At 50.6% G+C, this 71,116-nt stretch overlaps 1 protein-coding gene and 1 non-coding gene across 2 annotated transcripts; one reads left to right on the forward strand and one right to left on the reverse strand.

The window, feature by feature from the left end:
* Positions 1 to 5,053: 5,053 nt before the first annotated feature.
* trnat-agu (transfer RNA threonine (anticodon AGU)) lies at positions 5,054 to 5,127 on the reverse strand. Its single transcript has one exon. It is a non-coding gene; the product is annotated as a tRNA-Thr (tRNA).
* Positions 5,128 to 15,029: 9,902 nt separating this feature from the next.
* lclat1 (lysocardiolipin acyltransferase 1) lies at positions 15,030 to 47,257 on the forward strand. The gene is given in 6 exon segments (XM_060847828.1): positions 15,030 to 15,080; positions 15,082 to 15,195; positions 15,289 to 15,487; positions 23,349 to 23,495; positions 33,960 to 34,076; positions 43,780 to 47,257. Coding segments are annotated over 6 exon segments (1,356 nt in total). The 3' UTR covers positions 44,508 to 47,257.
* The last annotated feature ends 23,859 nt before the right edge of the window (positions 47,258 to 71,116 follow it).

Below are 71,116 nucleotides of genomic sequence, written 5' to 3' on the forward strand. Positions count from 1 at the left end.
GAGGGAGAGAGAGAGAAGGAAGGAAGTGGAGGGTGTGAGGGAGGGAGAGGGAGAGGGGAGAAGGAGGAAGAAGGAAGAGGGAGAGAGAGAGGGTGAGGGAGAGAGGGTGAGTGAAGGGGGGAGTGGGGAGGGGATCAGGGGGGAGTGGGGAGTGGATCAGGGGGGAGTGGGGAGGGGATCAGGGGGGAGTGGGGAGTGGATCAGGGGGGAGTGGGGAGGGGATCAGGGGGGAGTGGGGAGGGGATCAGGGGGAGTGGGGAGGGGATCAGGGGGGAGTGGGGAGGGGATCAGGGGGAGTGGGGAGGGGATCAGGGGGAGTGGGGAGGGGATCAGGGGGGAGTGGGGAGGGGATCAGGGGGGAGTGGGGTGGGGTGGTGCAGAACGACCTGAAGTATTGCAGGGAGGGAGTTCCTGACCTGGAGTGAGGGGTAACTGTGAGAGATTGACACCTGGACTGAGGGAGTAAGGTGAAGGGGAAATGCGGGTGAAGATAAAAATTGTATCGTCAGTGAAGAAGAGAGTCTGGAGTGGCACCCCACTGTAAAAGGAAGACAACTGAAGAGAGAGAGAGAGAGGATCACAACTGGTGGTGCCCAGCTGTCGGATTGGCCTGAACCCAGTGGGTCAAGAGGGAACCTAGGAGCTGGGCAGGTCAGTGTCTGTTTCAGCAACTCACAGCCACAACTTTTCAGAGCTGATGAGAAGGAAAACACATTCCACAAACCACATTTGTTATGGGCTGTTTTGGATTTCAGTTTGTCACAAATCTTTCTTTGCCCATGTGTTATTTATTCATCACAGTATGCTGCACTGATCCAGCTTGGGTTCTATTCCTGAGATGCTGCCTGGCCTGCTGTGCTTTGACCAGCGGCACATTTGCAGCTTTCATATCAGTACTCATATTCAATCGCGTGATTGTTGGGGGCATCCTGGCATTGAGGTTCGTGCAAATTGGAATGAATCACATTAGAATTCGATGCACCTGAAGATCCAGTCATTTGCATCCAAATACAAGAAGTTGCAAAACTGAAGGAAACAGCAGCTGACGGAGGGAAGGAGGTGGAGGGAGGGAGGATCTCACACAGCCTTAGAGGATTACAGGCTTGCTAGAAAGGAGCTCAGAAATGGACTGAGGAGAGCCAGGAGGGGACATGAAAAAGGCTTGGCAAGAAGGATTAGGGAGAACCTAAAGGCATTTTACTTATATGTGAGGAATAAGAGAATGATCAGGAAGAAGGTAGGGAACTTGTGCATGGAGTCTGAGCAGAGAGGGGAAGCCCTGAATGAGTTTTTTGCTTTAGTTTTCTCTAAGGAAATGGACCTTGTTGTGAATGAGAACTTTGAGGAGTTGGGAAACAGGCTTGACCAGATCAAGGTTGATGAAGTTGATGGGCTGGAAATTTTGGAAAACATTAAGATCGACAAGTCCACAGGGCCAGACCAGATTTATCCTCGGCTGCTCCAGGAAGCAAGAAAGGAGGTTGCTAAGCCGCTGGCCAAGATCTTTGCCTCTTCACTCTCCACGGGTGTCATACTGGAGGATTGGAAGGAGTAATAGGGAAATCCCTGGCAATTACAGACCAGTCAGTCTTATGTCTGTGGTCAGCAAAGTTTTGGAAAGAATTGAGGAATAGGGTTGATGGCTATTTGGTAAAGCATAGTGTGATTAAAGGCAGTCAGCATGGCTTTGTGAGGGGCAGGTCATGCCTCACTAATCTTATTGAGTTCTTTGAGGAGGTATCGAGGCAAGTTGAGGAAGGACGGGCAGTGGATGTGGTGTATATGGACTTCAGCAAGGCATTTGGTAAGGTTCCCCATGATAGGCTAATTCGTAAAGTCAGGAAGTATGGGTACGAGGAGATTTGGCTCTGGATTCAGAATTGGCTGGCTGACAGAAGGCAGAGAGTGGTTGTAGATGGAAAGTATTCTGCCTGGAGGTTCATGATGAGTGGTGTCCTGCAGGGCTCTGTTCTTGGGCCTCTGCTTTTTGTAGTTTTTATAAATGACTTGGATGAGGAGGTTGAGGGGTGGGTTAGTAAATTTGCTGATGACACAAAGATTGGAGGTGTCGTTGATAGTATGGAGGGCTACTGCAGGCTGCAGCGTGACACAGACAGGATGCAGAGCTGGGCTGAGAAATGGCAGATGGAGTTCAACCTGGATAAATGTGAAGTGATGCATTTTGGAAGGTCGAACTTGAATGCTGAATATAGGATTAAAGACAGGATTCTTGGCAGTGTGGAGGAACAGAGGGATCTGGGTGTGCAAGTACATGGATCCCTCAAAGTTGCTACCCAAGTGGATAGGGTTATTAAGAAAGCATATGGTGTTTTGGCTTTCATTAACAGAGAGATTGAGTTTAAGAGCCGTGAGGTTTTGCTACAGTTCTACAAGTCCCTGGTGAGACCACACTTGGAATATTGTGTCCAGTTTTGGTCTCCCTACTATAGGGGAGATACAGAGGCTTTGGAGAGGGTGCCAAGAAGGTTTAGCAGGATGCTGCCTGGATTGGAAGGCTTGTCTTATGAAGAAAGGTTGAATAAGTTGGGACATTTCTCTCTGGAAGGAAGGAGGAAGAGAGGTGACCTGATCGAGGTACACAAGGTAATGAGAGGCATGGATGGAGTCAATAGCCAGAGACTCTTCCCCAGGGCAGGATTGACGGGTAAGAAAGGTCATAGTTTTAAGATATTGGGGAAAGGCGTAGAGGAGACATGAGAGAGAGGTTCTTTACGCAGAGTTGTGAATGCATGGAATGCGATGCCAGTGGTGGTGGTGGAAGCAGAGTCATCAGGAACATTTAAGCGACTGCTAGACGTACACATGGAGAGCAGTGAGTTGTGGGGTGCATAGGTTAAGTTATTTTACGTGAGGATTAACCCTCAACACAACATCATGGGCCAAAGGGCCTGTTCTGTGCTGTACTTTTCTCTGTTCTAGGTGCAGGATGGTCCAGGTGGACAAACTGATAGGTCGCACTTGGAATTCAGTAAATTCTAACCTAGGCTGCTCAAATTGAAGCCAGGAGAGAGAGAGAGATACTTTATTTGTGCTGAGAATTTATTGAATATATGAGTCCAACAGTTCTCTGGTCTGTTGATCAGTCACTGCTCTTGAACCATTAATTTTGTTTCTCATTGCACAGAGCTTGCTAGATCTGCAGAGTTTCTCCAGCCCCTTGTCTGTTTGTGCTCTCTTCCACAGTCCCAGCTGTTCCTAGATACTTGTTTATAGATCCAGTCAGTAATTAAGAGCTGTCACCTGATTCCCTTCGCAACATTAATCGTTCTGTCAACACTGAGCATGTTGGTTAAAACAAATTCAGAGCTGTTATTGCACACCTCTGGAGTAAGGTATGAGAGACCTTTCACACAGAGGGTGGTACGTGTACGGAATGAGCTGCCAGAGGATGTGGTGGAGGCTGGTACAATTACAACATTTAAAAGGCATCTGGATGGGTATATGAATAGGAAGGGTTTGGAGGGATATGGGCCGGGTGCTGGCAGGTGGGACTAGATTGGGTTGGGATATCTGGTCAGCATGGACAGGTTGGACCAAAGGGTCTGTTTCCGTGCTGTACATCTCTATGACTCTATGTGGCATGGCCAGTCCACCCTAACCTGTACACCCTAATCTGTAACCTGGGAGGAAACCGGAGCACCCAGAGGAAACCCACGCAGACACGGGGAGAACGTGCAAACTCCACACAGAGAGTCACCTGAGGGTGGAGTTGAACCCAGATCCCAAGCGCTGTGAGGCAGCAGTGCTGACCATTGAGTCAATATTTAATTGAATTGATTTCACATGAACTAAGGCACAGTGAAAAGCTTTGTCTTGCGAGCAATACAGGCAGATCACAGAGTTCAATAGTATAGATAGTAAATAATAGGTAAACAGCGGCAAAAATAAAAACACAGGGACAGGCAAATGTTAGTAATTTTTAATGCATGCTATTAAGTTTAAAAAGTGTAGAACGGTTGTAGGAAAAAGGAAACGTAGATTTGCGTGCAGGAACTCGCAAGGAGTCGACCATATTCGGCGCCATCTGTAACTGTATTGGAGATGGTTCAGAGGAGGTTTACCAGACTGACACCTGGATCGAGTGGGATGTTTTATGAGGAAAGGTTAGACCGACTCGGCTTGTTTTGTTGGGATTGAGAAGAATGAGGGGTGACTTGATTGAAGTGAATAAGATGCTGAATAGCTTGGACCAGGGGCAACATGGAACAGTCCAGAACTGGGGACACTGTTTTCAGAAGTGATTTTATTTTTCTGAGGGTTGTGTGACTTTGGAACTCTGCCTCAGAAGTTGGTGGAGGTGGGATTGTGAATAATTTTAAGAGTGTGTAGATAGATTCTTGTTAGGTAAAGGAATCATTCCTATCAGCCTAGATAGGAATGTGAAATTGTAAGCATGGCGATCACCCATGACCTTATTGGAAGGAGGAGTAGGCTGAAGGGACTGAATGGCCTACATTTGCTCCAGACCTGTGTATTGTTGTGTAAGGTATGGGAAATTTCTCCTTAAACATTCACATGGAATATTTCACTGGTCAGGTCACTGTTGAGGTGAGGTTTGTTTTGACAACATTCAAGGACAGGCCAAAGAGATTGAGAGTGACTGTGGTACAGAGTAGATGGTGACACTGCAGTCATCTCCATTCTGTAGCACAGGTATGGCAGTGATGGTCAGGCCGGTGTGAGCAAGCAGCTTGGTCAGGTTTGATTAGATTAGATTAGATTACTTACAGTGTGGAAACAGGCCCTTCGGCCCAACAAGTCCACACCGACCCGCCGAAGTGCAACCCACCCAGACCCATTCACCTAACACTAAGGGTAATTTAGCACGGCAAATTCACCTAATCTGCACATCTTTGGATTGTGGGAGGAAACCGGAGCACACCCACGCAGGCACGGGGAGAATGTGCAACCTCCACACAGACAGTCACCTGAGCTGGGAACTGAACCCGGGTCTCCGCTGCTGTGAGGCAGCAGTGCTAACCACTGTGCCACCGTGCCACCCATAAAACAACAAACTTCTAACACAGCAAGCAGGCACCACTGGGATTTGAACCCAGGATCTCCTGTTTACTAAACAGGCACTTTAACCATCTAAGCCCTGGCGCCACTTTGTGAGAGTTTTATTCGTCAAACTGGTGTGTAATACCCCCAGCACAGGACAGTTGGGAATCTTTGAGCAGAGTTAGCTTGTAAATGAAATGGGCTCAGCACACAGCCTGGCTTACCACCGGTCTGGAGTTTGAAAGTGTCTCCATCAAGACAGTTGCTGACATACCATCATGAAGCAGTGACAGGATTGTGATGATATTTCCTGGATATCAACATTTCTGATCATCATTTATGAAGTGCTTGAGGCATCTCAAACTTTTAAAAGACTTCCCTGATAGGATGTGGGTGTAGCTGGCTAGTCCAGCATTTATTACCCCATCCCGAGTTGCCCCCCCTTGAGAGGGTGGGGGTGAGCTGCCTTCCTGACCGGCTGCAGTCTGTGTGCTGGGGGGAGACCCACAATGCCCTGAGGGAGGGAATTCCAGGATTCGGACCCAGTGACAGGGAGGGAACGGGGAGATATTTCCCAGACAGGAATGGGGAGGGGTTTGGAGGGGAACGTGCAGGGGGTGAGGTTCCCGTGTATCTGTTGCCCCCTGTCCTTCCAGAGGGAAGGGGCCGTGGGTTTGGAAGGTGCTGCCTGAGGGTCTTTGGTGAGTTTCTGCAGTGTATCTTGTAGATGGTACACACTGCTGTTACTGAGGGGGGGTGGGGGGGAGGGAGGGGACGGTACACACTGCTGTTACTGAGCGTCGATGGGGTGGGAGTGGGTGTTTGTGGGTGTGGCGCTAATCAAGTGGCTCTGACCTGCTCCTGTAGCCGCTGTGTTTATGTGGTGATTTCAGTTGAGTTACTGGTCAATGGTTACCCTCAGGATGTTGATAGTGGGGGATACAATGATGGTAACACCATTGAGTGTGACAGATTGGTGGTTAGATTGTCTCTTGCTGGAGATGCTCATTGCCTGGCATCTGTGTGGTGCCGATGTTGTTTTCCACTTTTCAGACTAAGCCTGGAAATTGTTCAGGTTTTGCTGCATTTCGGTAAAGATGTAGAAATAGTTCATAGGATGAAAGAGCTTGGTGAGTATGGGCAGAAAAGGGAAGGAGGGTACTGAGTTGGATGATCAGCCATGATTGTAGTAAATGGGGGAGCAGCTTTGAAGGGCTGGGTGACCTAGTCTGCTCCTAGTTTCTGTTTCTAAGTGAACATGGACTGCTTCAGTATCTGAGGAGTCGCAAATGGTGCTGAACATTGTGCAATCATCGGTGAACATCCCCACGTCTGACCTTATGGGGGAAGGAAGGTCATTGTTGAAGCAGCTGAAGATGGTTGGGTCTAGGACACTCCCCTGAGGGACTCCTGCAGAGATGTCCTGGAGCTGAGATGACTGACCCTCCAACAACCACAACCATCTTCCTCTGTGCCAGGTATCACTCTGACCAGGGGAGAGTTTGCCCCCTGATACCCAGATTATCTAGGGCTTCTTCATGCCGCACTCGGTTGAATGCAACCTGGATGTCAAGGGCTGTCCCTCTCCCCTCAATGTAGAATTCCTGCTCTCACTCTTAGCATTCTTCTTAATCCTTGTTACCAGACAAACCCAAGTCAGAGGTTCCTCTGGAAGGTACAAAGCCTCACTTGTAACTTGGACAGGATTCCCTCATTCACAGGATTCAGGAGATTACACAACAAACTTTTCTATGGACAAGAGGAAAATACCTCCACCATGTCCATACCATGATTTATCTCCCTACTTGAAGATAGTTAGAATTCTCTCATTCCTGAATTAGAGAGGGGGGGAAAAATGCAGGAAATAACTATTTTTTCTCCCTAACTATTGCTTGAGTGCATGGAGTCTTGATATGAGGAAGAAGCCACCAGTTTTGAAGAGCACAGCTGGATCCCATCAAAGGAACCACATTTGTTGCTCTGCGTTTTTGGAGTGCTTGTTGCAGCCCTCCCATTGATGGTGCTCTTCCCATTGATTTGACAACAATAATTGGAGGATACCTGGAAAATGTCAGCTGCCAGGGCAGGCTCACGTTTGAGGAGGTGGGAATGATCTTTCCAGCAATGATTGTTATCCTTAAGAGAGACAATGCTGTGGGCTGGTGCTGAGCACATCTTACTTAAGCAGAATGACCGACACCTGAGCCAAGAGAAAGTGCCACAGGCTATTTTCAGGGCACCTTTTCTAGCCCCGTCCCCATTTAAGGTAAACAGAGGATATCTACCAGAGGACTGCTCAGTCAGAGATGTTGATGCACAGAGACACATCTGCCCAATGCCCTTCATGTACTGGTCCTTAAGTGTAAACCATTACCTTGGGGCTTTTGGGTTCACAATCTTGTCCCTCTCCTCAGTCCTCCCTCACCCCAGGATGGAGCAGGGTGACCCTGGTACAACCTGCCTCTGACTTTAATCCAGAGCAGTGGTAGGCCATTCAACCCATCGAGTGTGTCCTGCCTTCACTGATGTCAGAGCCACGGGTGCTGTGATTGTGCACATGACCCTGATGACGGGTGCTCAGGTTTCAGAGATGTGTCAAGTGGCAGTGACTGGGCTCATGTTGCGAATGTAGTTCACAACTTTACAGATACGCAGTCTCCTGTCACCTGATCTGACAGCGGGGACTGTTTGAATCCTGTCTCCACCATTCCACCCTCCCCGTGGGGTCACCCTGCACTCCAGTGCTCAGATTATCACTCGCTTCTTCACCCGCGGAGACTGGCTTTAAACTGAATTAACAGGAGGATGGGCACCAGCACAGGGGAGCAGCAATATGGAATATGGTGCCCAAAGTGAGTGTGGAACAGTCTGAGAGAAAGACGTGCTAACATATTAGCCAGGAACGGACTGAGAAGGACAAAGAGGAACTGAAAGACAGGATTTCCATGTCTGACTATCCCACAGTGTGGTGAGTGAGGCTGAGAAGTGAATAACCACAAATTACAGCTGGTGGTAATAATGGAAACATGATTAAAGTAGTGAAGAACTGCCACTGAATATTCAAGGAGTCTTCATTAAGGTTAGAGAATGTGAAAAGGAAGATGGGTTGGCAGAATTGACCAGAGAAAACATTGTAATGTTAAGACTATAAGATGTAGGAACAAAAGCATTTACTAACTACAAGAGGCACTGCAGAAATTCAGCAAAGACCCTCAGACAGCACCTTCCAAACCCACAACCCCTTCCCTCTGGAAGGACAAGGGCAGCAGGTACATGGGAACACCACCCCCTGCGAGTTTCCCTCCAAGCCACTCACCATTTTGACTGGGAAACATATCACTGTTTCTTCACTGCTGCTGGGTCAAAATTGTGGAATTCCCTCCCTCAGGGTATTGCAGGTGGACAGCAAGAAGGCAGCTCACCCCCACCTTCTCAAGGGCAGCTAGGGACGGGCAGTAAATGCTGGACCCAGCCAGTGATGCCCACATCCCACAAAATTGAATAAATAAAAACAGAAGTGGGCCATTCAGCCCATTGAGCCTGCTCCAGCATTCAAAGAGATCACGACTGATCTGTTAATCCTCAACTCCACATTCCTGCCTTTTCCCTATAACCCTTGATTTAGTTACCGGTTAAAACACTGGACAAGGAAAGACTCCAATTGGTTCGAGTTGAGGAGTAAGAAAAATGAGACCATGCTTCATGTAATCAAGAAACCTTCAAATCGTGAGAGAGACAAGGGGATGAATCACAGAACTTTGCAAAGCAGGGAGGATTTAATAACCCAATTATTGATTGGGATAAATTTAGTGTTAAGGTAAGGATGGGAAGGAAATTCTGAAATATGTTCAGTTGAACCTCCTTGATCAGAGTGTTCCTAGCGCAGCCATGAGGCAGGGATTGGTGGATCTTGTGCTGTGGAGTGAGGTGGCCCATGTACACCAACTGTGTGTGTGGGAAGCACTTGGCCAAGAGTAATCATTGTATCAGAAGGTTTCACTGAGAAAGATTTTGAAACAGGCTATCTCACTGTAGAAAGTCTGAACTGGAAAGGGGTGATCTTTATTGTGATGTGCAGAGCTTGAGCCAGAGCTAATGGAACAGGGGGATGTGAGGAATTCATGTCAGTGATCTCTGTGGAGGAGATGTTTCAGGGCCAGGCTGGGTATGTACAAACAAGGGGAAAGGAAGAGGAGACAAAGCCAGTCATCTGTGGATGGTGTAGGGGGTCGATAAAGGGAATGAGGTGGTGAGAACAGAAGATGTTGTATTCATCCAGTCTCCACTAGATAACGGGAGGTGCCAGAGAATTGGAGTGTTCAGTGTGATCCCTTATTGAAGTAAGAGTGTGCGAACAGCCTGAATAAGAACAGACTATTTGGTTCATGGTCATTACTGGGAATGGTTTTAAAATAAATAAATCAATGTTTGTTGGCTAGGAGAAAGTGAGGATTGCAGATGCTGGAGATCAGAGTCGAGTGCGTGGTGCTGGAAAAGCACAGCAGGTCAGGCAGCATCTCCTCCAAGCCACTCACCACCCTGACTGGGAAATATATCTCTGTTCCTTCACTGTCACTGGGTCAGAATCCTGGAATTCCCTCCCCAAGGGCACTGGGGGGGGGGGGGTCTACCTACAGCACAGCGGTTCAAGAAGGCAGCTCACCCCCAGCTTCCCAAGGAGCAATTAGGGACAGGGTAATAATGATGATCATATCCCCTGAATGAAAAGAAAATTAGTCTCAAGGACAGTTAAAGTGGTGGGTTGTAGTAAATGATTGTTGTCAGGTTGGAGGACAGTAGGCGGTGGTGTTCCTCAAGGGTGAATACTGGCTCAGTACCTTCTTTGCTATCTGTAGCTGACTTGGATCCTATAATACTGGAGTAAAACTTCTGAAATTGTTGATTGCAAACTTGGCAGAGCGGCTTGCAATCACAGAGTGTTTATGGGATGGGAGGAGATTGCCTTGGCCAGTCCTGGAGCCCACCAGTGTCTGAGACAGCCACGTGTATAGGACATGCTCCCAACAGCAGAAACAAGAGCTCTGGGTCTCGGAGCTGGAGCAGCAGTTGGAGAGACTGTAACACATCCGTCAGGCTGGGAGTTACTGTGGATAGCACGTTTCCAGAGGGTGGTCACAGAGCAGCTCAAGGGACTAGAGGCACGAAGGGAATGGGTGACCAGTGGGCAGATGGAGAGAAACAGGCAGGAAGTACAGGAGACACCAAGGATCACTGTCACCAATCAGTTTCTGTTTTGGATGCTCAGGAGGCTACTGGTTCCTCAAGGGAGTGTGGACAGAGGCACAAGGGACAAAGCCGTCCAGGAGGAGAGGGACAGGGCCTTTCCTAGTTAAGGCAGCGGGGGGAGGGGGAGGGGGAGGGGGAGGGGGAGGGGGAGGGGGAGGGGGGGTGGGTGTGGGTCTGTCTGTCTCATGGTACTGCAGTCAGGGATCTCACCGAATGGTGCAGCTCATCCTGAAGGGGGAGGGTGACACAGAAACATGGAAGATAGGAGCAGGGGAAGGCCATTCGGCCCCTCGAGCCTGTTACACCATTTAATATGGTCATGGCCGATCATCAAGCTCAACACCCTAATCCCATGATCCCTTTAGCTACAAGAGCTATATTTACCTCCTCCTCATAAACACATAGTGTTTTGGCCTCAACACATTGTGTGCTGGTGAATTCCATAGGCTCCCCACTCTCTGGGTGAAAACATTTCTCCACATCGCAGCTCTAAAAGCTTTAACCCTTTCCCTTAAACTGTGACCACCCCACCCCCCTACCCCATTATCAGGAAGACCCCTCCTGTGTTCACCCTGTCTAGTGCTGTTAGAGTTTCATCAGTTTCTATGAGGTCTCTCTCAGTCTTTTAAACTCCAGTGAATATAATTGTAATGGGAACAGTGCAACACAGTACATGACCTTCATGCTGTGCCAGCCTTTCATCCTACTCTAAGATCAAACGAACATGCATACCCTTCATTTTACTATCATCCGTGTGTCTATCCAAGAGGTGCTTAAATGGCTCCAATGTCTCTGACTCTACTCCCACTGCTGACAGTGCATTCCGCACACACACACACACACACCCCACCCCCCCCCCACTCTCTGTGTAAAGAACCTACCTCTGACATCTCCCCTAAACCTTCTGCTAATCACCTTAAAATGATGCTCCCGCATGATGGCCATTTCTGCCCTGGGAAAAAGTCTCTGGCTATCCACTCTATCTATGCCTCTCAACATCTTGTACACCTCTATCAAGTCACCTCTCCTCCTCCTTCACTCTAATGAGAAAAACCCTAACTCCCTCAACCTTTCTTCATAACACATGCCCTCCAGTCCAGGCAGCATCCTGGTAAATCCCCTCTGCACCCTCTCTAAAGCTTCCACATCCTTCCTATAATGAGGCAACCAGAACTGAACACAATATTCCAAATGTGGTCTAATTCGGACTTTATAGAGCTGCAGCATAATCTTGCAGCTCTTAATGTCAATCCCCCTGCTAATGAAAGCCAACACACCGTGCACCTCCTTAATAACTTGGGTTGCAACTTTGAGGGATCTATGGACATGGACTCCTGATCCCCCACACTGCCAAGAATCCTGCCTTTATCCTGCATTCAAATTCGACCTTCCAAAATTAATCACTTCACACTTTTCCAGGTTGAACTCCAACTGCCACTTATCGGCCCAGTTCTGCATCCTGTCAATGTCCCGTTGCAAGCTACAACAGCCCTCCCTACTATCCACAACTCCTCCAACCTTCGTGTCATCAGCAAACTTAGTAACCCACCCTTTCTCTTCCTCATCCAAGTCATTTATAAAAATCACAAAGAGCAGAGGTCCCAGAACCGATCCCTGTGGAACACAACTGGTCACTGAGCTCCAGGCTGAACACTTTCCATCTACTTCCATCCCCTGTCTTCTATAGGTCAGTCAATTCTGTATCCAGTCAGCCAGATTTCCCTGTATCCCATGCCTCCTTACTTTTCTGAATGAGCCTTACATGGGGAACCTTATCAAACACCTTGCTAAAATACTTGTACACCACACCCACTGCTCTACCTTCATCAATGTGTTTTGTCACATCCTCAAAAAATTCAATAAGGTTTGTGAGGCAGGACCTGCCCCTCACAAAGCCATACTGACTACTTGGAAAACCATAGCTTGTTTAGAAATAATCATAAATTCTGTCTCTCAGAATCCTCTCAAATACTTTGCCCACTACAGATGTAAGACTGACTGGTCTGTAATTCCCAGGGTTATCCCTATTCCCTTTCTTGAACAAGGGAATAATATTTGCCACCCTCCAATCATCTGGCACGACTCCAGTGGATGCAAAGATCATTGCTAAAGCCGCAGCAATCTCTTCCCTCCCTTCCCTTGGATATATCCCATCTGGCCCAGGGGATTTATCAATCCTTATGTTTTTCAAAATTTCCAGCACATCCTCTTGAACACCAACCTGTTGGAGCATAACAATCTGTTTCACGCTGTCCTCAGAAACGACAAGGTCCCTCAGCAGTGAATACTGAAGCAAAGTATTCAGTAAGGACCTCCCCTACCTCCTCCAACTCCAGGCACAAGTTCCCTCCCCTATCCCTGATTGGCCCAACCCTCACTCTGGCCATCCTTGTGTTCCTCATGTATGTGTAGAATGCCTTGGGGGGTTCCTTATTCCTACCTGCCAAAGCTTTCCTCATTGCCCCTTCTAGCTCTGCTAAGTCTACTCTTCAGTTCCTTCCTGACTACCTTGGAACCCTCTAGCGACCTGTCTGATCCTTGCCTCCTCAACCTGAAGTAAGCTTCCTTCTCCCTCTTGACTAGATGTTCCACATCCCTTGTTAGCCAAGGTCCCTTCACCCTCCCATCCCTCCCTTACCTCAGTGGGACAAACCTATCCAGCCCTATCAGCAAGTGCTCCCTAAACAACCTCCACATTTCTCTCATACATTTCCCTGAGAACATCTGTTCCCATATTATGCTCCACAGTTCCTGTCTAATGGCATTGTAATCCTCCCTCCCCCAGTTAAATACTTTCCCATACTGTCTGCTTCTATCCCCCTCCATGACTATAGTGAAGGTCAGGGAGTTGTGATCATGATCACCGAAATGCTCTCCCACCGAAAGATCTGACACCTGGCCTGGTTCGTTGCCAAGCACCAAATCCTCCCCTCTAGTCGGGCTAATCTACATATTGAGTCAGGAACCCTCTCTGGACACACTTGACAAACACTGCTCCTCCAAACTAGTTGAACTCAGAAGTTGCAATCAATATTAGGGAAGTTAAAGTCACCCGTGACAACAGCCCTATTCTTTCTGCCTCTTTCCAAAATCTGCCTCCCAATCTCCTCCTCCGTGTCTCTGTTGCTATTGGGGGGGTCCTGTAGAAAACTCCTAATAAAGTGACTGCTCCTTTCCTGTCTCTGCCTTCCATCCACACTGACTCTGAAGACAACCCCTCCTCGATGACCTCCCTTTCTGTAGCTGTGATACTAACCCTGATTAGCAACGCCACTCCCTCACCTCCTTTTATATCCTCCCTCCATTTGTTGAAGAAGGGCAGGTTAGTAGGGGAGTTAAGGAGAAATGTGCGATGCTTGCCTTTATTAGTTATGGTAAAGATTATAAACGCTGGGAGGTGATGTTGGAGCTGGACAGGACTTTGCTTTGGTCACAGCTGGAGTATTGGGTGCAGCTCTGGTCCCCTCTCTACAGGAAGGATGGCATTACATTGGAGAGGGTACAGAGGGAGATCCAATAGAAGATAGACAATAGGTGCAGGAGGAGGCCATTTGGCCCTTCGAGCCAGCACCACCATTCAATATGATCATGGCTGATCATCGACAATCAGTAGCCTGTTCCTGCCTTATCCCCGTAACGTTTGGTTCCACTATCTCTAAGAGCTCTATACAACTCTTTCTTGAAGGTACCCAGAGACTTGGCCACTAGTGTTATACAGACAGACCTGTCCCCACCCCAGTACTGTACCCCAGGGTTATACAGTGCCACACCTGTCCCCACCCCAGTATTGTACTCCAGTGTTATACAGTGACAGACCTGTCCCCACCCCAGTACTGTACCCCAGTGTTACACAGTGACAGACCTGTCCCCACCCCAGTACTGTACTCCAGTGTTATACAGTGCCACACCTGTCCCCACCCCAGTACTGTACCCCAGGGTTATACAGTGACAGACCTGTCCCCACCCCAGTACTGTACCCCAGTGTTATACAGTGACAGACCTGTCCCCACCTCAGTACTGTATCCCAGTGTTATACAGTGACAGATCTGTCCCTACCCCAGTACTGTACCCCAGTGTTATACAGTGACAGACCTGTCCCCACCCCAGTACTGTACCCCAGTGTTATACAATGACAGACCTGTCCCCACCTCAGTACTGTATCCCAGTGTTATACAGTGACAGACCTGTCCCCACCCCAGTATTGTACCCCAGTGTTATACAGTGACACACCTGTCCCCACCCCAGTATTGTACCCCAGTGTTATACAGTGACAGACCTGTCCCCACCCCAGTACTGTACCCCAGTGTTATACAGTGACAGACCTGTCCCCACCAGTACTGTACCCCAGTGTTATACAGTGACAGATCTGTCCCCACCCCAGTACTGTACCCCAGTGTTATACAGTGACAGACCTGTCCCCACCCCAGTACTGTACCCCAGTGTTATACAGTGACAGACCTGTCCCCACCCCAGTACTGTATCCCAGTGTTATACAGTGACAGACCTGTCCCCACCCCAGTACTGTACCCCAGTGTTATACAGTGACAGACCTGTCCCCACCCCAGTACTGTGCCCCAGTGTTATACAGTGACAGACCTGTCCCCACCCCAGTACTGTGCCCCAGGGTTATACAGTGACAGACCTGTCCCCACCCCAGTACTGTACCCCAGTGACCATCCTTGTTTGATTGAACTCTCTGTGAATGGTGTGCTTGCTCTGGTGTGTGTGTGATGTTGACTGTCCTGCTCTTGTCTTGCAGGATGTTGTCTCTGAAGGGCACCCTGATCCTCTTGTTGCTGTTCTTCAGCAGTTTTTTTTGGCAGTATCTTCATGTTGGCTCCGTTCCTCCCTGTCATGCTGCTGTCCACCTCGGTGTATCGCTGGATTACTGACCGGATCGTTGCTGTCTGGCTCACCCTCCCTGTGGTAAGTGACACTCACAGGAAGCAGAGCTGAATCCCATTGCCATTTCCAGTTGGGCAGAGCATGCTCCTCCTGACTGTGCTGTGTTTCTGCCAGGCTCTGCTGGAGATGGTGCTTGGTGTGAGGGTGGTGATCACTGGCGATGGCTTTGTACCTGGTGAGCGCAGTGTGATCATCATGAACCATCGGACGCGGCTGGACTGGATGTACATGTGGAACTGCCTCCTGCGATATAGCTACCTCAGAATGGAGAAGATCTGCCTGAAATCATCCCTCAAATCCATTCCAGGCTTTGGTGAGTCAGCCTGACTGTTCATTGCTGTCTCCATGACTGAGGGTTTCAGTGTACAGTGGGTGTGCTGGACAGGCAGGATGTGTCCGTACTGATGTCTGCATTGTCTGACTGAGTGTAGACTGGTATTGTTGAGCTGAGAAAGTGAAGATTGCAGATGCTGGAGATCAAAGCTGAAAAATGTGTTGCTGGAAAAGCGCAGCAGGTCAGGCAGCATCCAAGGAACAGGAGAATTGACGTTTTGGGCATAAGCCCTTTTTCAGGAATGGGCAAAGGAGATGACCTGGGGGGTGCAGTGAGAGCGGGACTCACTGAGATCCTTGTAGAGGGAGGAAGAGAGCTTCTTCAAGGAAGGCATCCTTGCAAGAGGATTCGCAGTAGGTTAAAATCAACGAGGAGAAAGTGAGGACTGCAGATGCTGGAGATCAGAGCTGAAAATGTGTTGCTGGAGAAACGTAGTAGGTCAGGCAGCAACACATGTTTCAGCTCATGGTTGAACTGAGAGGGAACTTGGCCTCTGTTTGCCCACAGCGAGCACGCTTACCTCAGAAACCCAGCCATTCACCGGGAAGAATCAGTTACAACTTGAAAAGACAGTTTGGAGGAAGTCGAGTGAAGCTCAATGTGGGGGAGTGTCCTGTTCTTCACTTGGATAGTCAACTTAAAGAATGTTATCAAAGGGGTGACACTTGTAAACGTTGATGTTTAGACTTGTTTCTGCATTTGTGTGATGCTGGCTGGGCCCAGCATTTATTACCCGTCCCGAGTTGCTCCCTTGAGAAGGTGGGAGTGAGCTGCCTTCCTGACCCACTGCAGTCCGTGTGCTGGGGGTAGACCCACAATGCCCTGAGGGAGGGAATTCCAGGATTCGGACCCAGTGACAGTGAGGGAATGGGGAGATATTTCCCAGACAGGATGGGGAGGGGCTTGGAGGGGAACTTGCAGGGGGTGGGGTTCCCATGTATCTGCTGCCCCTTGTCCTTCCAGATGGAAGGGGCTGTGGGTTTGGAAGGTGCTGTCTGAGGATATTTGGTGAGTTCCTGCAGTGTATCTTGTAGATGGTACACACTGCTGTTACTGAGGGGGGGTGGGGGGGGGGAGGGAGGGGACGGTACACACTGCTGTTACTGAGGGGGGGTGGGGGGAGGGAGGGGACGGTACACACTGCTGTTACTGAGCGTCGATGGGGGAGGGAGGGGATGGTACACACTTTAAAATCTGATTGAAGATTTTTAGCTCGGGTATCCGTTGTTGTGGTTCTGCTCGCCGAGCTGGAAGTTTTTGCTGCAAACATTTCGTTCCCTGGCTAGGGAACATCATCAGTGCTGTTGGAGCCTCGTGTGAAGCGCTGCTTTGATGTTTCTTCCGGTATTTATATTGGTTTGTTCTTGCCGCTTCCGGGTGTCAGTTTCAGCTGCAGTGATTTGTATGTGGGGTCCAGGTCGATGTGTCTGTTCATGGAGTTTGGGGATGAATGCCATGCTTCTAGGAATTCTCTGGCTGTTCTCTGTCTGCCTTGTCCTATGATAGTGGTGTTTTCCCAGTCAAATTCACGTTGCTGGTTGTCTGAGTGTATGGCTACTAGAGATAGCTGGTCGTGTCGTTTTGTGGCTAGCTGATGTTCATGGATGCGGATTGTTAGCTGTCTTCCTGTTTGTCCTATATAGTGTTTTGTGCAGTCCTTGCATGGTATTTTGTAAACTACATTAGTTTGGCTCATGCTGGGTATTGGGTCCTTTGTTCTAGTGAGTTGTCTGAGCGTGGATGTTGGCTTGTGTGCTGTTATGAGTCCTAAGGGTCGCAGTAGTCTGGCTGTCAGTTCTGAAACGCTCCTGACGTATGGTAGTGTGGCTAGTCCTTTTGGTTGTGGCATGTCCTCGTTCCTCGGTCTATCTCTTAGGCATCTGGTGATAAAGTTGCGTGGGTATCCGTTTTTGGCGAATACCTTGTATAGGTGTTCCTCTTCCTCTTTTCGCAGTTCTGGTGTACTGCAGTGTGTTGTGGCTCTTTTGAATAGTGTCCTGATGCAGCTTCGTTTGTGTGTGTTGGGGTGGTTACTTTCATAGTTTAAGACTTGGTCTGTGTGTGTTGGTTTCCTGTGTACCCTTGTGGTGAATTCTCCGTTGGGTGTTCTCTCTACGAACTCGTCTAGGAATGGGAGTTGGCTATCCTTTTCCTCTTCTCGTGTGAATCGGATTCCTGTGCGTGTGGCGTTGATGATTCGGTGTGTTTTTTCTATATCTGTGTTTTTGATGATTACAAAGGTGTCATCGACGTATCTGACCCAGAGTTTGGGTTGGATTTGTGGTAGGGATGTATGTTCTAACCTTTGCATAACTGCCTCTGCTATGAGTCCCGAGATTGGTGACCCCATGGGTGTTCCGTTGATTTGTTCATATATCTGATTGTTGAATGTAAAGTGTGTGGTGAGGCACAGGTCTAGTAGTTTAAGTATGCCGTCCTTGTTGATAGGTTCGGCCTCCTGTGTTCTGTTGTGTATCAACAAGGACGGCATACTTAAACTACTGGACCTGTGCCTCACCACACACTTTACATTCAACAATCAGATATACGAACAAATCAACGGAACACCCATGGGGTCACCAATCTCGGGACTCATAGCAGAGGCAGTTATGCAAAGGTTAGAACATACATCCCTACCACAAATCCAACCCAAACTCTGGGTCAGATATGTCGATGACACCTTTGTAATCATCAAAAACACAGATATAGAAAAAACACACCGAATCATCAACGCCACACTCACAGGAATCCGATTCACGAGAGAAGAGGAAAAGGATAGCCAACTCCCATTCCTAGACGAGTTCGTAGAGAGAACACCCAACGGAGAATTCACCACAAGGGTACACAGGAAACCAACACACACAGACCAAGTCTTAAACTATGAAAGTAACCACCCCAACGCACACAAACAAAGCTGCATCAGGACACTATTCAAAAGAGCCACAACACACTGCAGTACACCAGGACTGCGAAAAGAGGAAGAGGAACATCTATACAAGGTATTCGCCAAAAACGGATACCCACGCAACTTTATCACCAGATGCCTAACAGATAGACCGAGGAACGAGGACATGCCACAACCAAAAGGACTAGCCACTCTACCATACGTCAGGAGCGTCTCAGAACTGACAGCCAGACTACTGCGACCCTTAGGACTCATAACAGCACACAAGCCAACATCCACGCTCAGACAACAACTCACTAGAACAAAGGACCCAATACCCAGCATGAGCCAAACTAACGTAGTTTACAAAATACCATGCAAGGACTGCACAAAACACTATATAGGACAAACAGGAAGACAGCTAACAATCCGCATCCATGAACATCAGCTAGCCACAAAACGACACGACCAGCTATCTCTAGTAGCCATACACTCAGACAACCAGCAACGTGAATTTGACTGGGAAAACACCACTATCATAGGGCAAGGCAGACAGAGAACAGCCAGAGAATTCCTAGAAGCATGGCATTCATCCCCAAACTCCATCAACAGACACATTGACCTGGACACCATATACAAACCACTACAGCTGAAACTGACACCTGGAAGCGGCAAGAACAAACCAATATAAATACCGGAAGAAACATCAAAGCAGCGCTTCACACGAGGCTCCAACAGCACTGATGATGTTCCCTAGCCAGGGAACGAAACGTTTGCAGCAAAAACTTCCAGCTCGGCGAGCAGAACCACAACAATGGTACACACTGCTGTTACTGAGGGGGGGTGGGGGGAGGGAGGGGACAGTACACACTGCTGTTACTGAGGGGGGTGGGGGGGAGGGAGGGGACGGTACACTCTGCTGTTACTGAGGGGGGGGTGGGGGGGGGGGAGGGGACGGTACACTCTGCTGTTACTGAGTGTCGGTGGGGGGAGGGAGGGGACGGTACACTCTGCTGTTACTGAGTGTCGGTGGGGGGAGGGAGGGGACGGTACACACTGCTGTTACTGAGCGTCGGTGGGGGGAGGGAGGGGACGGTACACACTGCTGTTACTGAGGGGGGTGGGGGAGGGAGGGGACGGTGCACACTGCTGTTACTGAGCGTCGGTGGGGGGATGGAGGGGACGGTACACACTGCTGTTACTGAGGGGGGTGGGGGAGGGAGGGGACGGTGCACACTGCTGTTACTGAGCGTTGGTGGGGGGAGGGAGGGGACGGTACACACTCCTGTTACTGAGCGTCGGTGGGGGGAGGGAGGGGACGGTACACACTGCTGTTACTGAGCGTCGGTGGGGGGAGGGAGGGGACGGTACACACTGCTGTTACTGAGCGTCGGTGGTGGGAGGGAGGGGACGGTACACACTCCTGTTACTGAGCGTCGGTGGGGGGAGGGAGGGGACGGTACACACTGCTGTTACTGAGGGGGGGGGGGGGTGGGGGGGGGAGGGAGGGGACGGTACACACTGCTGTTACTGAGGTGGGGTGGGGGGAGGGAGGGGACGGTACACACTGCTGTTACTGAGCGTCGGTGGGGGGGAGGGAGGGGACGGTACACACTGCTGTTACTGAGGGGGGGTGGGGGAGGGAGGGGACGGCACACACTGCTGTTACTGAGGGGGGGTGGGGGAGGGAGGGGACGGTACACACTACTGTTACTGAGCGTCGGTGGGGGGAGGGAGGGGACGGTACACACTGCTTTTACTGAGGGGGGGTGGGGGGGGGGAGGGAGGGGACGGTACACACTACTGTTACTGAGCGTCGGTGGGGGGGAGGGAGGGGACGGTACACACTCCTGTTACTGAGTTTCGGTGGGGGGGGGGGGGGGGGGGGGAGGGAGGGAGGGGATGGTTGTGGATGTGGTGCCAATCAAGCGGCTGCTTTGTCCTGGATGGTGTTGAGTTTCTTGAGTGTTGTTGGCGCTGCCCCCATCCAGGGGCAAGTGGGGAGTATTCCACTACCCTCCTGACCTGTACCTTGTAGATGGTGGACAGGCTTTGGGGAGTCAGGAGGGGAGTTACTCTCCGCAGTATTCCCAGCCTTTGACCTGCTCTTTTAGGCTCTGTGTTTTTATAGCAAATTCAGTTCAATTTCTAGTTAATGGTAACTCCCAGGATCCTGCTAGTGAGGTATTCACTGATGGTAACACCATTGAATGTCAACGGGTGATGGTTAGATTATCTCTTATTGGTGATAGTCATTGCCTGGCATTGTGTGGTGCAAATGTTACTTGCCACTTATCAGCCCAAGCCTGGAGATTGTGGGATCTTATCCCATTTGAACACGGACTGCTTCAGTAACTGAGGAGGTGCAATCATTGACGGACATCCTCAATCCTGACCTTGTGATGGAGGGAAGGTGATTGATGAAGCAGCTGAAGATGATTGGGCCTAGGACACTCCCCTGAGGGACTCCTGCAGAGGTGTCCTGGAGCTGAGATGACTGACCCTCCAACAACCACAACCATCTTCCTCTGTGCCAGGTATCACTCTGACCAGGGGAGAGTTTGCCCCCGATGCCCATCGATTCCAGTTTTGCCCGGGCTCCTTGATGCCACACTCGGTCGAATGCAGCCTTGATACCAAGGGCTGTCCCTCTCCCCTCCCCTCTGGAATCCAGCCCTTTTGTCCATGTTTGACCCAAGGCTAGAATGAGGTCAGGAGCTGGGTGGCCCTGGGGGAACCCAAACTGGGTGTCACTGAGCAGGTTATTGCTGAGCGGGTGCTGCTGGATAGCGCTGTTACTGACCCCTTCCATCACTTTACTGAGAGTCGAGGGGAGACTGATGGGGGGGTAATTGGCCGGGTTGGATCTGTCCTGCTTTTTATATAGAGGCCATACCTGGGCAATGTTCCACATTGTTGGGGAGATGCCGGTGTTGTAACTGTACTAGAACAGCTTGGCTCGGGGAGAGCAAGCTCTGGAGCACAAGCCTTCAGTCCCATTGCTGGAATGTTATCAGGGCCCATAGCCTTTACAGTATCCAGTGTCTCCAACCATTTCTTAATATCACGTGGCGTGAATTGAATTGACTGAAGAGGGGTGTCTGTGATGCTGCGGCCTTCAGTGAGGATGAGGAAATTTGTATGGCTTGCTCCTGAGTGACTTGTTTAATTGCCCACCACCATTCACAACTGGGTGTGGCTAGACTGCAGAGCTTCGATCTGACCTGTTGGTTATGGCATCCTTTACCTCAGTCTAGCAGTTGCTGTTTGACATGCAAGTAGTCCTGTTTGGATGGGTATGTGAATAGGAAGGGTTTGGAGAGATATGGGCCGGGTGCTGGCAGGTGAGACTAGATTGGGTTGGGATATCTGGTCGGCATGGACGAGTTGGACCGAAGGTTCTGTTTCCCTGCTGTACATCTCTATAACTCTATGACTCTGTGCCATGTTGTACATCTCTGTGACTTTGTGCCAGAGACCTGTGCCCCATTGCTAACCCCTGGTAAGTCATCCCTCCCCCCCCCCCCAACAGTTTCCAAAATAGTTTACTTGTTGAGGGGAATGGCCACAGGGGATCCCTGCACTGCCAGCCGGTTCCCTTTCCGGTAACCCATCTACCACCCTCATTTACCTGAGGTGTGACTACCCCCCTGTAACTCCTGTCAATAATCCCAGCTGCCTCCCGAAAGATCCGACATTCCTCCAGCTCCAGTTCCCTAACGCAGTTTTCGAGGAGCTGGAGTTGGGTGTAGCCAGCAGGGATACTCGTGGTGACCCTTACCTCCCACATTCCGCAGGAGGAACATTCCACTGCCCTACACTCCATTCCCACTGTTCTACATTCCCAATGAGACTACTGAAAAATTAATAGAAAACGAGTTACCTTCCCAATTCGGTGCACAGAACCTTTTTTGTTTGGTTAGAGGGGGAGGATGGGTGGGAGACACTACCCGAGTAGTGTTTCAGGTAAAGCAACAACTCAAGTGTATGACCGTACTTACCCAGCAGTCCCGTGTCAGCTCCTGCTCCTGCTCCTGCTCAGTGTGTGCTCTGCCTAAGCACGAGGTAAGATTTTATCCTTTAAATTTCCCTTCCCATCAGGACCCTGATCCTCACTGTCTCTCCTCCCACTGCAACCACACCGAAAAAATATGCCAGGCCATGAGGTTACAGACTGTGCTGGGGGACAGTCCTGCTGCTACTGGTGGCCCACAGTGCCTCCTGGAGGCCCAGCCTTGAGTTACTCGATCAGTTTGAAGTCTGTCCCATTGAGCACGGTGATAGTGCCACACAACACGATGGAGGGGATTCTCAATGTGAGGGTGGGACTCTGTCTCCACAATGAATGAATGAGTGATTTTCCTACCATGTATGTTTTACAGTAAAATACAGTAAAAGAACTTATCTTTTTCTCTGTAATTTGGTGCCATTTTGAATAATTTAAGAATGAAGGAGGATTGACTGGTTATTCTGCTATAATATGCCTTTTGTTAATGTGAATTGCCGTTTGACGAATTGGGCACGCTGTTTCTGCAGTGTGAACCTCTTCCCCTCCCCCCTCCCTTCCTCCCTCTCCCTCCCCCCCCCTTCCCCTTCTCCCCTTCCCCCCTCCCCCCCTTTCCCCCTCCCCCCTTTCCCCCCTTCCCCCCCCCTCCCTCCTCCCCTCCTTGCTGTGCCAAGTGGTGTCCCTGTGAGGAGGAGGGGGACGGGGGCAGGGGCAGGGTGGGGGATGGGTTGCCCTGGAGTGAAGCTTCGGTCTGAACCCCAGCCCAGATTGATCACACTGAATGGGGGGGTCCAGGCTGGAGGGCAGGTTCAGTTTGTTCATTATTCAACCTCTGGCCACACTGTCAGATGAGTGGTGTTTTTGTGTACTATATCAAAACGGGGAGGCAGGGCTGGGGTGGGATGGGATGCCTCTGTGTTTCTCACTGTCTGCTCTTCTCTTCCTGTCAGGCTGGGCCATGCAGATGTCTGCATTCATCTTTGTTCGAAGGAATTGGGAAGAGGACCAGCAACATCTCAGTCTCATGTTGGATTACCTGTGTGACATCAAGCATCCTCTGCAGCTTTTAATGTTCCCTGAGGGGACCGATCTCACAGGTTTGTCCCTGACTAGTCTGTCAGCAAGTTCTGTCAATTCCTCTTTCCAGTGCCTCATGTTCCTGTGTCAGCCTCCTGGTCAACCGCTTCCTTACTAGTTTACTAGCTACTTGTAGGAAGGTGCGAGGTACAATATCTAACACTGTTTCTGGCTGTGTTCAGAAAGCCCCCGTCAGCTGTTTAACATGTAGCTGCCGCTGTGAACCCCGTTGCTGAACCGACTTGTTTCCTTCCTGCTTTTTGAAACTCTGATTTACAATGACCGTTTGATTCAGCAGTTCAGTCTGAGAAATACCCGGCAGAATATCCCTGGGTCAAGTTTTCTTGTAACATGATGCTTAATTCTGGGTGCACTATGTTACCCAGTTGACATTTTAATCCAGGTTTTTAGATTAGATTACATTCCCTACAGTATGGAAACAGGCCCTTCGGCCCAACAAGTCCAAACCGGCCCTCCGAAGAGTAACCCACCCAGACCCATTCCCCTACACAAAACACTAGGGGCAATTTAGCATGGCCAATTCACCTGAACTGCACATCTTTGGACTGTGGGAGGAAACCGGAGCACCCGGAGGAAACCCACGCAGACACGGGAGAACGTGCAAACTCCACACAGACAGTCACCCGAGGCTGGAATCGAACCCGGGTCCCTGCCGCTGTGAGGCAGCAGTGCTAACCACTGAGCCACCGTGCCGTACCAAAGTGTTGGGTGAGCTTTGAGAACAAGCATCTGGGACAGAATTAAGAATCAGTCCTTCTTTTCATGGGATATTTACTGCCAATCCCTTATTGAACAGAGTGTCTTTCAGGCAACAGTTAAGAGTCCCTCACATTGCTGTGGGTCTGGAGTCACTTGGAGGACAGACTAAGTGAGGATGCCAGTTTCCTTTCCTGAAGGAAGTTAGTGAACATGGTGAAATTTTGAAGCCATATTCCTCATGACCCTGGACTTCTGGATAATTATAACAGGAACATCTCTACTGTGTGCATCATTTCCCAAGGACTTTCAAAGGCTCTCACATCTCAGATGTGGACTTACCCTCAGACAGCCGCGCCCAGTCAAATTTCTTCTGTTGCTGCCTAATTCCGACTGAAATCTGTCTTCCTCCAATTTAGCCCTTTCACCTGAGAACTAGCCTTACCCTTATTGTTACCACACGGAGGTGAGTCCCTCTAAATTAAACCAGACCCCCAGAAAAGCTCACCTCGTCTCATAGTCTGTTAAAATATGGGTGACAGAGAACTCCCAAATTCCACTAGTTAAAGAAAATAACATCAATTATTATTAACTCTAAAAGTGAACATTAAACAACTATTCACAACTCTATGCCCCCCCACCCCCGTAACTGCTTATTATCTGCTTCTGACTCTATGACAATATGTTGTTCCAATAAGACTCTTAGTAAAATCACATCAACTTAATTTCAAAACCACACAACTGCTGTCATCTTCTAAGACCTCTTCCAGCTGAGGATCTCCCTGGGTGTTGTCTTTCTTTTTACTCTGATCACGTTTCATATGAAAAGATACCTTTGATAGAAAGTGTTTCCTAATTTTTTGGAGAGCAAAATGTTAGCTCTCCATGCATTTCTATCTTGATAGCAATTGCTCTTTCTGACCAATTTTCAAAATGTCCGTACTCTTATTCCCCCAACATCTGATCGTCTCACTGGTTCAATGTTGGCAAAACAATAAATTCAGTCTCCATTGGATTTTAGTATCCTGGAGTATAATTTAAACAGATTGGTTAAATCTGAATTGTTGTCAAAACAGCAACCAAAACTCAGCTATCCATTTCACAGCCAAGGTTACATATTTTCAATTTTCCAGTACACTCTGGGACTGCCAGCTAGTCATATCACTGGTGTTTGTAAGTTCTCAGTTCAGAACTTCATAACACCTCCCATCTTAAGAGAAAAAAGAACCATCATAATGTAAACATGTCTTTTTTTTCTGGTTCTTAATCCCATTGTGTTGAAATACATGGGTCATTAATCTAAGTTATACTTTTCATATTCATTTCTGCACACATATATAACATTGGAATCTGTCAAATCTTATCTGCACTACTTCCTTTAGATCCGCGATAATGCATCTACTATCATATAAGGGGATGATTATCCCAACTGAAAATGTGTTGCTGGAAAAGCGCAGCAGGTCAGGCAGCATCCAAAGAGCAGGAGAATCGACGTTTCGGGCATAAGCCCTTCTTCAGGAAGGGCCGAAACGTCGATTCTCCTGCTCTTGGATGCTGCCTGACCTGCTGCCCTTTTCCAGCAACACATTTTCAGCTCTGATCTCCAGCATCTGCAGTCCTCACTTTCTCCTCGATGATTATCCCTAATCAACTTATTCCACTTGCGGTGATTATAAATCCTATCTCTTATAGACCTTTCCAAAACCTTGCCCACAACTGAAGTAATGCTCACTGGTCTGTAATGACCAGGGTTATCTGTACTCCCCTTCTTGAACAAAGGAACAACATTTGCTATCCTCCAGTCTTCTGGCTCCATTGCTGTAGACAATGACAACATAAAGAACAAGCCAAAGGCTCAGCAATCTCCTTTCTGGCTTCCCAGAGATTCCCAGGATAAATCCCACCCGGCCCAGGGGACCAATCTATTTTTGCATTTTCCAGAATTGCTAACACCTCCCCCTTGTGAACCTCAATCCCAGTCCGATCCCACACTCTGATCCTCCCCCTCCCCCCCACACTCTGATCCTCCCCCTCCCCCCCACTGATCCCCCCTCCCCCACACTCTGACCCTCCCCCTCTCCCCACACTCTGATCCCCTCCTCGCCCCCACACTCTGATCCTCCCCCTCCCCCACACTCTGATCCTATCCCTCCCCCACACTCTGATCCACCCCCTCACCCCCCACTCTCTGATCCACCCCCTCCCCCCGACACTCTGATCTTCCCCCTCCCCCACACTCTGATCCACCCCCTCCCCCCGACACTCTGATTCTCCCCCTCCCCCACACTCTGATCCCCCCTCCCCCCCACACTCTGATCCCCCCTCCCCCCCACACTCTGATCCTCCCCCTCCCCCACACTCTGATCCCCCCTCCCCCACACTCTGATCCACCCCCTCACCCCCCACACTCTGATCCACCCCCTCCCCCCGACACTCTGATCTTCCCCCTCCCCCACACTCTGATCCACCCCCTCCCCCCGACACTCTGATTCTCCCCCTCCCCCACACTCTGATCCCCCCCTCCCCCCACACTCTGATCCCCCCCCCCCCCCCACACTCTGATCCTCCCCCTCCCCCACACTCTGATCCCCCCTCCCCCACACTCTGATCCCCCCTCCCCCACACTCTGATCCCCCCCTCCCCCACACTCTGATCCTACCCCTCGCCCCCACACTCTGATCCCCCTCGCCCCCACACTCTGATCCCCCCTCCCCCACACTCTGATCCTGCCCCTCCCCCACACTCTGATCCTGCCCCTCCCCCACACTCTGATCCTACCCCTCCCCCACACTCTGATCCCCCCTCGCCCCCACACTCTGATCTCCCCCCTCCCCCACACTCTGATGCCCCCTCCCCCACACTCTGATCCCTCCTCCCCCACACTCTAATCCCCCTCGCCCCCACACTCTGATCCCCCTCGCCCCCACACTCTGAACCCCCTCGCCCCCACACTCTGATCCTGCCCCTCCCCCACACTCTGATCCTGCCCCTCCCCCACACTCTGATCCTACCCCTCCCCCACACTCTGATCCCCCCTCGCCCCCACACTCTGATCCCCCCTCCCCCACACTCTGATCCCTCCTCCCCCACACTCTGATCCACCCCTTCCCCCACACTCAGATCCACCCCTTCCCCCACACTCTGATCCTACCCCTCGCCCCCACACTCTAATCCCCCTCGCCCCCACACTCTGATCCCCCTCGCCCCCACACTCTGATCCCCCCTCGCCCCCACACTCTGATCCCCCCTCGCCCCCACACTCTGATCCCCCCTCGCCCCCACACTCTGATCCCCCCTCGCCCCCACACTCTGATCCCCCCTCGCCCCCACACTCTGATCCCCCCTCGCCCCCACACTCTGATCCTACTCCTCCCCCACACTCTGATCCCCCTCGCCCCACATTCTGATCCCCCCTCGCCCACACTCTGATCCTGCCCCTCCCCCACACTCTGATCCTGCCCCTCCCCCACACTCTGATCCTACCCCTCCCCCACACTCTGATCCCCCTCGCCCCCACACTCTGATCCCCCCTCGCCCACACTCTGATCCTACTCCTCCCCCACACTCTGATCCCCCTCGCCCACACTCTGATCCTGCCCCTCCCCCACACACTGATCCTGCCCCTCCCCCACACACTGATCCTGCCCCTCCCCCACACTCTGATCCTGCCCCTACCCCGCACTCTGAACCCGCCCCTCCCCCGCACTCTGATCCCCCTCATGCTCCCACACTCTGATCCCTCCCCTTCCCCCCATACTCTGATCCTCCCCCTTCCCCCCCCATACTCTGATCCTCCCCCTCGCTCTCACACTCTGATCCACCCCCTCGCTCCCACACTCTGATCCTCCCCCTCACCCCACTCTGATCCTCCCCCCTTCCCCCACACTCTGATCCTCCCTCTCCCCCCCCCCCCCCCCCACACACACACACACACACACACTCCGATCCTCCCCCTCACTCTGATCCGATAGGAAGGAGACCAGAATTGCACGCAATATTCCAACAGTGGCCTAACCAATGTCCTGTACAGCCGCAACATGACCTCCCAACTCCTGTACTCAATACTCTGACCAATAAAGGAAAGCATACCAACCACCTTCTTCACTATCCTATCTACCTGCGACTCCACTTTCAAGGAGCTATGAACCTGCACTCCAAGGTCTCTTTGTTCAGCAACACTCCCTAGGACCTTACCATTAACTGTATAAGTCCTGCTAAGATTTGCTTTCCCAAAATGCAACACCTTGCATTTATCTGAATTAAACTCCATCTGCCACTTCTCAGCCCATTGGCCCATCTGGTCCAGATCCGGTTGTAATCTGAGGTAACCCTCTTCGCTGTCCACTACACCTCCAATTTTGGTGTCATCTGCAATCTTACTAACTGTACCTCTTATGCTCGCATCCAAATCATTTATATAAATGATGAAAAGTAGCGGACCCAGCATCAATCACAGGCCTCCAGTCTGAAAAACAACCCTCCACCACCACACTCTACCATTGAGCCAGTTCTGTATCCACATGGTTAGTTCTCCCTGTATTCCGTGAGATCTAACCTTGTTAACCAGTCTCCCATGGGGAACCTTGTCGAACGCCTTACTGAAGTCCATATAGATCACATCTACTGCTCTGCCCTCATCAATCCTCTTTGTTACTTCTTCAAAAAACTCAATCAAGTTTGTGAGACATGATCTCCCACTCACAAAGCCATGTTGACTATCCCTAATCAGTCCTTGCCTTTCCAAATACATGTACATCCTGTCCCTCAGGATTCCCTCCAACAACTTGCCCACCACCGAGGTCAGGCTCACTGGTCTATAGTTCCCTGGCTTGTCCTTACCACCCTTCTTAAACAGTGGCACCACATTTGCCAACCTCCAGTCTTCCGGCACCTCACCTGTGACTATCGATGATACAAATATCTCAGCAAGAGGCCCAGCAATCACTTCCCTAGCTTCCCACAGAGTTCTCGGGTACACCTGATCAGGTCCTGGGGATTTGTCCACCTTTACCCGTTTCAGGACATCCAGCGCTTCCTCCTCTGTAATATGAACATTTTTCTAGATGTCACCATCTATTTCCCTACAGTCTATATCTTCCATATCCTTTTCCCAGTAAATACTGATGCAAAATACTCATTTAGTATCTCCCCCATTTTCTGTGGCTCTACACAAAGGCCGCCTTGCTGATCTTTGAGGGGCCCTATTCTCTCCCTAGTTACCCTTTTGTCCTTAATATATTTGTAAAAACCCTTTGGCTTCTCCTTAATTCTATTTGCCAAAGCTATCTCATGCCCCCTTTTTACCCTCCTGATTTCTCTCTTCAGTATACTCCTACTGCCTTTATACTCTTCTCAGGATTCACTCGATCTCTCTTGTCTGTACCTGACATATGCTTCCTTCTTTTTCTTAACCAAACTCTCAATTTCTTTAGTCATCCAGCATTCCCTATACCTACCAGCCTTCCCTTTCACCATGACAGGAATATACTGTTTCTTGATACTCATCACCTCATTTCTGAAGGCTTCCCATTTTACCAGCTGTCCCTTTACCTGCAAAAATTTGCACTGAATCAGCTTTTGAAAGTTCTTGGAGATAGTGAGGACTGAAAATGCTGGAGATCAGAGTTGAGAGTGTATTGCTGGAAAAGCACAGCAGATCAGGCAGCATCCAAGGAGCAGGAAAATTGACATTTCGGACTGGAAACCTTCATCAGGAATGAGGCTGGGAGCCTCGGAGGTGGAGAGAAAAATGGGAGAGGGGTGGGACTGGAGAGATGGTAGCTGAGTGTGCAGTAGGTGGATGGAGGGTGGGGGTAAGGGTGATAGGTCAGAGAGCAGGGTGGAGCAGATAGGTAGGTAGGAAGATTACAGGTGGGACAGCTCATGAGGGCGGTGCTGAGCTGGAAGGTTGGAACTGGGGTAAGGTGGGGGGGGGGGAAACGGGAAATGAGGAAACTGGTGTGTGCGTGAAGAGACGTGCAAAGATGAAATTGGGTGTGTCATGAAGAGTAACTGGAAAGAGGATTTGAAATAGGATCAGGTGATCTTGATGCTCTGGAGCTCAGAAGGCAACCGAATAGGGTTCAAATGATTAACCTCATAGAATCCCGATGGACCCAAACCCCATCCCAGTCACCCTCACTGCCCACAATCCCAATGGACCCAAACCCCATCCCAGTCACCCTCACTGCCCACAATCTCAATGGACCCAAACCCCATCCCAGTCACCCTCACTGCCCACAATCTCAATGGACCCAAACCCCATCCCAGTCACCCTCACTGCCCACAATCTCAATGGACCCAAACCCCATCCCAGTCACCCTCACTGCCCACAATCTCAATGGACCCAAACCCCATCCCAGTCACCCTCACTGCCCACAATCTCAATGGACCCAAACCCCATCCCAGTCACCCTCACTGCCCACAATCTCAATGGACCCAAACCCCATCCCAGTCACCCTCACTGCCCACAATCCCGATGGACCCAAACCCCATCCCAGTCACCCTCACTGCCCACAATCCCAATGGACCCAAACTCCATCCCAGCACCCTCACTGCCCACAATCCCAATGGACCCAAACCCCATCCCAGTCACCCTCACTGCCCACAATCCCGATGGACCCAAACCCCATCCCAGTCACCCTCACTGCCCACAATCCCGATGGACCCAAACTCCATCCCAGCACCCTCACTGCCCACAATCCCAATGGACCCAAACCCCATCCCAGCACCCTCACTGCCCACAATCCCAATGGACCCAAACCCCATCCCAGCACCCTCACTGCCCACAATCCCAATGGACCCAAACCCCATCCCAGTCACCCTCACTGCCCACAATCCCAATGGACCCAAACCCCATCCCAGTCACCCTCACTGCCCACAATCCCGATGGACCCAAACCCCATCCCAGCACCCTCACTGCCCACAATCCCAATGGACCCAAACTCCATCCCAGCACCCTCACTGCCCACAATCCCGATGGACCCAAACTCCATCCCAGCATCCTCACTGCCCACAATCCCAATGGACCCAAACTCCATCCCAGTCACCCTCACTGCCCACAATCCCAATGGACCCAAACTCCATCCCAGCACCCTCACTGCCCACAATCCTGATGGACCCAAACCCCATCCCAGCACCCTCACTGCCCACAATCCCAATGGACCCAAACCCCATCCCAGCACCCTCACTGCCCACAATCCCGATGGACCCAAACCCCATCCCAGCACCCTCACTGCCCACAATCCCGATGGACCCAAACTCCATCCCAGTCACCCTCACTGCCCACAATCCCAATGGACCCAAACCCCATCCCAGCACCCTCACTGCCCACAATCCCGATGGACCCAAACCCCATCCCAGTCACCCTCACTGCCCACAATCCCGATGGACCCAAACCCCATCCCAGTCACCCTCACTGCCCACAATCCTGATGGACCCAAACCCCATCCCAGTCACCCTCACTGCCCACAATCCCGATGGACCCAAACCCCATCCCAGTCACCCTCACTGCCCACAATCCCGATGGACCCAAACCCCATCCCAGTCACCCTCACTGCCCACAATCCCGATGGACCCAAACCCCATCCCAGCACCCTCACTGCCCACAATCCCAATGGACCCAAACCCCATCCCAGTCACCCTCACTGCCCACAATCCCGATGGACCCAAACCCCATCCCAGCACCCTCACTGCCCACAATCCCGATGGACCCAAACCCTCTCCCATTCCCTCCCACTGCCCACAATCCCGATGGACCCAAACCCTCTCCCATTCCCTCCCACTGCCCACAATCCCGATGGACCCAAACCCTCTCCCATTCCCTCCCACTGCCCACAATTGAAGTGGACCCCGACCCCCATTTCCTCCTCCTTGCTGGATGTCCATTTGTAGTTGTTGTGTGAACGATTGTGTCCACAGTAATGGAAGTGACAGGAGGGGCTGATGGTCTGATGATTCTGTCAGTCAGATATTGTGCATCATGTTTTGTGCTGCTGTCTTTGAAGTGTGGTTGTTTTGTGAATGATTAGACTCTGGGACAAGGAGTTCTCACCCTGGTTATATTTATTAACTATTTATAGAGTTCTCAGCCAAGGATACCATTCCAACGCGTTCTCAATTTATCAGACTTCAGAGTCTGGGTGTATTTCCTGGGATGACAGAGTAAGGGATGTGGGAAAACATATAAAAGTGACTCACACCCCCATACAAACACACACTCACACCCCCACAGGCCTCCCCACGTGCACCCCCGCACGCACCTCCACACACCCTCAAACACGCACCCCCACACACACCCCCACATCCCCACCCATGCACCCACACCCACTCCACACCCACTCCACACCCACTCCACACCCCCGCCACACCCCCCCGCCACACCCCCCGCCACACCCCCCACCACACCCCCCCCGCCACACAACCCTCGCACACACCCTCGCACACACCCTCGCACACACCCTCGCACACACCCTCGCACACAACCCTCGCACACAACCCTCGCACACAACCCTCGCACACACCCTCGCACACACCCTCGCACACACCCTCGCGCACACCCCCCCACACCCCCACACACCCCCCACACACCCCCCCACACACCCTCGCACACACCCCGCCCACACGCCCCCACACCACCCACACCCCCCACACACACCCACACACACCCACATCCCCACACACCAACATCCCCACACACACGCACCCTACACACACACCCCCACACCCCCCACACCCCCCCACACATCCCCACCCATGCACCCACCCACGCACACACACCCCCACACCCCTCCACAACCCCACCCACACACACACCCACACCCACCACACCCCCTACACACCCCCTACACACCCCCTACACACCCCCTACACATCCCCCCCCACATCCCCCCACATCCCCCCACACACCCACACACACCCACACACACCCACACACACCCACACACCCACGCACCTCATACACATGCACCCTACACACACACACACGCACCCTACACACACACACACACCCACACGCACCCTGCACACACATGCACCCTACACACACATGCACCCTACACACACCCTACACACAAACACGCACCCTATACACACACACACACACACACACACACGCACCCTACACACACCCTGTACACACCCTACACGCACCATACACACACCCTACACACACACACACACGCATAGTACACACACCCTACACACACCCTACACACACCCTACACACACACACGTACCCTACACACACGCACCCTACACACACGCACCCTACACACACCCCCCCACATCCCCCCACACCCCCCAACACCCCCCACACACACCCCGTACAACCCACCACACCCCTCCCACACACCCCCATACCCCTGCACACCCCCGCACCGCCGACACGCACACTTCCACACCCCACCACACCCACACACACCCTCACACACACACCCACATACCCTCACAGCCACACCCTCGCACCCTCACCCACAAATTCCCCCACACACCCCCACACACACCTCATGCACGCAAACCTCTCACAAACACGCCCCACCCCCACACATGCCCTCCTCTCACATACGCACCCCCAGCCCCACACATGCTCCGGATACAGTGTGTGTGTGTGAGAGACAGTGTCCCCACACTGTGGGCAGTGGGTGACGGGCTCTGGATACTGTGTGTGTGTGTGTGTGTGTGTGTGTGTGTGTGTGTGTGAGAGAGAGAGAGAGAGACTGTGGGCAGTGGGTGAGTCTATTTTCATCCTGTTTTGTGATGGTTCCCAGCTACCACCAAAGCTCGGAGTGATGAGTTTGCAGAGTCTCGTGGTTTGCCAACATACGAATATGTCCTGCACCCACGGACTAATGGCTTCGCCTTTATTGTCGAGCAGCTTCGAAAAGGTGGGTGCTACTCTGGGATTGTTCACTCTTCAAATGTCTGTCTGTCTCTCGCTCTCTGCCCTCTCTCTCCCCTAGTCTGTCTCTCTCTCTCTCTCCCACCATCTCTCTCTCTCTCCCTGTCTTCCCCCCACCGTGTGTGTGTCTCTCTCTCCCCTCTCTCTTTCTTCCCTGTGTCTCTCTCTCTCACTCTCTCCCTGTGTTTCTGTTGCTCTCACTCTCACTCTCTCTCCCCATGTCTCTGTCACTCTCTCTCTTCCCTCGTGTCTCTGTCGCTTTCTCTCTCTCTCTCCACCCTCTCTCTCTCTCTCTGTCTCCCTGCCTGTCTTCCCCCACTGTGTGTGTGTGTCTGTCTGTCTGTCTCTCTCTCCTCTATCTCTCCCCATCTCTCTCTCTCTCACTCTCTTCCACCCACCAACCCCATCTCTCTCGCCGTCTCTCCATGTCTCTCTCTCTCCCCATCTCTTTCTTTGTCTCTCCCCCCATCTCTTTCTTTGTCTCTCTCTCTCTTCTCCCCCCTCTCTTCTCCCCCCTCTCTTCTCCCTCTCTTCTCCCCCCCTCTCCTCCCCCCTCTCTTCTCTCCCCCCCTCTTCTCCCCCCTCTCTTCTCCCCCCCCCTCTCTTCTCCCCCGCTCTCTTCTCCCCTCTCTTCTCCCCCCCTCTCCTCCCCCCTCTCTTCTCCCCCCCTTCTCTCCCCTCTCTTCTCCCCCCCTCTCCTCCCCTCTCTCTCTCTCTCTCCCCCCTCTCTTCTCCCCCCTCTCTCTCCCCCTCTCTTCTCCCCCCCTCTCTTCTCCCCCTCCTCTTCTCCCCCCCTCTCTTCTCCCCCCCCGCTCTCTTCTCCCCCCCTCTTCTCCCCCCTCTCTTCTCCCCCCTCTCTTCTCCCCCTCTCTTCTCCCCCTCTCTTCTCCCCCCTCTCTTCTCCCCCCCTTCTCCCCCCTCTCTTCTCTGCCCCCTCTCTTCCCCCCTCTCTCTTCCCCCCCTCTCTCTTCCCCCCCCTCTCTCTTCCTCTCCTCCTCTCTTCCCCTCCTCTCTCTTCCCCTCCTCTCTCTTCCCCTCCTCTCTCTTCCCCTCCTCTCTCTTCCCCTCCTCCTCTTCCCCTCCTCTCTCTTCCCCCCTTCCCCCCTCTCTTTCCCCCTCTCTTCCCCCCTCTCTCTTCCCCCCTCTCTCTTCCCCCCTCTCTCTTCCCCCCTCTCTCTTCCCCCCTCTCTTCTTCCCCCCTCTCTCTTCCCCCCTCTCTCTTCCCCCCCTCTCTCTTTCCTCCCCTCTCTCTCCCCCGTCTCTCTCTCCCCCCGTCTCTCTCTCCCCCCCGTCTCTCTCTCCCCCCCCGTCTCTCTCTCCCCCCCGTCTCTCTCTCCCCGCCGTCTCTCTCTCCCCCCCGTCTCTCTCTCTCCCCCGTCTCTCTCTCTCCCCCCGTCTCTCTCTCCCCCCGTCTCTCTCTCTCTCTCAATGTCTGGACAGTCCGAGCAGGGTGGGTGCTGGGGTGATAGCTCTGATTCTGGGGGAGCACAGCTCCTTGCTCCCAGCTGCTCAGTATCACAGTCATGTTCTCTCCAGCTAAACCAGCTCCAGAGAGGCAAGTGGGACAGGACATCGAGAGAGAGAGAGAGAGAGACAGCGACAGAGAGGGGAAAGGGCTGAGAGAGAGATGGGGGAGCTGATAGCGAGGTGGAGAGGGGAGAGAGTGGAGATGAGGGTGGGAGGGTTGCTGAGAGAGAGGGGCTGAGAGAGGGAAGGAGAGAAAAGGGGAGGTTTGAGAGATAAACTGAGAGATGGGAGGCTCAGACAGACAGACAGGGAGGGACTGTGAGAGAGAGAGAGAGAGGGGGAGGGATGGGGAAGAAGGAAGAGAGAGAGAGATGAAAATGGGGGTGGGAGTGCGGAGGATGCTGAGAAGAGAACAAGAGGGCGAAGGAGAGAGAGGGACAGAGGGGATGAGAGAGACAGAGGGAGAGGGACGTGAAGAGCAAAGAAAGAGAGTTTGAGGCTTATAGTGAGGGTGTAGAGAGAGAGGGAAGGGTAGAGAGAGGTATAGAGAGAGAGGGAATGGCGTTGAGAAGGGGGACAGAGAGGGAGGGAGGGATGTTGAGATAGGCACAGGGAGAGGGAGGGGTGGGGAAGGGGGTGTTTAGAGAGGGAGGGAGGAGTGGGAAGAGGGTGACACAGAGAGAGATATTGCTACAAAGAGAGAGGTATGCATTATTAACAGAATAGACCTCCCCACTGTAATGTCTGTTTCCATGCTGTACATCTCTATGACTCTAAAAGTTGACCAGGATTCTTTGATGATCTCAAAGGTAATCTGTTTAGTATGAAATCCTACCACACTGCTTAGCCAAATTAAAGGCCAGTGTCAGACAGCACTTTCCAAACCCACAACTGCTTCTGTCTGGAAGGACAAGGGTAGCAGATCCATGGGAACACCACCCCCTACAAATCCCCCTCCAAGCCCCTCCCCATCCTGACGGGGAAATATCTCCCCGTTCCTTCACTGTCGCTGGGTCCGAACCCTGGAATTCCCTCCCTCAGGGCAGTGTGGGTCTACCCCCAGCACACGGACTGCAGCGGTTAAAGAAGGCAGCTCACCCCCACTTCTCAAAGGGTATCTAGGGAAAGACAATGCTGGATCCAGCCAGCGACACCCATATCCCACAGGTGAATTATAAAGAATGAACAAAGCTTGTTTTTAAAACAAGTGGCAGGTACTTCTGATTGGGCAATGAAACAATATTCCCCAACACTTGCACAACATGGACTTCCTGTTCCAGCTCTCTACGTTAGTAATCTTTCAACAGGTAAGCTATCAGAATATTCTCTTTACTCGGCTTTCTTACCCTGGTGGAGACGACTGAGCCTTACTTTCTGAGGGCTTTCTCTCTCTCGGAGGAACTAATACTTCACTCCCCTTTGAAGTGTCCCAGGCTCAGCGTGTTTGTTTGCCCATTCTCTCATCGTTTCCTGCGCTTTGCCTTTGTGAGTCTTTCTAGAAACATCCTTTTCAACATTAAAAACATCTCTACATTCATTTGAAGAGCATGTACCCAATAGATTCATTTTGGGAGACTCTGGTAGCCAGCGAATTGGAACCTTTGTTGAAACCATGGGGATATTGGGTGATATGCTTTGAAAGTCTGATGGTATCTCTGTAAACGTTCCCCGTGACTGTTGATGGTATGCTGTGGAGTTCAGTTGTTTTCTGCTCAACTGATGCACTGTGTCCAGAAAAATGTTCAGACAAAATTGAAACCCTGATCTCATTGTATTTCTATTGCCAGGTCCAAAAAGAGCACACAATGTTTTCCCTGTTAGTTTAAGTGGAATCTGTCAGCCAACGCCCTCCCCCCAAATTCCTGATGAAGGGCTCTTGCCCAAAACGTTGATTCTCCTGTTCCTCAGACGCTGCCTGACTTGCTGTGCTTTTCCAGCACCACACTCTCCACTCTGATCTCCACTATCTTCAGTCCTCACTTTTGCCTGGAATTGGGTGGTCAGATCCAGAGAATCAGGAAATGCTGATGTCCCATTTTCATTTTCATCACCTACCTGTATCCCTACTGAAGGCTTGCTCAGAATGTATTTATCAATGCTGCAGTTTTCAATAATCCCACCTCCTGCCTCAGGAATCTCTCGCTCTATCTGCACTGTCTCTGGGCTGATCATCCTGCACAGCTCCGTGAGGATATCTCCATTTGCTGAACCCAATCCAATGTTCGAGATGCTCTTTTATCCCTTCATGTAGTTACTCTTAAAGAATAAAGTGTTACTCTTGCTCTTGACAAAAGTCCTTTCTGTGTTACACCCACCTTACTCACCTCTCCTGTAGTCTAACCAGTGGATAGCTGTGGCTTTTAGTTGGAATTAAACCCAGAATTTGATCTGTTGTCATATCGAGGTAACTTGCTGGCAATTAATTACTGCGTCAACACCTGCTGTTCCTAGAGTCATCATAAAAGTTAAAGATTTTACAAAGTATGCAAAAATCTCCCGATTTCTTTCAGACCCAGACTAACAGAAGTCATGGACCAGGTTTCTGTACTGAACAACAATGACTGTTTATTACAGAGAAATAGACTGTAGCTACAGGTGAACAATTATGCACCATCGACATAATTAAACACAAACTCCCTCTTATATACACACACACCCTCACATGCAGGCACAGGTCCAGATGCACATGCATACACTCAGACACAGGAAACCAAACATGAGTGTAGTGCTGAGAGACAGAGACTAGCGATGCAGTCCCTGTTCACAGATGGTGCTGGTACTGACCAGAATGCTGCTTCCTGATTGGCCTTCTCTGAATGCTGTCACTGGTTTGTAGGAGGGATAAAACTCACCACTAACAACAACTGCTGCAGATAGAATAATCTCCCTGTCTTCACGTTTAAAGTGGTGTTTTTACTGCAAAGAACAGTGACAGTACGTCTGGGCAGGTTGAGATCAGATCACTTCTCACTATCTCATTCATAGCTCCAAGTTGTTCAGTCATCAAATGAGACCATAAGTGCAGAGTTAGGCTATTCGGCCCATCGATTCTGCTCCACCATTCAATAATGGCTGATAGGTTTCTCAACCCTTACCTTAGAACCAATTACAGAATTCTTGTTAGACAGGAGGTCTTTGGCGACAGTAACTTTCCATGGACCCATCAGCAATTTATTGCTGACTGACTCCCCTTTTGTACACCCTGTTGGCTCCAGCTCATCTGTACCTCCTTCTACTCCTGCTTAGACCAGCAGCTGTGTAAACAGTGCTTACAATGAGGATTCTGTTTCAAAAAGCATGCAGTAATCTTCAACAGTCCTTGGGTTTTAAAATTATTCTTTTCCCATTTCAGTCCACAACTAAAAGTACAGAAAAATTAAAAGACATCTTTAAACCGTGCTGAGCTTGTTTCGTGGGATCATTCTTATGGGCCCCAGTAAGTTCCACAGCTCCAGCATTCTGAACTTTAATACCATGGAAACTCCTAGGTCTTCAATTTTCACCTCCACCCTCCTCTCCTTCCTTTCTGGTTGGAGGAAGGGATTCCCAGCTCTCCATTCGATAACCTGGGTGTGGGCAGGCATGTACCATTATTGCAAACGTTGGTTCCTTTACCAAAAGGGCCAGTTACTGCTCTTTTGTCCTACCCTCAGGGATAAAAAGTGCAGTCACCATGCTTCATTAATCAACTCAAAATAACCCATTTGTTATGAATCAAACTGATTAAACTGGATAACAGCTAAGTTATGATCTGGAATTAGCACTAAATCCCCCTAATCCTACAGGCAAGCACACGCGCCTGTGCACACGCACGGACCCACATGCGCACACACAAGGTCCTACACATACTCACATATTGACCTCTGATTGCAGAAGTCACCACTGTGCACAGACCATTCGGCCCATTGAGTCTCCTCTGCCGTTCAATCATGGCTGATGTGTTTCTCAACCCCATTCTCGTGCCTTCTCCACAGAACCCTTCATTACTTACTCATCAATAATGTATCAATGACGTGGCCTCCACAGCCCTCTGCAGCACTGAGTCCCATAGATTCCTGATCCCTTAGCTGAAATAATTCCCCCTCATCTCAGTTCTAAAGTGTTGTCCCTTCACGCTGAGGCTGTGCCCTCAGGTCCTAGTCTCTCCTACTAGTGAAACACCTTTTTCCCACTCACTCTATCCAGGTCTGTCAGTATTCTGTAAGTTTCAATCAGATTTCCCCCTCGTCCTTCTGAACTCCAGTGCGTACAGACCCAGAGTCCTCACCCACACTTCATATGACAAGCCCTAGGTGTGACTTGTCTGGTTAGCATGCAAAACCGTACTTTTCACCGCATCTTGGTACGTGACAATAATAAATCAAATCACAATATCAAGTGGAGGTCACACCTGACAAAGCTACGAGAATTGTTTGAGGAGATAATGAGCAACTTAGACAAAGGAGAGCCAGTGCATGTGATTGGTTTGGATTTCCAGAAGGTCTTCGACAAGGTGCTGCACAGGAAACTGCTCAATAAACTAAGAGGCCGTGGTGTTAGGGGCAAGGCACTGGCATGGGTAGAGGATTGGCTGACTGGCAGAAGGCAGAGAGTGGGGATAAATGGGTCTTTTTCAGGATGGTAACTGGTGACTAGTGTGATTCCGCGGGGGTCAGTGTTGGGGAGACTGCAGAAGGACTTGGGCAGGCTGAGAGAGGGGGCCAAGAAGTGGCAGATGGAATACAATGTGGGAAAGTGTGAGGTTTTACACTTTGGTCAGAAGCTTGGAGGCATAGACTATTTTCTAAATGGGGTAAAGGCTTAGGAAATCTGAAGGAAGGAGGGACTTGGGCCTACTCATTCAGAATTCTCTTAAAGTTAACGTGCAGATTCAGTTGGCAGTTAGGAAGGCACATGCAATGTTGGTATTCATTTCAAGCAGGATAGAATACAAGAGCAGGGGTGTTCCCTATAAGGCTCTGATCGGACCTGCATTTGGAATATTGTGAGCAGTTTTGGGCCCCATTTCTAAGGCAGGATGTGCTGGTGTTGGAGAGGGTCCAGAGGAGTCCGAGTCCTAGAAATGCACTCGGAGAAAGTGAGGACTGCAGATGCTAGAGTCCACCACCACACGTTTCAACTCCTAGAAATGTACAGCACAGAAACAGACCCTTTGGTCCAACTCATCCATGCTGACCAGTTGTTCTAAACTGGTCCAGTCCCGTTTGCCAGTTTTTGGCCCATAGCTCTCTCAACCCTTCCTATTCTTGTGTCCATCCAGATGCCTTTAAAATCGAGAGTGTGGTGCTGGAAAAGCACAGCCGGTCAGACAGCATCTGAGGAGCAGGAGAATCGACATTCCTGGCATCAGGATTCCTGATGAAGGGCTTATGCCTGAACCGTCGATTCTCCTGCTCCTCGGATGCTGCCTGACCTGCTGTGCTTTTCCAGCACCACCCTCTCGACTCTGATCTCCAGCGTCTGCGGCCCTCACTGTCTCCTAGCTGCCTTTTAGTTGCTGTAATTGTACCAGCCTCCACCACTTCCCCTGGCATCTCACTCCATACACACACCACCCGGGTTATGTTCTGGGCCCAAGGCACGAATTCGGTCATGGCAGGTGGTGGGTTTTGAATTCAATGAAAAAGTCTGGAATTAAGAGTCTGATGATGCAAACAAATCCATTATCGGTTGTTGGAAAACCCCATCTGGTTCACTGATGTCCGTTAGGGATGGAAACTGCAATCTTTACCTGGTCTACATGTGACTCCAGACCCACAGCAATGAGGTTAACTATTAACACTGTGCGATTAGAATTGTAAATCCCTACAGTGTGGAAACAGGCCATTGGGCCCAACCAGTTCACACCAACCCTCCAAAGAGGCTCCCAGTCAGACCTATTCCCCATACCTATTATCCTATATTTATCCCTGACTAATGCACCGAACCTACACATCCTTGAACACTGTGGGCAATTTCCCAATGCCAACTCACCAAAGCTGCACATCTTTGGATTGTGTGAGGAAGCCAGAGCACCCATGTGCTGCTGAACAGCATTCCCAGAAATCGTCATCCTGTTCAATTCAGAAAGATCTCCCAACAATTCCACCTCGTTCACCTCCCTCAACACAGTCCTGAAATATAACTGTGCTTTAAAACACAACTTATACATGTCTAGAACATTCCTTTCTACAGTGAGCAGGGTCCAATTCTCCTTCAGCCACATTGTCTTTCTCTACTCTTTCAAATGAAATAAACAGAGCCCCACATCCATTTCTTTGAATCTAGATCAGGCATGTACACATTTAAACATCTTATCGGTCTTTGAATTATCAGCGTGTTTTTCCTCATCAGAATCATCCTTTTTATTAAACTCCATCCTTTCCGTCAGTCAGCTCTCATTCCCTCCTGTTCTCTTGCCGGAAATTCTCTTTCTTTTACCCACAAGTTTCTTAATTTCTAATTTCTATTTTTGAGCTGTTTTATGTCAAATCAAACTTAACATTAACTTAGAGTCATAGAGATGTACAGCATGGAAACAGACCCTTCGGTCCAACCCCTCCACACCGACCAGATATCCCAACCCAATCTAGTCCCCCCTGCCAGCACCCGGCCCATATCCCTCCAAACCCTTCCTATCCATATTCCAACAGTGGCCTAACCAATGCCCTGTACAGCCGCAACATGACCTCCCAACTCCTGTACTCAATACTCTGACCAATAAAGGAAAGCATACCAAACACCTTCTTCACTACCCTATCTACCTGCAACTCCACTTTCAAGGAGCTATGAACCTGAACTCCAAGGTCTCTTTGTTCAGCAACACTCCAACTTAATCAACTTAACCCCTTTGCTAATTCCATTAGCTTAACAAATGCCTCCTCTCACCTGTGAGGAATGTTTAGCTGCTTCCAACACCAATTGGGTTTTAGAGAACGGGAAATATCGAATCTGTCCTTTTCTTTCAAAAAGCGAACAGAAGAACTATAAAAGTAGTTTACTCCTGTCGGGCACAAGTGTGTGAAGAGAAGGGTGGCTGATGAGCAAAGTTAGGGACAGGATTAGGTGCAAGAAACTGAAACACAAATTGGCAAGAATCAGCAACAGAAAGGTGCCAGGGTCCAGGATGTCTCCGAGAGGGTGCAGAATGTTCTCACGGGGGAGAGGGGCCAGCAGGAGGTCATTGTCCACATTGAAACCAACGACATGGGAAGGGAAGAGGTTGAGATTCTGAAGGGAGATTACAGAGAGTTAGGCAGGAATTTAAAAAGGAGGTCCTCAAGAGTAGTAATATCTGGATTACTCCCGTTGCTACGAGCTAGTGAGGGCAGGAATAGGAGGATAGAGCAGATGAATGCATGGCTGAGGAGCTGGTGTATGGGAGAGGGATTCACATTTTTGGACCATTGGAATCTCTTTTGGGGTAGAAGTGACCTGTACAAGAAGGACGGTTTACACCTAAATTGGAAGGGGACTAATATACTGGCAGGGAGATTTGCTAGAATTGCTCAGGATGATTTAAACTAGTAAGGTGGGGGGTGGGACACAGGGAGACAGTGAGGAAAGAGATCAATCTGAGACTGGTACAGTTGAGGACAGAAGCGAGTCAAAGAATTAGGGCAGGCAGGGACAAGGTAGGACTAATAACCTAAACTGCATTTATTTCAATGCAAGGGGCCTAACAGGGAAGGCAGATGAACTCAGGGCATGGTTAGGAACATGGGACTGGGATATCATAGTAATTACAGAGACATGGCTCAGGGATGGGAGGGACTGGCAGCTTAATGTTCCAGGATACAAGTGCTACAGGAAGGAGAGAAAGGGAGGCAAGAGAGGAGGGAGGGGGGGCATTTTTGATAAGGGACAGCTCTCCATCTGCCCACTGGTCACCCATTCCCTTCGTGCCTCTAGTCCCTTGAGCTGCTCTGTGACCACCCTCTGGAAACGTGCTATCCACAGTAACTCCCAGCCTGACGGATGTGTTACAGTCTCTCCAACCGCTGCTCCAGCTCCGAGACCCAGAGCTCTTGTTTCTGCTGTTAGGAGCATGTCCTGTACACGTGGCTGTCTCAGACACTGGTGGGCTCCAGGACTGGCCAAGGCAATCTCCTCCCATCCCATAAACACTCTGTGATTGCAAGCCGCTCTGCCAAGTTTGAAGTGTGTGCAGCTTCAGGGGTGGGGGTGGGGGTGGGGACGGGGGGGTCTGTGACTCAGTAACCAGCTGTCTGCCTTTCTCCTAGGATGTAACCTTGATGCCATCCATGATGTGACAGTGGCCTACCCTTACAACATCCCGCAGGCTGAGAGGGACCTGTTCACTGGCAACTTCCCCAGAGAGATCCACTTCCACATTCGCCGTTATCCAGCTGACCAGCTGCCCACCTCCATGGATGGCCTGAAGGAATGGTGCTGCCTTCGCTGGCTGGAGAAGGAGAAATTACTGCAGGCCTATTACCAGGGCAATCACTCGTTCAGCGATCTGATCCAGCCTGCAAGTCCCGGCCAGGAGCAGAGTCCCGGCCAGGAGCCGAATCCCGTCCAGGAGCAGAATCCCGTCCAGGAGCAGAATTCGAGTCGGCTGGAGGTTTCCAGGAAAGCTCCTTTCTGGGGAAGGGGTTGGAGTCAGAGTAAGGGCCGAAGTCGGATTTTACTGCACAGCTCGGCTCGGAGCTGGATTCGGATGCAGGAGCAGACCGGGACACAGCTTCGTGCCCGTCTGCCTCCCTGCAAGTCACGGGGACGGGTCTTCCTCATCAAGGTCTTCTCCATCATCTACTGGACAGTGTTTGTGATTGGCATCTTTGTGCTCATCTGGTCGTACACCCTGGCGCGGTGGTACTTTGCCAGCGTGGCAATCTTCTTCATAGCACAGGAGAAGATCGCTGGGGGCTGTGAGGTCATTGAGGTAGCACTCCACAATCTCAAACCCTCCCAACGGTGGAAACGGAGCAGTCAACATCAGGAGTGACACAGCCAAGCCCTCTCCGTCTGGCCAATCCCAGGGATTCTCCCACTGATCCAGCCAATGACAGGGGCAATTCCCATCAGAGAGACAGAAGAAGAGACAACTCAGCTGGGGGCAAACCGATAGATCTCTCTGAAGCGTGGAGTCTCAGAGAGTCCAGCTCTGACCTTTCACACCATTTCAGTCTGCATTCAAACTCTGGCTGATGGCCAGTGTGCAGGCATCAGGAGCTGCCTCGTTTCACACATCCTCAAACACACTTCACCCAGCCATCATTGTGGGTGAGACTCAGGGTCATTCAGGCATTAGGAAGATAATGACATTCTTGTACTATACTGAATACGTCCATGTGTGTGGGACAGTCCCCCTGGTGAGAGTCAGTGTGTGTGTGTGGGACTGTCCCCCCGGTGAGAGTCAGTGTGTGTGTGGGTGTGTGGCACTGTCCCCCCGGTGAGAGTCAGTGTGTGTGTGGGTGTGTGGCACTGTCCCCCCAGTGAGAGTCAGTGTGTGTGTGGGACTGTCCCCCCGGTGAGAGTCAGTGTGTGTGTGTGTGGGACTGTCCCCCCGGTGAGAGTCAGTGTGTGTGTGTGTGTGTGTGACTGTCCCCAAGTGAAAGTGTGTGTGGGACTGTCCCCCCAGTGAGAGTCAGTGTGTGTGTGGGACTGTCCCCCCGGTGAGAGTCAGTGTGTGTGTGTGTGTGTGTGACTGTCCCCAAGTGAAAGTGTGTGTGGGACTGTCCCCCCAGTGAGAGTCAGTGTGTGTGTGGGACTGTCCCCCCAGTGAGAGTCAGTGTGTGTGTGTGTGTGTGTGTGTCACTGTCCTCCAATGAGAGTCTGTCTGTGTGTGTGTGTGGGACTGTCCCCCCAGTGAGAGTCTGTGTTTGTCTGTGTGTGTGTATGTGTGACTGTCCCCCAGTGATAGTCAGTGTGTGTGTGGGACTGTCCCCCCAGTGAGAGTCAGTGTGTGTGTGTGGCACTGTCCCCCCAGTGAGAGTCAGTGTGAGTCTGTGTGTGTGTGTGTGAGACTGTCCCCCAGTGAGAGTCAGTGTGTGTGTGTGTGTGGGACTGTCCCCCAGTGAGAGTCAGTGTGTGTGTGTGTGTGTGGGACTGTCCCTTAGTGAGAGTCAGTGTGTGTGTGGGACTGTCCCCCCAGTGAGAGTCAGTGTGTGTGTGTGTGTGTGTGTGTGTGGGACTGTCCCCCCAGTGAGAGTCAGTGTGTGTGTGTGTGGGACTGTCCCCCAGTGAGAGTCGGTGTGTGTGTGTGGGACTGTCCCCCCAGTGAGAGTCAGTGTGTGTATGTGGGACTGTCCCTCAGTGAGAGTTAGTGTGTGTGTGTGGGACTGTCCCCCAGTGAGTGTCAGTGTGTGTGTGTGGGACTGTCCCCCCAGTGAGAGTCAGTGTGTGTGTGTGGGACTGTCCCCCCAGTGAGAGTCAGTGTGTGTGTGTGGGACTGTCCCCCCAGTGAGAGTCAGTGTATGAGTGGGACTGTCCCCCCAGTGAGAGTCAGTGTGTGTGTGTGGGACTGTCCCCCCAGTGAGAGTCAGTGTGTGTGTGTGGGACTGTCCCCAGTGAGAGTCAGTGTGTGTGTGTGTGGGTCTGTCCCCCCAGTGAGAGTCAGTGTGTGTGTGTGTGTGTGACTGTCCCCCAATGAGAGTCAGTGTGTGTGTGTGGGACTGTCCCCCAGTGAGAGTCAGTGTGTGTGTGTGTGTGTGTGGGACTGTCCCCCCAGTGAGAGTCAGTGTGTGTGTGTGGGTCTGTCCCCCAGTGAGAGTCAGTGTGTGTGTGTATGTGGGACTGTCCCCAGTGAGAGTCAGTGTGTGTGTGTGGGTCTGTCCCCCCAGTGAGAGTCAGTGTGTGTGTGTGTGACTGTCCCCCAATGAGAGTCAGTGTGTGTGTGTGGGACTGTCCCCCAGTGAGAGTCAGTGTGTGTGTGTGTGTGGGACTGTCCCCCCAGTGAGAGTCAGTGTGTGTGTGTGTGTGTGTGGGACTGTCCCCCAGTGAGAGTCAGTGTGTGTGTGTGGGACTGTCCCCCAGTGAGAGTCAGTGTGTGTGTGTGTGTGTGGGACTGTCCCCCCAGTGAGAGTCAGTGTGTGTGTGTGGGACTGTCCCCAGTGAGAGTCAGTGTGTGTGTGTGGGTCTGTCCCCCCAGTGAGAGTCAGTGTGTGTGTGTGTGACTGTCCCCCAATGAGAGTCAGTGTGTGTGTGTGTGACTGTCCCCCAGTGAGAGTCAGTGTGTGTGTGTGTGTGGGACTGTCCCCCAGTGAGAGTCAGTGTGTGTGTGTGTGTGTGGGACTGTCCCCCAGTGAGAGTCAGTGTGTGTGTGTGTGGGACTGTCCCCCCAGTGAGAGTCAGTGTGTGTGTGTGTGTGGGACTGTCCCCCAGTGAGAGTCAGTGTGTGTGTGTGGGACTGTCCCCCCGTGAGAGTCAGTGTGTGTATGTGTGGGACTGTCCCCCCAGTGAGAGTCAGTGTGTGTGTGTGGATCTGGAGACATAGCCTTTAATCTCAGCCTTTCACTGTCAATTCTTGTCAAGGTGTGAAGATTATTGCCTGTTGACGTAATTGGGAAAATAGTCCATTTGTATTTTCGTGTTTGCAGAGAGATTCACTTGTCTGTTTTTAAAATCCCATTGCCTGAAATCTTTGTTTTGCGTCATCAGTGGTTGTCGTGGGAGTCGCCCTGTCTGCCGTCCACACTAAACACTCTCCCTCTTTTTAAGTGAAATTCTGATGCTAATAAACATAGTTAGCTCTTCGCCTGTTGTATGAATGTGTTTCCTGTCACATTAGCACACTGGGAAGCAGTTCTTCAGAGCCTGTCCTGTGAGTTGCTGAATCCTGGCCTTAAAACCAGCCTCAGGGGACCCCTGGAGCTGAGGAGGGGTAGCTGAAGAAATTGTGGCAGGTCTGTTGTGGGAGGGTCGCGGACAGGAACATCAATGTGATGCTGCTGTGGGTTCTGCTGTCATTAATCAGAGCATCGCTAACTTGTCATCCCCAAGGTATTCATGATAATCTGATAGTACAACAGGCAAACCTCTCTCATAATGACCGACTGTAATAAAAGGAAGCAGGAATTCTTGGAGAAGCTTCACTCCTTCAGTGGATGTCCGACGGAGTGACTGCAGCGGCCTATTCCATCTGGGTCAGGGTTTTGGACGAGTGGGGTCTACAGCAATGGTCGATGAACTCTTTAACCGCAGTACGATTCTCCTCCCCCCCCCCATCAACCTTCTCCTGTTCTGTGCATTAGCATCAGATGGACCACATGCACAGGCGGAAAGAGGAAGCTGCAGTGTGTGTACCTACCAAAAGCCATGTCTGGTGCTGGCTGCAGCACTGACCACTGTTGTGTTACTTTAATGCCAGACCTTGATATCCCCAGCATACGAGAGTCCGGACTTATCTCTGAGCCTTCAAACTGTAAATTGGCGTCATGTATACACTATCTGGGAGAGTTCAACTCAGGCACAGTAACTCCACAGTGGAGCATTCCATAGTCAGCGTCTCGGTGAATCGGTCTGGGAAGAGGGTCCTGTGGTCAGCGTCTCGGTGAATCGGTCTGGGACGTGGGTCCTGTGGTCGGTGAATCGGTCTGGGACGAAGGTCCCATGGTCAGTGTCTCGGTGAATCAGTCTGGGACGTGGGTCCTGTGGTCAGTGTCTCGGTGAATCGGTCTGGGACGAAGGTCCCATGGTCAGTGTCTCGGTGAATCGGTCTGGGAAGAGGATCCTGTGGTCAGCGTCTCGGTGAATCGGTCTGGGACGTGGGTCCTGTGGTCAGCGTCTCGGTGAATTGGTCTGGGAAGAGGATCCTGTGGTCAGCGTCTCGGTGAATCGGTCTGGGAAGAGGGTCCTGTGGTCAGCGTCTCGGTGAATCGGTCTGGGAAGAGGATCCTGTGGTCAGCGTCTCGGTGAATCGGTCTGGGAGGTGGGTCCCGTGGTCAGTGTCTCAGTGAATTAGCCTGGGAAGAGGGTCCTGCGGTCAGTGTCTCGGTGAATTAGCCTGGGACGTGGGTCCCGTGGTCAGTGTCTCGGTGAATCGGTTTGGGACGTGGGTCCCGTGGTCAGCGTCTCGGTGAATCGGTCTGGGAAGAGGATCCTGTGGTCAGCGTCTCGGTGATTCGGTCTGGGACGTGGGTCCCGTGGTCAGTGTCTCGGTGAATCGGTCTGGGAAGAGGGTCCTGTGGTCAGCGTCTCGGTGAATCAGTCTGGGACGTGGATCCTGTGGTCAGTGTCTCAGTGAATCGGTCTGGGATGAAGGTCCCGTGGTCAGTGTCTCAGTGAATTAGCCTGGGTAGAGGGTCCCGCGGTCAGTGTCTCGGTGAATCGGTCTGGGACGTGGGTCCCGTGGTCAGCGTCTCGGTGAATCGGTCTGGGAAGAGGATCCTGTGGTCAGCGTCTCGGTGATTCAGTCTGGGACGTGGGTCCCGTGGTCAGTGTCTCGGTGAATCGGTCTGGGAAGAGGGTCCTGTGGTCAGCGTCTCGGTGAATCAGTCTGGGACGTGGATACTGTGGTCAGTGTCTCGGTGAATCGGTCTGGGATGAAGGTCCCATGGTCAGTGTCTCGGTGAATCGGCCTGGGACGTGGGTCCTGTGGTCAGTGTCTCGATGAATCTCTGAGCCTTCAAAATGTAAATTGGCGTCATGTATACACTATCTGGGAGAGTTCAACTCAGGCACAGTAACTCCACAGTGGAGCATTCCATAGTCAGTGTCTCGGTGAATCGGTCTGGGAAGAGGGTCCCGTGGTCAACGTCTCGGTGAATCGGTCTGGGAAGAGGGTCCTGTGGTCAGCGTCTCGGTGAATCGGTCTGGGAAGAGGATCCTGTGGTCAGCGTCTCGGTGAATCGGTCTGGGAAGAGGATCCTGTGGTCAGCGTCTCGGTGAATTGGTCTGGGACGTGGGTCCCGTGGTCAGTGTCTCGGTGAATCGGTTTGGGACGTGGGTCCCGTGGTCAGCGTCTCGGTGAATCGGTCTGGGAAGAGGATCCTGTGGTCAGCGTCTCGGTGATTCGGTCTGGGACGTGGGTCCCGTGGTCAGTGTCTCGGTGAATCGGTCTGGGAAGAGGGTCCTGTGGTCAGCGTCTCGGTGAATCAGTCTGGGACGTGGATCCTGTGGTCAGTGTCTCGGTGAATCGGTCTGGGATGAAGGTCCCGTGGTCAGTGTCTCAGTGAATTAGCCTGGGTAGAGGGTCCCGCGGTCAGTGTCTCGGTGAATCGGTCTGGGACGTGGGTCCCGTGGTCAGCGTCTCGGTGAATCGGTCTGGGAAGAGGATCCTGTGGTCAGCGTCTCGGTGATTCAGTCTGGGACGTGGGTCCCGTGGTCAGTGTCTCAGTGAATCGGTCTGGGATGAAGGTCCCATGGTCAGTGTCTCGGTGAATCGGCCTGGGACGTGGGTCCTGTGGTCAGTGTCTCGATGAATCTCTGAGCCTTCAAAATGTAAATTGGCGTCATGTATACACTATCTGGGAGAGTTCAACTCAGGCACAGTAACTCCACAGTGGAGCATTCCATAGTCAGTGTCTCGGTGAATCGGTCTGGGAAGAGGGTCCCGTGGTCAACGTCTCGGTGAATCGGTCTGGGAAGAGGATCCTGTGGTCAGCGTCTCGGTGAATCGGTCTGGGAAGAGGGTCCCGCGGTCAGTGACTCGGTGAATCGGTCTGGGAAGAGGGTCCCGTGGTCAGCGTCTCGGTGAATCGGTCGGGAAGAGGATCCTGTGGTCAGCGTCTCGGTGAATCGGTCTGGGACGTGGGTCCTGTGGTCAGTGTCTCGGTGAATTAGCCTGGAAAGAGGGTCCCGTGGTCAGTGTCTCGGTGAATCGGTCTGGGAAGAGGGTCCTGTGGTCAGCGTCTCGGTGAATCGGTCGGGAAGAGTGTCCTGTGGTCAGTGTCTCGGTGAATCGGTCTGTGAAGAGTGTCCTGTGGTCAGTGTCTCGGTGATTCAGTCTGGGATGTGGGTTCTTTGGTCAGTGTCTCGGTGAATCGGTCTGGGAAGAGCATCCCGCGGTCAGCGACTCGGTGAATCGGTCTGGGACGTGGGTCCCGTGGTCAGTGTATCGGTGAATCGGTCTGGGAAGAGGATCCTGTGGTCAGCGTCTCGGTGAATCAGTCTGGGACGTGGATCCTGTGGTCAGTGTCTCGGTGAATTGGTCTGGGACAAAGGTCCCATGGTCAGTGTCTCGGTGAATCAGTCAGGGACGTGGGTCCTGTGGTCAGTGTCTCGGTGAATCGGTCTGGGACGTGGGTCCTGTGGTCAGTGTCTCAGTGAATTAGCCTGGGAAGAGGGTCCCGCCGTCAGTGTCTCGGTGAATCGGTGTGGGACGAGGGTCCCACGGTCAGTGTCTTGGTGAATCGGTCTGGGAAGAGGTTGCCGCGGTCAGTGTCTCAGTGAATCGGTCTGGGACGTGGGTCCTGTGGTCAGTGTCTCGGTGAATCGGTCTGGGAAGAGGTTGCCGCGGTCAGTGTCTCAGTGAATCGGTCTGGGACGTGGGTCCTGTGGTCAGTGTCTCGGTGAATCGGTCTGGGAAGAGGGTCCCGCGGTCAGTGTCTCGGTGAATCGGTCTGGGACGTGGGTCCTGTGGTCAGTGTCTCGGTGAATCGGTCTGGGACGAGGGTCCTGTGGTCAGTGTCTCAGTGAATCGGTCTGGGACGTGGGTCCTGTGGTCAGTGTCTCAGTGAATCGGTCTGGGAAGAGGGTCCCGCGGTCAGCGTCTCAGTGAATCGGTCTGGGAAGAGCGTCCCGTGGTCAGCGTCTCAGTGAATCGGTCTGGGAAGAGCGTCCTGTGGTCAGTGTCTCGGTGAATCGGACTGGGAAGAGCGTCCTGTGGTCAGCGTCTCGGTGAATCGGTCTGGGACGTGGGTCCTGTGGTCAGTGTCTCGGTGAATCGGTCTGGGAAGAGGATCCTGTGGTCAGCGTCTCGGTGAATCGGTCTGGGACGTGGGTCCTGTGGTCAGCGTCTCGGTGAATCGGTCTGGGACGTGGGTCCTGTGGTCAGTGTCTCGGTGAATTAGCCTGGGAAGAGGGTCCCGCGGTCAGTGTCTTGGTGAATCGGTGTGGGACGAGGGTCCTGTGGTCAGTGTCTCGGTGAATCGGTCTGGGAAGAGGGTCCCGCGGTCAGTGTCTCAGTGAATCGGTCTGGGAAGAGCGTCCCGTGGTCAGCATCTCAGTGAATCGGTCTGGGAAGAGCGTCCTGTGGTCAGCGTCTCAGTGAATTGGTCTGGGACGTGGGTCCCGCGGTCAGTGTCTCGGTGAATCGGACTGGGACATGGGTCCTGTGGTCAGCGTCTCGGTGAATCGGACTGGGAAGAGCGTCCTGTGGTCAGCGTCTCGGTGAATCGGTCTGGGACGTGGGTCCCGTGGTCAGTGTCTCGGTGAATCGGTCTGGGACGTGGGTCCTGCGGTCAGTGTCTCAGTGAATCGGTCTGGGACGTGGGACCTGCGGTCAGCGTCTCGGTGAATCGGTCTGGGACGTGGGTCCTGCGGTCTGATTCTGTATAGTTTTAAAACCTGAGCCTCTGCACAGATTTGTCTGTGTACTTGTATCCTGATCCAGACTTCGATGCTCTAACCCTTACCACAAGGAAGCAAAGAAAAACAAACCTGACACATCCAGCATTGTGGGAGCAGGGAGGGGATGTTGGAACTGGACAGGTCTCTGGTTATGGCCACAGCTGGAGTACTGTGGGCAGTTCTGGTCCCCACTCTATGGGAAGGATGGGATTGTCCTGGAGGGGGTGCAGAGGGAGACGCCCAGGATACTGTCTGGGATGGAGTGTCTCCGTGATGGAGAGAGGCTGGATAATCTCGGGCTGGTTTCTTTGAGCAGAGACGGCTGAGGGGGGACTGATTGAGGTGAGATAATGAGGGGCATGGACAGGGTGGGGAGAGAGCAAAATAAAACTGCAGGAGCCACGCCTGTTGTAAATCAGAAACAAACACAGAAATCGCTGGAAAAGCTCAGCAGATCTGGCAGCATCTGTGGAGAGAAATCAGAGTTAACATTTCCGGTTGAGTTACCCTTCCTCAGAACAGTTCTGTGGATAGAAAATAGCTGTTCCCCTTAGTCAAAGGGTCAATAACAAGGGGGCATCATTATAAAGTGAAAGGCAGGAGGTTGAGAGCAGTGTTGAGGCAGGAGACCTCATCACTTCCAAAGCTATGGGCCTTGAGCAGGAATGTGGGAGTAATGTAGAGAATAATATAGTCCTGGCTGTACAAACTTGATGAATTGAGGGGCCTCTCCAGTACTGTCTCAGTCTATAAAAAGCAGCAGTTCTGAGGATTGGGAGCAGACTGGAATTCAGCAAAGGAGGACCAAGGGATTGATTTATAAAAGGGAACTAGAGCGTAACAGTGAGGTTTCAGGGAACATATAAACCGACGGTAAGAGCTTCTATAGGTATGCAGAGAGAAGATGATTGATGAAAACAAATGTCGCTTCCTGACCGTCTGAAACCGAGGAATTTATTCGTGGAGAATAAGAAATTGCTGACCCAATAACTGCACACTTTAGTCCCAATGTTCACACAGGAGGGCACTATTAACATCCCACGGGGTTTGGTGAGAGGGATGAACTGAGGGAAATCATTATCAGGGAAATGGTGTTGGGAAGTTAATGGGATTAAAGGCTGATTAATCTCCAGGGTCTGATGATCCACGTCCCAGAGAAAATCAGGAAGTGGCCGCAGAAATAGTGGATTCTTTGGTGTCGTCTTCCAAGGTTCAGTAAACTCCGGAAGAGTTCCTACAGATTGGAGGATAGTCCATGTAACCCCCACTGTTTAAAGGTGGGAGATTCCAGCCCAGTGAGTCTGATATCGGGGGAAGGGGGGGGGATTCCAGCCCAGTGAGTCTGATATCGGGGGGGGGGATTCCAGCCCAGTGAGTCTGATATCGGGGGGGGGGGATTCCAGCCCAGTGAGTCTGATATCGGGGGAAGGGGGGGGGGATTCCAGCCCAGTGAGTCTGATATCGGGGGGGGGGGGATTCCAGCCCAGTGAGTCTGATATCGGGGGAGGGGGGGATTCCAGCCCAGTGAGTCTGATATCGGGGGGGGGGGGATTCCAGCCCAGTGAGTCTGATATCGGGGAGGGGGGGTGAGGATTCCAGCCCAGTGAGTCTGATATCGGGGAGGGGGGATGAGGAATATTCGAGTCCATTATAAAAGATTCAGTCGCTGAGCATTGGGAAATCCAGCAGCAGGATTGGACAGAGTTAGCTGGATTTACAAAAGGGACGTCGTTCTTGAGGAATCTGTCGGAATCCTTTCTGGATGTAACTAACAGAGAGTTGATGAGGCAGAGCCAGTGGGTGCGGTTTACTTGGTAATAGTAACGTCCATGGGATCAGGGGGCAGTGGGTTCAAATGGATAACTTTTTAAGAGTAGCAGCAATTCCTGTTCTATATGCTGTTGCATTGTTTTGGAACTCTGGGAACAAAAAGTCAAAACACCAGCAGTTTTAAAGGGAGAAGAGCAGACACAGGAAGCACATGGGGAGGACAGTGCAGGAGAGAGAGAGAGAACCTGCACAGTTACTGCCTTTGCTGTTTGAATTCATGTATAGCTGGACATCGGAGTGCGTCTGGGAAAATTAACAAACAGTGAATTTCACAACTAACCTTGGAGGAACCGGTTTGGGTGAAGTTCACAACACAGAATCAGATAAATTAAGTCTGTCCAAGAGAAAGGCTGCAGTAGTGAGTACAGTGGGTTCTTTTTTGATTATATAATTTTGGAGATAACTCACTTGATTAAACTTAAAATATAAGCCACAGCTATTAATTTAACCTGGGGCAGTGTTTGTAGAGGAATAAGACGGTGTTATTTTCTGGGTCTGTAGATTGTGAAGGAGCAAAAATGGCCTTTGCAGTGGCATGTACTTCTTGTCAGATGTGGGAGTTTAAAGAGAGTTTAAGGGTTACTGTGGATTATATCTGCCATAAATGCTGTTGGATGCGAATCTTATCAGATTGAATGGATCAGATGGAGAGACAGGTAAAAGCGATGAGGAATTTGCAACAGCAACAGTATGTGATGGATGGCAGTTATAGGAAGGGGGGAAAGTCTCAGATACAGTCACATGGATGGGTTAACTCCAGGAAGGGTGAGAGAGGTTGGCAGCTAGAGCAGGAGTCTTTTGTGGATATAGCCATTTCAAACAGGTATGCTGTTTTGGAAAATGTAGAGGGTGATGGATTCTCAGGGGAATGTAGCACAAACAGCCAAGTTTCTGGTATTGAGACTGGTTCTAATGCAACGAGGGGTATGTTGGCTTCCAAGAGATCAATTGTGTTAGGGGATTCTGTAGTCAGAGGTACAGACAGACGTTTCTGTGGCCAGCAGAGAAAAAGCAGAATGGTGTGTTGTTTCCCTGGTGCCAGGATCAAGGATGTCTCAGAGAGGGGGCAGAATGTTGTCACGGGGGAGAGGGGCCAGCAGGAGGTCATTGTTCACGTTGAAACCAACGGCATGGGAAGGGAAAAGGTTGAGATTCTGAAAGGAGATTACAGAGCGTTAGGCAGGAATTTAAAAAAGAGGTCCTCAAGAGTAGTAATATCTGGATTACTCCCGGTGCTACGAGCTCGTGAGGGCAGGAATAGGAGAATACAGTAGATGAATACATGGCTGAGGAGCTGGTGTATGGAAAAGGATTCACATTTTTGGATCATTGGAATCTCTTCTGGGGTAGAAGTGACCTGTACAAGAAGGATGGTTTACACCTAAATTGGAAGGGGACTAATATACTGGTAGGGAAATTTGCTAGAACTGCTCGAGATGATTTAAACTAGTAAGGTGGGTGAGTGGGACCCAGGGAGATAGTGAGGAAAGAGATCGATCTGAGACGGGTACAGCTGAGAACAGAAGTGAGTCAAACAGTCAGGGCAGGCAGGGACAAGGTAGGACTAATAAATTATACTGCATTTATTTCAATGCAAGGGACCTAACAGGGAAGGCAGATGAACTCAGGGCATGGTTAGGAACATGGGACTGGGATATCAGAGCAATTACAGAGACATGGCTCAGGATGGACAGGACTGGCAGCTTAATGTTCCAGGATACAAATGCTACAGGAAGGAGAGAAAGGGAGGCAAGAGAGGAGGGGGAGTGGCATTTTTGATAAGGGATAGCATTACAGCTGTGCTGAGGGAGGATATTCCCAGAAATACATCCAGGGAAGTTATTTGGGTGGAACTGAGAAATAAGAAAGGGATGATCACCTTATTGGGATTATATTATAGACCCCCTAATAGTCAGAGGGAAATTGAGAAACAGATTTGTAAGGAGATCTCAGCTATCTGTAAGAATAATAAGGTGGTTATGGTCGGGGATTTTAACTTTCCAAACATCGACTGGGACTGCCACAGTGTTAAGGATTTAGATGGAGAGGAATTTGTCAAGTGTGTACAAGACAATTTTCTGATTCAGTATGTGGATGTTCCTACGAGAGAAGGTGTAAAACCTGACCTACTCTTGGGAAATAAGGCAGGGCAGGGCAGGTGACTGAGGGGTCAGTGGGGGAGCACTTTGGGGCCAGAGACCATAATTCTATTAGATTTAAAATAGTGATGGAAAAGGATAGACCAGATCTAAAAGTTGAAGTTCTAAATTGGAGAAAGGCCAATTTTGATGGTATTAGGCAAGAACTTTCGAAAGCTGATTGGAGGCAGATGTTCACAGGTGAAGGGACGGCTGGAAAATGGGAAGCCTTCAGAAATGAGATAACGAGAATCCAGAGAAAGTATATTCCTGTCAGGGTGAAAGGGAAGGCTGGTAGGTATAGGGAATGCTGGATGGCTAAAGAAACTGAGGGTTTGGTTAAGAAAAGGAAGGAAGCATATGTCAGGTACAGACAGGATAGATCGAGTGAATCCTTAGAAGAGTATAAAGGCAGTAGGAGTATACTTAAGAGGGAAATCAGGAGGGCAAAAAGGGGACATGAGATAGCTTTGGCAAACAGAATTAAGGAGAATCCAAAGGGTTTTTACAAATATATTAAGGACAAAAGGGTAACTAGGGAGAGAATAGGGCCCCCCAAAGATCAGCAAGGCGGCCTTTGTGTGAAGCTGCAGAAAATGGGGGAGATACTAAATGAGTATTTTGCATCAGTGTTTACTGTGGAAAAGGATATGGAAGATATCGACTGTAGGGAAATAGATGGTGACATCTTACAAAATGTCCAGATTACAGAGGAGGAAGTGCTGGATGTCTTGAAACAGTTAAAGGTGGGTAAATCCCCAGGACCTGATCAGGTGTACCCGAGAACTCTGTGGGAAGCTAAAGAAGTGATTGCTGGACCTCTTGCTGAGATATTTGTATCATCGATAGTCACAGGTGAGGTGCCGGAAGACTGGAGGTTGGCAAACATGGTGACACTGTTTAAGAAGGGTGGTAAGAACAAGCCAGGGAACTATAGACCAGTGAGCCTGACCTCAGTGGTGGGCAAGTTGTTGGAGGGAAACCTGAGGGACAGGATGTCCATGTATTTGGAAAGGCAAGGACTGATTTGGGATAGTCAACGTGGCTTTATGCGTGGGGAATCATGTCTCACAAACTTGATTGAGTTTGTTGAAGAAGTAACAAAGAGGATTGATGAGGGCAGAGCAGTAGATGTGATCTATATGGACTTCAGTAAGGTGTTCGACAAGGTTCCCCATGGGAGACTGATTGGCAAGGTTAGATCTCATGGAATACAGGGAGAACTAGCCATTTGGATACAGGACTGGCTCAAAGGTAGAAGGTGGTGGTGGAGGGTTGTTTTTCAGACTGAAGGCCTGTGACCAGTGGAGTGCCACAAGGATCGATGCTGGGTCCTCAATAGACAATAGGTGCAGGCGTAGGCCATTCTGCCCTTTGAGCCTGCACCACCATTCAATATGATCATGGCTGATCATCCTTAATCAGTATCCTGTTCCTGCCTTATCTCCATAACCCTTGATTCCACAATCCTTGAGAGTTCTATCCAACTCTTTCTTAAACAAATCCAGAGACTGGGCCTCCACTGCCCTCTGGGGCAGAGCATTCCACACAGCCACCACTCTCTGGGTGAAGAAGTTTCTCCTCATCTCTGTCCTAAATGGTCTACCCCGTATTTTTAAGCTGTGTCCTCTGGTTCGGGACTCACCCATCAGCGGAAACATGTTTCCTGCCTCCAGAGTGTCCAGTCCTTTCATAATCTTATATGTCTCAATCAGATCCCCTCTCAGTCTTCTCAACTCAAGGGTATACAAGCCCAGTCGCTTCAGTCTTTCAGTGTAAGGTAGTCCCGCCATTCCAGGAATTGACCTCATGAACCTACGGTGCACTCCCTCAATAGCCAGAATGTCTTTCCTCAAATTTGGAGACCAGAACTGCACACAGTACTCCAGGTGTGGTCTCACCAGGGCCCTGTACAGCTGGAGAAGAACCTCTTTGCTTCTATACTCAATCCCTCTTGTTACGAAGGCCAGCATGCTATTAGCCTTCTTCACTCCCTGCTGTACCTGCATGCTTATCTTCATTGACTGATGTACAAGAACACCCAGATCTCTCTGTACTGCCCCTTTACCTAAATTGACTCCATTTAGGAAGTAATCTGCCTTCCTGTTCTTGCCACCAAAGTGGGTAACCATACATGTATCCACATTAAACTGCATAATATAAATACAGGGTGACCTGGACAAATATAAATTCCCTTCAGTTCAGGTCCTTCAGCCACTGTTACCTCAGGGAGATTGCTTGCGGTTTCCCCAGTGAACACAGATCTGAAGTACCAATTCAATTCTTCTGCCATTTCTTTGTTCCCCGTAATATATTCCCCAGTTTCTGTCTTCAAGGGCCCAATTTTAGTCTCTACTTTTTGTCATTTATATAAATGATTTGGATGTGAACATAAGAGGTACAGTTAGTAAGTTTGCAGATGACACCAAAATTGGAGGTGTAGTGGACAGCGTAGAGGGTTACCTCAGATTACAACAGGATCTGGACCAGATGGGCCAATGGGCTGAGAAGTGGCAGATGGAGTTTAATTCAGATAAATGTGAGGGGCTGCATTTTGGGAAAGCAAATCTTAGCAGGACTTATACACTTAATGGTAAGGTCCTAGGGAGTGTTGCTGAACAAAGAGACCTTGGAGTGCAGGTTCATAGCTCCTTGAAAGTGGAGTCGCAGGTCGATAGGATAGTGAAGAAGGCGTTTGGTATGCTTTCCTTTATTGGTCAGAGTATTGAGTAAAGGAGTTGGGAGGTCATGTTGTGGCTGTACAGGACATTGGTTAGGCCACTGTTGGAATATTGCGTGCAATTCTGGTCTCCTTCCTATCGGAAAGATGTTGTGAAACTTGAAAGTGTTAAGAAAAGATTTACAGGATTGGAGGATCTGAGCTATAGGGAGAGGCTGAACAGGCTGGGGCTGTTTTCCCTGGAGTGTCGGAGGCTTAGGGTGACCTTATAGAGGTTTACAAAATTATGAGGGGCATGGATAGAATAAATAGACAAAGTCTTTTCCCTGGGGTCAGGGAGTCCAGAACTAGAGGGCATAGGTTTAGGGTGAGAGGGGAAAGATACAAAAGAGACCTAAGGGACAACATTTTCACGCAGAGTGTGGTACGTGTATGGAATGAGTTGCCAGAGGATGCGGTGGAGGCTGGTACAATTGCAACATTTAAGAGGCATTTGGATGGGTATATGAATAGGAAGGGTTTGGAGGGATATGGGCCGGGTGCTAGATTGGGTTGGGATATCTGGTTGGCATGGACAGGTTGGACCGAGGGGTCTGTTTCTGTGCTGTACATCTCTATGACTCTATGACTCGTGGGGTATTGCAGGACTAAAATCCCCCAAGGCCTACCCCACTGCTGGCTAAGGGTGTAGTGACTCTTACCAAAGATAAAGAAGCCAGCAAACAGCATTGGGACAGGGGCACTTCAGGGACCCCCTCAACCAGCACTCTGTCATTGATCCAAGTGTCCTTGACCGTATCCCACAGCACGCTCCACACCACGGGCTCAGCAATGCCCCAGCTGAAAATGTGTTGCTGGAAAAGCACAGCAGGTCAGGCAGCATCCAAGGAACAGGAAATTCGACGTTTCGGGCATAAGCCCTTCATCAGGAATGAGGAAAGTGTGTCCAGCAGGCTAAGATAAAAGGTAGGGAGGAGGGACTTGGGGAGGGGCGATGGAGATGTGATAGGTGGAAGGAGATCAAGGTGAGGGTGATAGGCCGGAGTGGGGTGGGGGCGGAGAGGTTAGAAAGAAGATTGCAGGTTGGGAGGGCGGTGCTGAGTTGAGGGAACCGACTGAGACAAGGTGGGGGGAGGGGAAATGAGGAAACTGGAGAAATCCAAGTTCATCCCTTGTGGTTGGAGGGCCAGCTCTGCTGGAGCAGACGGTCTCCCCGCTGGGGCACTGAAGTGCAGAGGCACTGAGCTCCCAGTGTAGCTCCATGTCCTTGTCTGCCTTATCTGGACAAGGGGAGTATCCCGGGGGAGCTCCGAGATGTCACTGTCATGAACTTTTTCAGGAACGGGAACATGTCCGACTGTAGGAACTACAGGGGAATTTCCCTGCTGTCAACCTTTGGAAAAGTCACCACCAAGGTCCTCCTCCCCCATCTCCTCCCTGTGGCTGAGGAACTCCTCCCAGAATCGCAGGGTGGCCTCCTGCCATGGAGGGGCAGAACGGCCAGGATAATCACCATGTGACAGCTGCAGGAGAAATGCAGAGACCAGACCCTCCCCCTGGACATGGCCACCTTACAGTGTCCACCTTTGACACTGTCACCTGGGAAACATTGTGGAGTGTCCTTCTCGGCTTTGGCAACACCATGAAGTTTCTCCCCAACCTTGGCCTGCTCCAGGATGACTGGAAGTCGTGGTAATGACAAATGGCTCCATCCCCGACCCATTCCCCATTCGGACCAAGGTCAGGCAGGGCTGTGGCATTGCTCAACACTGTTCCCCACCTACCTCACTGCAGTGGTTCACCTCACCTCCAAAACCAGCAGGAAATTATTCAACCTCCCCCCACCTTCAAACCAAAACCAAACTCACCCCAATCCAGTGTCATCGAGCTGCAGGGCGTGGGGGGGTGTGTGTGTGTGTGTGTGTGTGTGTGTGTGTGTGCATGCGCGATCTCGCCCATTGTCAGCACCTTCACAGGGACATATGAGGGCATGGGCCTCACCCTGAACATCCACAAGACGAGAGTCCCCCACCAACCTGGCCTGGCATTGCAGAGCGAGTCCCTGATCATCAAGGTCTATGGGGAGGCCTTGGACCTTCCAACCCCAGGGAATGTGCTGTTGACTAAAGCAGACATTGATGAAGAGATCCAGCACTGCCCCCAGTGCACGAGCACAGCTTTTGGCCATCTGAGGGAAAGGGTGTTCGAGGTGTACAGAGCTGTGGTGGTTCCCTTCCTGCTGTGTGGTTCTGAGGCCCTGACTGTCTACAGCAGGGCCCTCAAGGTGTTGGAGCAGTCCCACCATCGCTGCCTGTGTAAGACCTGTGAGTCCGCTGGGAACACAGACGCACCAACACCTGCCTTCTTGACCAGGCCAACATCCCCAGCATCGAGGCATTGACCCATCCTTGATTGGCTGCGATGGACTGGGCACGTTGTCCCCATGGACCCCCAAGCCAGTGCCCACCTCCCAGCTTCAAAACGGCAGGTGAGCCCCAGGAAGTGCCGCAGGGATCCCCACAAGGCCTCGCTGGGCAAGTACACCATTCCCACTGACATCCAGTGGGGCACCGTGGGGATCAGTGGGGCACCGTGGGGATCAGTGGGGCACCGTGGGATCACTGTCGGGAAAACACAGACGTCAAGCTAAAGGAGGGCACCATCATACCAACCCCCTACCCACCCCTGTCCATGACCACCTTCTGCCCCCAGGATAACTGAACCTGTGGTAGCTTTATTGGTGTCGACAGCCACATTCAGACTCACCCTGAGAGTGGAAAAGAGTCATCCTCATCTGCAAGGGACTGACAATGAATGAATGACCACAGGGATCGGTGGGGCACCGCGGGGATCAGTGGGATACCGCGGGGATCAGTGGGATACCGCGGGGATCAGTGGGATACCGCGGGAATCAGTGGGGTACCACGGGGATCAGTGGGATGTTGTGGTTCTGTTCGCCGAGCTGGAAGTTTTTGCTGCAAACGTTTCGTTCCCTGGCTAGGGAACATCATCAGTGCTGTTGGAGCCTCCTGTGAAGCGCTGCTTTGATGTTTCTTCCGGTATTTATAGTGGTTTGTTCTTGCCGCTTCCGGGTGTCAGTTTCAGCTGTAGTAGTTTGTATGTGGGGTCCAGGTCGATGTGTCTGTTGATGGATGTTCTTGCAGTTTCCGGGTGTCAGTTTCAGCTGTAGTGGTTTGTATATGGTGTCCAGGTCAATGTGTCTATTGATGGAGTTTGGGGATGAATGCCATGCTTCTAGGAATTCCCTGGCTGTTCTCTGTCTGGCTTGTCCTATGATGGTAGTGTTTTCCCAGTCAAATTCATGTTCCTGGTTGTCTGAGTGTATGGCTACTAGGGATAGCTGGTCGTGTCGTTTTGTGGCTAGCTGATGTTCATGGATGCGGATTGTTAGCTGTCTTCCTGTTTGTCCTATATAGTGTTTTGTGCAGTCCTTGCATGGTATTTTGTAAACTACGTTGGTTTGGCTCATGCTGGCTATTGGGTCCTTTGTTCTAGTGAGTTGTTGTCTGAGTGTGGAAGTTGGCTTGTGTGCTGTTATGAGTCCTAAGGGTCGCAGTAGTCTGGCTGTCAGTTCTGAGACGCTCGTGACGTATGGTAGTGTGGCTAGTCCTTTTGGTTGTGGCATGTCCTCGTTCCGTGGTCTATCTCTTAGGCATCTGTTGATAAAGTTGCGCGGGTATCCGTTTTTGGCGAATACCTTGTATAGGTGTTCCTCTTCCTCTTTTCGCAGTTCTGGTGTACTGCAGTGTGTTGTGGCTCTTTTGAATAGTGTCCTGATGCAGCTTCGTTTGTGTGTGTTGGGGTGGTTACTTTCATAGTTTAGGACTTGGTCTGTGTGTGTTGGTTTCCTGTGTACCCTTGTGGTGAATTCTCCGTTGGGTGTTCTCTCTACTAACACGTCTAGGAATGGGAGTTGGCTATCCTTTTCCTCTTCTCTCGTGAATCGGATTCCTGTGAGTGTGGCGTTGATGATTCGGTGTGTTTTTTTCTATTTCCGTGTTTTTGATGATTACAAAGGTGTCATCGACGTATCTGATCCAGAGTTTGGGTTGGATTTGTGGTAGGGCTGTATGTTCTAACCTTTGCATAACTGCCTCTGCTATGAGTCCCGAGATTGGTGACCCCATGGGTGTTCCGTTGATTTGTTCGTATATCTGATTGTTGAATGTAAAGTGTGTAGTGAGGCACAGGTCCAGTAGTTTAAGTATGCCGTCTTTGTTGATAGGTTCGGCCTCCTGTTTTCTGTTCTGTATGTCCAGTAGGTTGGCTATTGTTTCTCTGGCTAGGGTTTTGTCAATTGAAGTGAACAGTGCCGTCACGTCGAATGATACCATGGTTTCTTCTTTGTCTATGTGTGTATTCCTGATGATGTCCAAGAATTCCTGTGTTGATTGTATGGAGTGTTTGGATCCGCTGACCAGGTGTTTCAGTTTTTGTTGTAGTTCTTTGGCCAGTTTGTATGCTGGTGTCCCTGGTAGTGATACTATGGGTCGGAGTGGGATGTCTGGTTTGTGTACTTTGGGTAGTCCGTAGAATCTGGGGGTGTTGTTGCTTTCAGGTTTCATTCTTTGCTGGTCCGCTTTGGTTATCTGTCCATTTTTTTGTAGATTCCTTAGTGTGTTGATTATTCTATTGGTGAGTTGTGGTGTGGGGTCGGAATCCTTCATTTGGTAGGTGTTGGTGTCTGCGAGTAGTTGTTGTGCTTTACTGATGTAGTCTGAACAAACCACTATAAATACCGGAAGAAACATCAAAGCAGCGCTTCACAGGAGGCTCCAACAGCACTGATGATGTTCCCTAGCCAGGGAACGAAACGTTTGCAGCAAAAACTTCCAGCTCGGCGAGCAGAACCACAACAACGGACACCCGAGCTACAAATCTTCAACCAGACTTTAATCAGTGGGATACCGCAGGGATCAGTGGGGTACCGCGGGGATCAGTGGGATACCGCGGGGATCAGTGGGTTACCGCGGGGATCAATGGGATACCGCGGGGATCAGTGGGTTACCAGAGGGATCAGTGGGGCACCGCGGGGATCAGTGGGGTACCGTGGGGATCAGTGGGATACCGCGGGGATTGGTGGGATACCGCAGGGATCAGTGGGACACCGCAGGGATCAGTGGGTTACCGTGGGAATCAGTGGGGCACCGCAGGGATTGGTGGGGATCAGTGGGTTACCGCGGGGATCAGTGGGTTACCGTGGGGATCAGTGGGGCACTTCTATCCATGCTTGCACCTTCCCTCTGACACCGTGGGCCCTTACCTTGTTCAGTTGCCTCCTGTGTGGACCTGGACCTTGTCAAAGCCCTTGTTGAAGGCCAGGTCGGTAAAACCATTGGCTGTCCTTGGTCTAACCTGCTTGTTACTTCCTCACAGATTCCGAGCAGATCTGTCAGGCATGACCTCCCCTGGGTGAAACCAGGCTGACTTTGCCCTATTTTACCACACACTTCTAAGTGTTCAGTAATCCCATCCTTTACAATGGATTCCAGGATCGAGGTCAGGCTAATCAGCTTATAATCGTCTGGCTTTTGCTTTACTCATTCTTAAACAGAGACTTACATTCACAATTCTCCAATCCTCTGGGACCTTCCCTGACTCCAGCAATTCCTGCAGCATCACCACGAACACCTCCACTATCTCTATGAAAACTCTGGTGTGTAATCCATCTGGTCCAGGTGATTTATCCATCTTCGGCTCATTCAGGTTTTCCAGCATCTTCTCCTTGGTGATGGCCCCCATACTCACCTCTCCGCACCAACCCCAACCCCCCCCCCCCACCCGACTCTCTGGGATTCTTGGGATATTACTCGTGTCTTCCACTGTATTGCTGAGCAGGTGCTTCTTGATAGCTCCTTCCATCACTTTACCGATGGGGGGTAATTGGCCGGGTTGGATCTGTCCTGCTTTTTATGTGGAGGCCATACCTGGGCAATGTTCCACATTGTCGGGGAGATGCCGGTGTTGTAACTGTACTGGAACAGCTTGGCTCGGGGAGAGCAAGTTCTGGAGCACACGTCTTCGGTCCCATTGCTGATGCTGGGGACCACTGGAAGGGGCTGAGAGCAATCAGCTCCTCCCATCTCAGGCTGGAGATTGTTGGAACATAAAAATAGGGAACAAGAGGAGGCCATTCAGCCCCGCGAACCTGTTCCACAAGTTAATACAATCTTGGCTAATCTCATCCTGGCCTCGACTCCACTTTCCTGCCCACTCTCTATCACTCTTCAGCCCAACACAAATTAAACATCTGTCCATCTCCTCCTTAAATTTACTCAATGTCCTAGCATCCTCCACACTCTGGGGGAGTGATTTACACAGATTCATGACCCTTTTAGAGAAATAATTTCTCCTTATCAAGTCATAAGTGGCACGGTGGCCCAGTGGTTAGCACTGCTGCCTCACAGTGCTAGAGACCCGGGTTCAATTCCCGCCTCAGGCGACTGTCTGTGTGGAGTTTGCACGTTCTCCCCATGTCTGTGTGGGTTTCCTCCGGGTGCTCCGGTTTCCTCCCACAGTCCAAAAATGTGCGGGTCAGGTGAATTGGCCATGCTAAATTACCCGTAGTGTTAGGGGCAGGGTTAAATGTAGGGGAATGGGTCTGGGTGGGTCGCACTTCAGCGGGTCGGTGTGGACTTGTTGGGCCGAAGGGCCTGTTTCCACACTGTAAGTAATCTAATCTAATCATTCAGCACTGAAACAGTCCCTTCAGCCCAACCGGTCCCACCTGCCTGCTCCTGGCCCATAACCTTCCTGTTCATCTTCTTATCCAAATGTCCCACATCCACCACTTCCTCAGGAAGGTCATTCCACACACGAATCATCCTCTGCATAAAAATGTTGCCCCTCATGTCTTTTTTAAATGTCTCTTCTTAAAAATATGGTCCCTAGTCTTGAAATCCCCCATCCCAGGGTAAAAAAAACACCTACTATTAACTCTATCTATAACTCTCATAATTTTATAAACCTCTATAAGATCACCCCCAACCTTCTACACCCCTGTGAGAAAAGTCTGAGCCTATTCAACCTTCCCCTATAATTCAAACCCTCCAATCCTTGCAACATCCCGGTGAATCTATGTTGAACCCTCTCCAGTTTAATAATATCCTTCCTTTAACAGGGTGACCAGAACTGGACACAGTGTTCCAGAAGGGACCTCACCAACATCCTGTACAACCTCAACATGACGTCCCAACACCTACATTCAAAGGAATGAGCAATGAAGGCAAACGTGCCAAAAAAAATCTTCAAACAATTATGTACCTGCCTCCCTCGGTCCCTCTGTTCAACAATACTAACCAAGGCCCTCCCATTAATTGTAGGCCATGGAAACAGACCCTTTGGTCCAACACTTCCATGCTGACCAAATACCCTAAATAAATGTAATCCCATTTTCCAGCATTTGGCCTATATCCTTCCAAACCCTTCCTTTTCATATACCCATCCAAATGCCTCTTAAATGTTGTAATTGTACCAGCCACCACCACTTCCTCTGGCAGCTCATTCCATACACGTACCACCATCTGCATTAAAATATTGCCCCTCAGGTCTCTTTTATATCTTTTCCCTCTCCCAGAGTTTTGGACTCTCCCAGAGAAAATACTTTGTCTATTTATCCTATCCATGCCCCTCATGATTTTATAAACCTCTATAAGGTCACCCCTCAGTCTCCGACGCTCCAGGGAAAACAGCCCCAGCCTGTTCAGCCTCTCCCTGTAGCTCAGATCCTCCAACCCTGGAAACATCCTTGTAAATCATTTCTGAACCCTTTCAAGTTTCACAACATCTTTCCGATAGGAAGGAGACCAGAATTGCACGCAATATTCCAACAGTGGCCTAACCAATGTCCTGTACAGCCGCAACATGACCTCCCAACTCCTGTACTCAATACTCTGACCAATAAAGGAAAGCATACCAAACACTGCCTTCACTATCCTATCTACCTGTGACTCCACTTTCAAGGGGCTATGAACCTGCACTTTAAGATCTCTCTGTGCAGGTTAATTTAAACATTCTGTTTAATTCCTTAATAAAACTCAAAAGAACTGCAGATACTGTAAATCATAAACAAAAATAGAAATTGCTGGAAAAGCTCAGCAGGTCTGGCAGTATCTGTGGAGAGAAATCAGTGTTTAACGTTTCCAGTCGAATGACACTTCCACAGAACTTGGGAAAATATTAATTGATTTCTCTTCACAGATGCTGCCAGACCTGCTGAGCTTTTCCAGCAACCTCTACTTTTGTTTCTGTTTAATTCCTTTTTGATTTTCACAACAGCTCTCTGAAACGATTGAGCAAGAAACTGTGGGTCTGGAGTGCCATGCCGGCCAGACCAGGTAAGGATGGCAGGAGTAGATGCCCAAATGGGGCCACATTGGTAATGACACTGGCTGAGAAACTTTTAATCCTAAGTTAATGTTCTGGGGACATAAGACCATTAGATGTAGGAGAGGAAGTAAGGCCATTCGGCCCATCTAGTCCACTCCGCCATTTAATCATGGCTGATGGGCATTTTAACGTCACTTACCCGTACTCTCCATGTATTCCGTAATTCCTTGTGAGATGAAGAGTTTATCAATCTCTGCCTTGAAGATATTTACCGTCCCAGCCTCCACTGCGCTCCATGGTATGAATCCCACCGGCCCACCACTCTCTGGCTGAAGAACTGTCTCCTCATTTCTGTTTGAAATTGACCCCATCCAATTCTAAGGCTGTGCCCACGGGTCCTAGTCTCCCCGCCTGATGGAAACAGTTTCCCAGCGCCCACCCTTTCTAAGCCATGCATTATCTTGTAAGTTTGTATTAGATCTCCCCTCAACCTTCTAATCTCTAATGAATACAATCCCAGGATCCTCAGCTATTCATCGTATGTTTGGCCTATAATTTCAGGGATCATCCGTGTGAATCTCTGCTGGACACGCTCCAGTGCCAATATGTCCTTCCTGAGGTGTGGGGACCAAAACTGGACACAGTACTCCAAATGGGGCCTAACCAGAGCTTTATAAAGTCTCAGTAGCACATCGCTGCTTTTACATTCCAACCCTTTTTAGATAAATGACAACATTACATTTGCTTTCTTAACCATGGACTGAACCTGCAAGTTAACCTTTAGAGAATCCTGGACTAGCATTCCCAGATCACTTTATACTTTGGCTTTATGAATTTTCTCACCGGTTAGAAAATACTCAATGCCTGTATCCTTTTTACCGAAGTACAAGACCTCGCATTTGCTCACATTTACTTTCACCAGCCATTTCTTGGACCACTCCCCCAAACTGTCTCAATCCTTCTGCAGTCTCCCCACTTCCTCAGTACTACCTGCCTGTCCACCTAACTTCGTATCATCGGCAAACTTCGCTAGAATGCCCCTGTCCCTTCATCCAGATCATTAATATATAAAATGAACAGCTGTGGCCCCGACACTGAACCCTGCCGGGCATCACTTGTCACCGGCTGCCATTCCGAAAAAAACCTTTTATCCCAACTCTCTGCCTCCTATCAGACAGCCGATCCTCAATCCATGCGAGTAGCTCACCTCGAACACCAGTAGCAGCCTCCCGTGAGACACCTTATCAAAGACCTTTTGGAAGTCTAGGTAGATAACATCCGCTGGGTTTCCCTGGTCTAACCTACTTGTTACCTCTTCAAAGAATTTTAACAGGTTTGTCAGGCACAGCCTCCACTTAGTAAATCCATACTGAGTTGTTCTAATCCAACCCTGCACTTCCAAGAATTTAGAAATCTCATCCTTAACGATGGATTCTAGAATTTGACCTACAACCGAGGTTAGGCTAATCTGCCTATAATTTCCATCTTTTGTCTTGATCCTTTCTTGAACAAGGGGTTTACAACAGCAATTTTCCAATCATTTGGGACTTGCCCTGACTCCAGTGATTTTTGAAAGATTACAACCAACACCTCCGCTATTTCCTTAGCCACCTCTCTCAGAACTCTGGGATGTATCCCATCGGGGCCAGGAGATTTATCAATTTTAAGACCTTTTAGCTTTACTAGCCCTTTCACCTTTGTAATGGCTACCATACTCAACTCTGCCCATTGACTCTCCTTAATTATTGGGATATTACTCATGTCTTCCACTGTGAAGACTGACGCAAAGTATTTATTACGTTCTTCAGCTATTTCCTTATCTCCCATCACTAGCCTTCCTGCATCAGTTTGGAGCAGCCCAGTCACTACTTTCGCCTCTCATTTGTCTTGTGCGTTGAAAGAAACTTTTACTATCATTTCTAATATTACTGGCTAGCTTACCTTCGTATTTGATCCTCTCCTTCCTTATTTCTCCCTTTGTTATCCTCTGTTTATTCTGGTAGTCTTCCCAATCTTCTGATTTCCCAATGCTCTTGACCACTTTATAGATCCTCTCTTTTTCTGTGAAACATTTCCTGAGTTCCTTCGTCAGCCACAGTTGTCTAATGCCCCCTCGCCTCCCGCCAGATAATCTTCCTTTACTTTGGGATGTACCTCTGTACTGTCTTCAATTACACCCACAAACTCCTGCCATTGTTGGTCTACTGTCTTCCCCGCTAGGCTCTGCTTCCAGTCGATTTTTGTCAGTTCCTCTCTCATGACCTTGCAATTACCTTGATTTAACTGTAACACCATTACATCCGATTTTGTCTTCTCTCTTCCAAACTGCAGACTGAACTCTACCACATTATGATCGCTGCCTCCTAAGTGTTCCCTTACTTTAAGATCTTTTATAAAGTCTTGATCATTACATAGCACTAAGCCCAGAATAGCCTGCTCCCTTGCGGGCTCCATCACAAGCTGTTCCAAAAAGCCATCCTGTAAGCATTCCATGAATTCCCTTTCTTTGGATCCACCGGTAACATTAGTCATCCAGTCCATTTGCATATTGAAGTCTCCCATGATCATCGTGACCTTGCCTTTCTGACATGCCTTCTCTATTTCCCGGTACATGTTGCGCCCCTGGTCCTGACCACTGCTGGGAGGTCTGTACGTAACTCCCATTATGGGTTTTTTGTCCTTGTGGTTCCTCAACTCCACCCACACAGACCCCACATCATCTGACTCTGTCATTCAGTGCTACAGGTTCAATTTCATTGTTAACTAACAAGGCAACCCCACCCCCTCAGCCCATCTCCCTGTCTTTTCGATAAGTTGTAAATCCTTAGATGTTTAACTGCCAGTCCTGACCCCCCTGCAACCACCTCTCTGTGATGCCTACCACTTCATAATCATTCGTGATGATATATGCTGTTAATTCATCTACTTTGTTGTGAATGCTTTGAGCATTCAGGAAAAGCACCTTAATGCTAATTTTCTTATCCTCATGATTCCCATCACCTCTAGTAGTATGTCCTAAGTTATCCTTCCTTTTTGATTCAGTCTGCCTTGAACTTAAACCCCTGCAACGTGCTAATCTGCTTATCTTTCCATTGCACTCCATACTCCCTGTTCCTTTCCCATTCCCTTGGCCCTGACTCACAAGTTTAAAGCCCTAGTGACCATCCTATTTATCCTTTTTGTCAGAACACTGGTTCCAGATCGGTTCCCATCGGTACAAATCTCCCCGTTCCAAAACTGATGCCAATGTCCCATTAAATGGAATCCCTCTTTCCCACACCAATCTCATAGCCACGTGTTTACTTCCCTAATTTTCTTATCCCTTCACCAATTAGCACATGGCTCGGGCAGTAATCCAGAGATTGGGACCCTCGAGGACCTGTTCTTCAATTTCCTTCCTGATGCTTGATAATCCCCAAACAGATCCTCCACCCTAGCCTTGTTGATGCTGGTAGTGTCAACGTGGACCACAACAACTGGATCCTCCCCCTCCCACTCCAATATCCTCTCAAGCTGGTCGGAGATGTCCTGCACTCTGGCACTGGGCAGGCAACACACCGTGCGAGATTCCCGATCTGGCTCACAAACGATACTCTCTGTCCCCCTAATTATAGAATCCCCAATACAACTACTTGGGTTTTTGCTCCCCCCGTCTTGAATGGCCTTCTGCATCATGGGGGGCACGGTGGCTCAGTGGTTAGCGCTGCTGCCTCACAGCACCGGGGTCTCAGCTTTGATTCCAGCCTCAGGCGACTGACTGTGTGGAGTTTGCACGTTCTCCCCGGTGTCTGCGTGGGTTTCCTCCGGGTGCTCCGGTTTCCCCCCACAGTCACAAAGATGTGCGGGTCAGGTGAGTTGGCCATGCTAAATTACCCATAGTGTCAGGTGCATTAGTCAGAGGGAGATGGGTCTGGGTGGGTTACTCTCCGGAGGGTCGCTGTAGGGAATCTAATCATAAACATCGCCGCTAATGCACACCAAAGAACTGGAGCAGGCCATTCAGCCCATTGAGCCTGCTTTGCCATTCATAGTGGTCATGGTTAATCAAATCCACATCTCTTCCCACTGCCATATTTGGGGGGGGTTGGGGGGTATGTGGCTGCAGGC

Source organism: Hemiscyllium ocellatum, chromosome 3 (assembly GCF_020745735.1).
Source record: "Hemiscyllium ocellatum isolate sHemOce1 chromosome 3, sHemOce1.pat.X.cur, whole genome shotgun sequence".
In the NCBI taxonomy this organism is placed as follows: Eukaryota; Metazoa; Chordata; class Chondrichthyes; order Orectolobiformes; family Hemiscylliidae; genus Hemiscyllium; species Hemiscyllium ocellatum.